Genomic DNA, 60,738 nt, shown 5'->3' with positions numbered 1-60,738 from the left:
CACAGTTTCTGGCTCGGATGACCGATAAATGACATTCACGAGTTCCACGCTCCCTGCTACCCGCAACCCTTAACCACGCGACGGTCACGTGCTGTGCCGATATGTGAGGATGGTCAAGAGAAAAATGAGAAAGAGGTGAGGCGTCAAGGGAGCATGGCTTGGAGAGGCTACGCGGCTGACAGTCATGCCCCCTCTTACCCTTCTAACCTCCTTGGTCCTAACCAACGCGCATGGTTCTGACTCAGAAAGCGCTCCGGAAACAACAAAAACGTCATGAAATACGCAATTTCCGGGAAGCGCACAGCCTACGCGCGCACGAAAATGCGTTGGTTTGGATCGCGCTTTGCGGTCACCAGATTAACAACTCTTCGGCGGTCGAAGGCACAGGCGTTTTCCCATACAAAAGGAAAACATCATTTCTATTTCTACAGGGATACAGTCGCCGAGCACACAATTATATCCTGATGTTGAGAACCCATTGCACCCTTCCACCTCCTTAACACCTCGGTCTTTTAAGCATAGCTTTATGTCTTCTACATTTCTAATCTGAAATGTTTTAGATCTGCTTTTTGCTTCGTAGGGTATAAGGAGTATTTTTTGCAACAAAAATTGACTAAGCATGTTCATAAAGTGTTTTTTTTTTAAATATATTTTAGTTACTTTTATGAAGTGAAGCACTCTGGGTTCTTAAAATACTTTCGTAAGTATTTTTATTTTATTTTCAAACAAATTTGTTATTTAGTCGCATTCTGGTAATATACTGGTGTTTATCGCTGGCGTGAAATTTTGCATACATATAAAAAATAAGAGCCAGTGCATGTGGTCCAGTACGCAAAACTATGACTTTCCGGGGTGCCTTATGTAGCGGGAGACAACATTCCACATACTCAATTGGTGCCAGGAATAGAATGTGGTTTTATTATTTTTCTACATTCTAGAAGAGGGAAAAAAGAAAGCGACGTTCTACGAGGAATGACAACGCAGAGAAATATATATACATATAATTAAATTCTTCCATTCAATCCATACTCTCTTTTTAGTTTGATCGTAAATTATTTTAGGTCCATAATTTGAGAGTCAAGTCAAAGGAAATAGCGTTTGTCTTTTTGTAACTGCCCTGCGATTGGATATTACGAACTTAAGTTCAAAATTTTAGAATATGATCCTCCTCGCGAGCACATGCAGATTGATGATTAAGGGCCCTAGCGGGCATATTTTTGTGTGTTCTATTTACTAACTGCAAATGCCTAGTTGTTCACGTAATATGAGAAACGAGAGGGTTTCCACAGCTGACCTAAACAAAGAATCAGGCAAGACATGCTTGTTTGAATTATTCATTATGGCACTCTCGACCAGTGGTTTTTAAAAGTGCGTTCGAGGACCCTTTGGGGTCCGCGAAGGCGTTCTAGGGGTCCGCGAAGTCAAGCCTCATCGGTCAAGCCCAGAAATAAAAGTTGTCTTTTCTCAGATTGAGAAGAAACGTTCCGATTTTCGGGTGCGTTTTCTCGTGTATCTGTCAATACGAGAAATTTATTTCACACCATAGTCCTTAGTTATATCCACTTATTAAATCACAATAATAATTAACCTATACTTTCTCTTCACCTCATTACGAGCGGGGTCCTTCATCATCTCTGCCGATCCACAAGGCGTCCGCGAAACATCAATGGCTGGGAAACACGGCTCTAGAGGGTACACCATATCAATTAATGGCTTTACTCGGTAAAGTGATTAGCTCCCATGCACAGGAGGCACGCATGTAGGAGTCGGTATGAAAACGGGAAGTCACAAGTCATCAAATTTAGATATTGGGTATTATCTAGCGCTGTGCAAAAATTGGCGTTCTAAATAAAATTGCAGGAAAATTGTAAGCAGGGAAACTGATCTGCTTAAACTTATTGTAAAGCAGACGATCACCATTACGACGCCAAAAAATAGTGTCAATGTTATTTATGCTGTATTTGACAAAGAAGCGCGAACTTTACACGTGTATGCGGTAGCTTCATCGGGCCAAAAACTCTCACGAGCTGCGTAAGCAAGAAATGTGTAGGTCGGTCAGTCCATAACCGCTTAACAATCTTGAAATAGACGGCAACAGGTGCAAGGCATCGAGCATCGGTCACCGCCGTCGAAGCCGAATGCGCTGCTGGCTGCACAAAGGACCCAGCAAGCCAAAACGGGAGAAGCAGAAGCAGGTGTTGTGAGAAAGCGCGCCGAGCGGAGATGGGTGGAAAGGGAAAGAAAGAAAGGGGGCAGAAACAGGTGGAGTAAAAATATAGCGCGGAAAAAGGATGAGTTGAAGAGCGAAAAAGCGCGCTTTCCCTCCCTTAGTGACCAAGAAAATTCAGGGCAAAGGTTTTGTATCCGGCTGCTGCTGAAGGGAAGCGCGCATAGCGTCACAGCAATACATTGGTGTGAGGTAATCCGTTTTTATAGAAAACCTTGCCCTAGGCACCACATGAACAAACAGCGCCACCCACTCCAAGTACTGAAGGATTAAGGATTATACTGCCCTAGAGACCACCCGGACTAAAAGCACAACCACCCTATAGAGCCACCAGATTTAAACCATTTTGGTAGAATTACCAGCCATGCAGCCAATATGTTTTATTTGTGTTCTTTGTTCTTTTTGTTGTATTTTATACTGAATTCTTAGTGTATTTAGGCAATGTAAATCATGCTGGAGGTGGAGTTTTTTATGTTCAAGCGCGTTTTTTATTTACTGCTGCTGGGCTCTGGTTTGTGACTTTGTGGAGGTCAGAGCTAGTTGAGGGGTAGCATTACTTTTACCCCTGTTAGAACTTAAAAACATTTGCATTGCGAATAATTTCCGGCAGTGGCTGAAGCGTTTTGTTTAAGGGTTCGTTGTTGAAAAAATCAAGGGCGTTTAGAAATCTCTGTAATGCGAAATTAGTGCGCAGCTTTTGAGGAGAAGGCGGAGGGGAGGGTACGGAGAGGGAAGGTATGCCCCTCCTCCCCCTCCTCATCCTCCCCTCGTCCTCCAATCCTACTCCTCCTCCCATCCGCCCGTTAAATTTTCCAGCTAAATTTTGAGGGGAAATTGACGTCACGTGACCTCAACACGAATTCAATTTCCCTCTAAATTTAGCAGAGTGGTTACGCCGACGCCGACGGCGACGGCGACACTGCTCAACACGGAAACGGGCGCCTAAGAGCTGCGGTCTAGAAAGCATTAGCTGTGCTCGGGGACCGTGTGTGTTGACCCCATTTTTACGTGTACTACTTTTCCTTTTCCTGTATCATGTTCTGCCTTGTGAAGTATTCAGCATCTCACCTGCGCTTTCACTCTGATTGTAATTCACGAGTACCTTGATTACAATACTTTAAAACATCAATTGTGTTGTGGATTTCTGATTTGTACCACTATATATAAAGTGAAAGGTATTGCGACAGTAAACATAATGGCTCGGTGTCTACCAGCTAGGAGACAACGGAAAGCACTTTTGAACTCAAGATTTTTGCGTCCAGGCTTCACAATTAACGATACCACCGCACCACCGTATGGGATTGTATTCTTATAAAATGTAATGCCTAAAGGGACTAACGAGCATGGAGGCTAATGACTTGCAAAGGAAATCCCAGCTGTAATAACTGTTTTGATAACAACCTTACAATGGTGAAACACGAACCTTTGGAGGAGAGTGTTTTTCTGCCACTAGTTGTTGTCCCATTGATTGTTGATAGGTGCACGTATAAGTAGCAACGGTGATTTCTTCCATTACTAACGTTGAAGCCTAAGCGAGCTGGTATGACATACTTAAAAGGTTAAAACAGCGCAAAAGACGACGGAGAGGGTGAAGAAGGACACAGAAAGAGCGCTGACTCGCAACTAAATTTTTACTGAACTCAACGGTGCAATATATACGCACAATTGAGAACAAAAAGAAGAAAACCAGCCTGAAAAACGCCCAAAGCAAAAGCACAAAAACGAAGTATCACCTCTGAAAAGATAAACCAAGCTAATCAAGTGGCCAGAATATCAATCTCCTTCCTAGATAATGCAACAGAAGGGCTGCTGACACACATGACACCCAATCTGTCTATTTCTAGAGCCTCCAGAATTACACGTGTCAGCTGGTCCCGGTGGCGTTTAACGACCTCGCTCTGTTGGAATTGAGGCTGGCATCTGCAGTCACGGCAATGTATGCCGAGGTGACCGGAAACCGTCGAAGAGCCGTAGTAAGCATGTTCCCTTAGCCTGTCGTTGAGGCAGCGACCTGTCTGGCCAACATAACGCCTGCCGCAAGACAGAGGGAGGGAATACACAACTCCCTCAGCGGAGGGGACGTAACGATTGCGGTGCTTCGTAGTGCAGGCCCTCGCCTCCCTATCAGAGGGATTAACAGCTCAGCACAATCTAGAAAGCTTGTCGGGAGTGGTGAACAAAACATCCACTTCACATCTCCCGGCAATACGTTTGAGGTTATGGGCCACGCCATGCATATACAGAATGACGGCGAATTTTTTTTCTTCTTTCTCGTTCTTTTCTACTGCTGGAAGGGATATCGCTCGTCTCATGCCAACTTTTGGTTTCTTTGAGCAGTGACTCAACAACAGCTAAGTCACTGCTCAAAACCTCACACTGGGTTTCCACACGTGTGAGGGGAACCCAGCGACAGTGAGGCGCTTAGTTTGCTTATCAAAGCTAGGTTGAACTTTGTGAAAGCAAGACCTTCGCAAAGCATGTGTGTAGAAGGTCTTCGCGATTGCACGTTTTACAATTTTTGAATGCGCGGACTTAAAGGGGCAGAAGAGGCTTGCCGGCCAGTATATGCATGGCGTGGCCCATAACCTCAAACGTATTGCAGGCATATGTGAAGTGGATGTTTTGTTCACCGTTCCCCACAAGCTTTTTAGATTGTGCCGAGCCGTTAATCCCTGGCATCGCAATCGTTACGTCACCTGCGCTGAGGGAGCTGTGTATTCCCTCCCTCTGTCTTGCGGCAGGCGTTATGTTTGCCAGACAGGTCGCTGCCTCAACGACAGGCTAAGGGAACGTGCTTAAACATTATTCGACGGTTTCCGGTCACCTTCGCATACATTGCCATGACTGCAGATGCCAGCCTCAGCTCCAACAGTGCAAGGTCGTTAAACGCCACCGGAACCAGCTGACACGTGAAATTCTGGAGGCTCTAGAAATAGACAGATTGGGTGTCATGTGTGTCAGCAGCCCTTCCCTTGCATTATCTAAGAAGGAGATTGATTTTCTGGCCACTTGATTAGGTTGGTTTATCTTTTTAGAGGTGATACTTCGTTTTTGTGCTTTTGTTTTGGGTGTTGTTCAGGCTGATTCTTTTCTTTTTGTTCTCAATTGTGCGTATACATTGTACCGTTGTGTTCATTAAAAATTTAGTTGCGAGTCAGCGCTCTGTCTGTGTCCTTCTCCACCCTGTCCGTCGTCTTTTGCGCTGTTTTAACCTTTCTAAGTATTCTATTACTTTGATGCTGTTAGTGCTTACGTTAGCTAATAAGCATTTTAACACTTGTCAGTGACGAAAAAAGATTAATTACGAGAACCTTTGTGATTTGGTATTAATTGTTTTGTTAAAAGTTAAACTTCAGCTTACGGAACAAAAATTCAATACGAAGTAGTTCGTTTTCATTTATATCAATCAAACACTGATCAGAATTATACGAATCAGGAAGCGATGACCATACCTAAGCGGAAATAATATCGTAAGTATATTGAAAGCTTCAACACTTAACTCGTCTTAAGAACAGAAGGGTGTTTTACGTATATTAACTGAATTGGCAATAGTCTTGAGTTCAATGAACCATCAACAGGCTAAAAAATTCGATCTAAGAAACAAACTGTGTCACATTTTAGCGATTCAAGACGCCTATTACTTAAAATAAATGTCAGGCTGTTCATTTTTTCCAAATATTTAAATATAACAAGGCCGAAGGTTTTCTTTTTATTATTGTTTATTATTCAGTTGAAAACATCACATCCAAAGGGAAGGGCACTAAAAGCAGGGTAAACATGATAGAGGTTGCCACGAAGAGCGTATTTGGTCCTGCTACTTGCACTTCATTAAGTAGTATTAACTCGGGCTCGGCAATTGATCGATTAACTTAGCGACTAATCCAGTAACGCTATAATCGCGATACACTTTAAACCGGTTAGTCTCTTATATTTTGAGTCACGTCAACGCCGTGTGACTTTGCGTTTAGCGTGCCACAGACTGTGAACAATTAAAGGAGTTCGCTACTGTGGGAGAATATCAACGAACCTCTCTGTCTCTGCGGCTGAAGTAATATTTTTTTAGTGTGGTCTTTTGACTGCTCACATCAAGGTATATTTATAATCTCAAATTGTACTTTTTGCCGTTTATCACATATATCTCAAGGGCAAAACAACTGTAATTTTCAATTTTTTAATACTATTATGCACAAAAATGAACGAAACAAGATTACTCGAATAATTAATCTATTTGAGGGCGGCGATTAATCGGACTCAAATTTTAATCGACTCCGAGCCCTAGAATTACCTGGTACCTCGAAACTTATTCCGATTTATAAACTGAACGGTTTGCTTTTCTTGAAGTTTTATTTGTACCTCAGCTAAAAATGCACACGTGAAAAAAAAATGGTTAAATCTAATACAGTTTCTGGGGACAACAAAGCAAACATACACTTCGTTTGTAGCGCACTTTTGTTTTTCAGAGAGTAAAGGACATTTAATTGTCTCGCACTATTTGATGTTCATTTTCAGGTCCTGGAAAGTGCCCATTCCGCAGCATCGTCACGGCTTCAGGGGTAGTTGACTTGCGGCTGAAATTAAAAGGGGAAATGGCAAGGCTACTGAAAATACGCATATAGTCCTATTATCATATTAAGTACGATGGCGCACGTTGAACTGAAGCGTAAATTATGAGTCGCCGACTGTTTTATATAAAAGTAGAGTTTTATAATAAAGTTATGCTCATATAGATGTCTACTGCATTCTTTTTTGTGGCATACTGTCTTTCTTTGTACTCTTACCTGGCAGTTTTTGTATTCCTGTAATATACCTGCTGGCCCATCATTTTATTGTATTTTAGAGCGCAGCTCTTAGGGGCCCGTTCCCGGCTTGAGCGGCGTCGCCGTCGCCGTCGCCGTCGCCGTCGGCGTAACCAAGGTCATCCCAAGGTCACGTGACCCCCAAGGTCACGTGACCCCTCCAGGTCACGCGACCCCTCCCAAGGTCATCTCAAGGTCACGTGACCCCACGTGACTCCCAAGGTCACGTGACCCCTCGAGGTCACGTGACTCCTCCCAAGGTCATCTCAAGGTCACGTGACCCCAAGACCCCACGTGACCCCCAAGTCACGTGACCCCTCTGAGGTCACGTGACCCCCGAGGTCACGTGGTCTCCTCCCCAAGGTCACGTGACCCCCAAGGTCACGTGACCCCTCCCAAGGTCATCTCAAGGTCACGTGACCCCAAGGTGACCCCCACGTGACCCCCCGAGGTCGCGTGACCCCCCTCCCCGAAGTCACGTGACACCCCCCCCCCCCCGAGGTCACGTGAACGCCCCCCCGGAGCATATTAAAGAATGAGGGGAGGAGGAGGGGTCTACCCTCCCCTCAGTACCCTTCACTCCTCCTCCTCAAGAGCTGCGCTCCAATTCGGCGTTACAGGGATTTGTAAACGGCTTTCACTTTTATAGCCAATAATGTATCGTCATGTTTGGTCTAGGGCTAGGAGAAATAGGCCACGAGAAACCCGTATTTAATTATTATTTTTAACAAAATATCTGGGTGTTTTTGTTGGCAAATGTATTACAGCTACCAGTAATCATTACAATTTGTAATGCATAGGTTTTGCAATATTTTGTTTTAGATTTTGCATTGTAGGAGTACTAGTCGTCTTTATACCTGAGCAATTTGTGCTGGTGTAAATCTCTTTTTATAGTGAAACAAACCTCCCACTTCTGTTGTCAGGTCGTGTTTTAGCTATTTCTCTCCCTGCGTTGTCAAAAAGGTTTAAAAATATCTTAGTAACTTGAGCCCAGTAAATTATGCAAAGAATCAGATATCAGTGCCTGTAAGTTTTACGATTGCCCCAGTTGAAATATATTTATAAAGCCGCCACTTTCAACAGGCTTAAAATCAAACGCTTCGCCACTCGACAACGCAGACCAAACGCTGATTTGACGATGACAGTTCCAGCACTGTCCACTTTTAAAAGAGACATAGACTAGAGTCAAGTTCGCTCAGTTCTTAGTAGTCATCGACTATAAAAATAAATAGGAGTTATTCTACTTAGGACAAGATTCCAAGAAACATATTCCTAATCAAGTCATACTATTGATGCATTCAGTCCGCCTTGAATATATTCTAAGTAACGTTCCACGGGGTGGGTCTATGAAAGTACAGACATCTGGACGGCATACTTTCGAAGCTGTCCTGGCAACTTAGCCTCATTCTTTGGAACACGTTGGGTTCCTATGCGGAGAACAAGCCGTCTGCTTCTTGTGCCAGGGTTGCGCTGTTGTCAGAACGAAGTCGAGTTTTGCGGATTTAGGTAGGGATTGTACTGGCTTGGGAGGCAGAAGTAGAAACTCACTTCAATGTAATCTGTTCACTGCATTGAAGCTTACATGAAAACAAAACATCGAGAAAATATACATTTGCTAATTATCGTCCGGTTCAATATTTATGTTTCTGTCCGCTATCTCTTGAAAACTGTACCGCTGTCTAACATAAAAATTTAACTAGTAATATAATCAAGTCATTTAATAATTTGTTGATTTAGGAAGTATCAGATCTAGGAATTCATCCATCATTCAACAATTTATTTCAACAAGAAAAATTGACAGGATTTGACCTATAGGTGTAACTTGGAAACAAATATTTGTCACCCAGCGTATTCAGGAACACTTTCTTTGCTGCTTTTGCCAGGATTAAAACTTCGCATACAGCTCATTTTGCTGATAGGTGGCGGCATTGAGGAGTATAGGAAGATTTATATAAACAAATTACCTTGTACACTAGTTTGCTTATGATAACCTGTTAATTTTTTTTCGCCATGTTTCTGGCCGGCAAGTTAGTCTTTCTTAAGATAGCTAATGGTGTTTTTGCTGCAGTTACAAAAGTTGTCCACTGTAGTACTATGCACAGCATGGGAGCCTTAACTTGCATCACAGAGAAGTTCCCACATGATTGCACACCAGTGCTCATCGAGATTGAAACTTCTATGACAACATTCGAACCCTTTGCTTCTGCATTAAACCCTGTGTACTCTAATTGAGGGAACTAAGGTCGGACGCAATATTCTGTGATAAGAATTGCTGGCTGCTGAAGGTATTTGTTTTTAATCATGCATTGCAGTTTTAAAATTTAAGCAAGTTAACTGTCAAAAGCCAAAATACACCAATCGTTCAGTAATATTCAGATCTTGGTATCCCGGTCTTTCAGCGTTACAGGCCGTTCCTTTCCCCCCGAACTCCCTCCCCTACCCCTTATGAACAAGGCCCGCAGCTGTTCAGTCGTACTTCATGACTGTGATCCCATTAATATAATAAAGACGTTTCAAACCACAACAACAACGTTGCAGGCTAAATATTCAAGACGAGCATAACCCACGTTGATTTTAATACTTACGAACGCTAAACCGACACTTTTCCTTAATTGTGTATCTCCGGTCTGTTCTACTGAAATACACATTTTCACGCGTACTGCTTTAACCAGATTGACTCAAAACAACTGTGAAATTGAAAATAAAAGTTTTTTTTAGAGCGCAGCTCTTAGGGGCCCGTTCCCGGCTTAAACGGCGTCGCCGTCGCCGTCGGCGTAGCCAAGGTCATAAAAAGGTCACTTGACTCCCCAAGGTCACCCGAAGGTCACGTGACCCCTCCCCCAGGGTCACGTGACCCCGAAGGTCACGTGACACCCAAAGTAACGTGGCTCCCCAAGTCACGTGATCCCGGGGTCACGTGACCCCGATGACGTCATCAGTGACGTCACTGATGACGTCACCGGCATCCGCATCGTCATCGTCATCATCAATGATGACGTCACCGGCATCTGCATCGTCATTGTCATCATCACTGATGACGTCATCAGTGACGTCACTGATGACGTCACCGGCATCCGCATCGTCATCGTCATCATCACTGATGATGTCACCGGCATCCGCATCGTCATCATCGCTGATGACCTCATCAGTGACGTCACTGATGACGTCACCGGCATCCGCATCGTCATCGTCATCATCACTGATGACGTCACCGGCATCCGCATCGTCATTGTCATCATCACTGATGACGTCATCAGTGACGTCACTGATGACGTCATCGGTACCCGCACCGTCATCGTTACTGATGACGTCATCGTCATCGTCATCGTCACGTGACCCCCTAGGTCACGTGACCCCCACCCAAGGTCGCTTGACCCCCTTAATACCCTTCCCTCCTCCTCCTCAAGAGCTGCGCTCTAATTCAGCATTACAGGGAGTTGTAAACGGCTTTCACTTTTTTATAACAAAGGTTAACCTGACATTGAACCTAACACAAAAACCCAATATTTATACACACGAATAGTAAAAACAACGGCGGGCGAAGTAGCACTTAATCAACCGTTGCACCTCCTACCCTCTCCAGTCAGTTTAGTACATGTCCTGACACAACTGCCGCCTTTCGGACACTCTGGCAAGCACTTGTACGATCTAATACTTCATGTAATCCTAAGAATAAAGTTTCGAAATTGTGAAGACGACGCGTGGTTGTTCAATTTTTCAGATTTCGTTAATCATTCCAGTGCAAGCTGAATACGAAAGTCAGGTATCTAGAAGGAAAAATCTGCGGTTATTTGGCAGTATGCAATCGCAAATTGCAAACTAAAAAGTAACAAAGCATATTAAATATCTCCGGCTTCTATAGCAGATAAGGTTTACCTTCTACTCTTGATATCCTCAATATTATCAGGAAGAGGGAGCTTGAAGGTCTCTGGGAGTAGGAGCCCCAAAACTAGAAGGCATAGGCAGGTGCAACAATCCACGACTCTGGGAGCCCACGGTCCGATGATCACACCCTGTACATTGTGCGGCTAAATTTAGATATAGACGCTGACCTAGCTTCTATTTTATAGAGATAGTGTGGTGCTATTCTTTATTGGGGACGTGCTGGTCACTTCATATATGCAAGCATAAACCAGCTGAGACAGAATATATTAAAAAAAAACAATCTACTAAAACGTTTAATGAAATATATATGGAACAATGTCGAATCTCAATGAGCATACAAAACCGATGATGTTCATAATAAAACCGATGATACTTTCCAAATAAATAAATACTAAAAATCTGCAGGTTTTTTTATCAGTGTGCGAAGTAACCGTGAGAGCTATTCTAGCGCAGACGTTCACGCTTTTCATAAAGATGACGAGCCTTATATTCCCTTCCTTTTTATGGTGTCCTAACTTTGCATAAGCCCCCCTTGTCCTCATGCTGGGTGAACTGACGGGATAGGATGTCACTCTTTTATAAACACCCCGAGGCAGGCGCCGTCTCCACCGTATAGCTGGTGATTACATGATTGTTTTAGGCGCTTCTCTTTAAATCGGCCCCGAGTCGGTGCTTGGAGCAGGTCCAAACCCGAATGCTCCTACCAAATCGCACTCATGGTATCCTCGGCCGAGAAGATACAGGCGCGTAAAGCCCCTTACGGATAATTGGCTGGATGAATACGGCTGAACCATTTATTCGGGTGGCGGCTAGCGCCACCTATCCGAAGCCAAAATTAAGTCGAAAGATGATGGGCATGTGCCTGCTGAGCACAACACCGCCTGCACGATTGCAGCTGGAATATTTCTATGGCAGCTATCGATGTAAAAACTGAATTACAAGTCCTATAATAGTTATTTTATACGTCAAGCATTTCCTGCTTTTTACTGGCTATTGATAAATTATTAAAAAGGGGCTCTACCTGACGGGAAACCATTTCCTTAGGACAATGTTGCGGATCTTGGAGGGTATCATGCTACGAGAATAAGGTTGTAATTTTCAAACGCGAAAATTAATCCATATATTACATAACATTTCCAGACTGACTTTTAAAACATTCACCCTAGATATCACGTATCATTAAAAACTGTTTGCCCGTTGTCAAAACATGACATAGTTGTAAGGAGAAAGAAAGACTAGGATGTGCTGCGTGATTTTATTTGGTCAATTTAATCCGTGAGGATTGTGTGATCCCAATACTAAATCCTAAAGGCAGCAAGTCTCCCGCGGGAAGCGACATAAACCTTTGCAACAAGTACGAGTAGCGATTCATTAAGAGCTTATCTGACAGCGTCTCGTTACCTAGCGTCCGCATGGTAGTATTATATTTTGTTCGAATTCTGCTATTTATTCGGGCACACAGCTTTTGGCTCTTATAGCACCCTTGCTTTCTTATGGCAGACGGTAGATATTCTAACCTCGTCGAGGGATTCAGCGTAGCAAAATATGGTTGTCTTAATTAAATCAGCGGCTATGGCATAATTTGACAACGGGAAACAAATTTTTAATTCGAATATTCCAACTAAGGTGAAAATCTCGAAATAATATAAAAACGTTTAGGCAATCAATGGTCGTAACACCTTACATCTACCTTGCGCTCACCATGGTAGTCAGGAAGAGAGGTACGAACATATTTCTAGGATTATTTTTTTCAAGTGCAATTTTATGCGCATCAGTTCTGGTATATTCCATTTGTAAATTTCTGCATATCAGCTTGCATTACCCAGTACAATGTTACGATCCTGAAGGCTAGAAAATGTTCACACAACTAGATATAGAATCTCGTCCCCCCCCCCCCCCTTCGTGGTTTCTAAATCTTTTAGCATACAGTTGAACACTTCGACAGGTTTAGGTCATCAGTGCTCATTACTGTATTAAGTAAGTATACCATATTTATGAATGAACGAGTATGTTTAAATTAAGTAAACGCCCCATTTATCCAACATAACGCTTGCTCTAGGGCTTTTGTAGTTTTGTCATTGAAAAGTAGTCAGGCGTTATTTTCTCCTTCGTACCGATTCCTTTGTGAACGGAGCTGTCATGGCGCCGACCCTGGATGCCATAATCATGAAGCCTGTTGCCAGAGTCCTGACCTTCGTCGGATAGAGCTCGGAACGCTGAACAAAAAGTACTGTGGAGGCGCAGGATGACCCAAGCTTCACCTGAAGGACGAATATCACCTGCAGCCACCAGGGATCTGTGACAATGAAAAAATGACATGTACAGATGTCCAGTTTTACCATCAAAGTATGTCCAACGTGACGATTTGGCTTCTGTTAAAAATCGCATTACTTGACGTTCAAAAATTTGCAAATTTGTGTGCACTTTCCGGCAGATTTCGAATAGTTAAAACGTAATTTAATTTTAAAACGAAGACTACAGAATAATCATTCGTCGTAATAAAAATTGCTGGAATCTTCAAAGTTAATATTGTTAAAATATTAAAACACGTCAAAAGACGAATCGCACTCAGTGCTTTAGACAATACCAAATGATTAGAATTTTGTGTGCTTTATTGAATAAAGCTACAAAAATATATACCTCACAATTTGTACCAATCAAACCGCCTCTGTTAGAGGCTTCCCTGTATTGCATGTGATGTTCGTTGGTTTCTTCGAAAAAAGTAGTCAGCATAAAAACCGGGTTATACGTATATCATTGACCTACCTCTTGGAAGAAAGATGGCGGCCAAGGAGCAGATGAAGGCGTAACTGTACAATATACCGTACGATGTTCTTCTCTTTAGGTAGTTAGTAAAGAACACAGATACAATTTTCACGGGATACCCCATGGCGCCCATGAGGGCGAAACTCGCGAACGGGTTGGAACCCACGAGGATGATGGAGTATGTGAGGTTGTAGGAAAGCAGTGTGCTGAGAATCCTGTAAAATGTGTACATAGCTTCAGATCTAAATTTATTCCGGTTTTTAAAACAATTAGAAAGCCTTATCAGGAACCGTATACAACACTCCAATGTCAAAAATCACGATCCGGAGTGCGATCATTTGTGCCCAGAACGCGCATGCTATTCGCATTGGAAAGTGAGCAGAGAACGCGCGATTTGCATGAGCACTGAAAATGATGCCGGCGCGAATCTCGTTTCAGGATTGGTCAATATTTGAAAAATAAAAAAAGCTAAATTGTGATCCGGAAGTGATGGGCAAGCGAAGTTTAATAGACGTTTAAAATTGCCCGAAACTGCTGAATTAGGTTCCGAACTATGATGACCACGCGCTAAATTGGGAAGGATGAAATTATTTTGAGCAGAGCTTTGTAATCCTAGAATTGTTTTCATCTGTCCGTCTGTGTATTTCCCTGCCCAATTTAGTGAAAAAATCGATGTCACGTGACTATAAAACAAATCAATCTGCACCATCACGTGAAATTACTCTCTGCTCAAACAACATGTCACCTGACTGGATGTCACGCGAAGTTTACCCGATAAATTTATCAAAAAATTGAAGTTACATCACTTGACTTAATTATGTCACGTGGCACTGTGCATTTACCCCGTGACGCCATGTCATGTGACCACATCGTGGGACGTTCGGTCATGTGACGTCATTCTTCAACCCATAACACCGAATAGACATCACAATTTCTAACTCGGCGTGATCAGACGTCGTGCTAAACATTTGTGTCAAATTTAATAAAGAAATGATATCACGTGACCTGACATTACATGGCCTCATGATATCGCGTGAACTACGACTACTCCGCTGCGGCTCAAGCAACCGCGCCATGTAAGTTCAGCTCGCGAGACACAAATTTCTCCGCTAAAGTTTGCGTGAAAATTTGTCGTTACTTAATTGATGTGAATTAATTTTACCGCGAAATTTAAAAATTTTGCGTGACGACAAAATACATGATATCAACTACCCGTTCAATTCAGCTGGCCAAATATTCATTCTTTTTTTTTACTATTTGAAGTATTGTATATTTTGCACATCTAAGCTCATTTAAACGATCGCTCCTTGAATAATGAATTCCCTAGAACAATATTGAAGATAAAGGTAGCTGCTATATATTCCTAATACTGAAAAATTACATAGCTGATATGTTGCTTCGTAGAGAAAAACAGCAATATGGGCTTCTAATAACCTCATAGAACTCCATAAATGGCATCTTACCCCATAGCAGCTTTCACATATGTCGTTCTTCGGATACATCGGTAACGAAAGAGATCAACGAAAGTAGGTTTCGCGGACATTTTTTCCTGCAACAAAAAAAAGAAATTGCACCGCCAGTGATTTTTTTTCTTCTTCCGAATATGAATTCCTAAGTAACTTGACTGACCCGGTTTTACGGGTGTTTTGAGAATGTCACTGCCAGGCTGCTGTGTTTGGTATTCATGAAATTACATATTTGTGAGTTTAATATGAAGCGGAGACCTCTGAAACACGGTATGTCCGGGTAAGCTGAACTATATAGCTTTTACCAAGGTTGTATTTTCGGGTCACCAAATCTTGCTTCCCGCTTTCCCAAGTCAAGTAACGACTTGCCCCAGACAAGCTTGTAATTCTCCAAGTTCCAATTTTCTTCACTTCACTTTAAACCGATCATGGTACAATTAGCATTCACAAAAAAAAACTTAATGTACTCTCACAACCAAAAAAAAGTTCCATCTGAACTGTGTTCCTGAGAACGCGGACATGTCTTGAAAAAACTGCACAGGTAGCAAAAACAAATATACGCCTTACAAGCTCAATTTTACAAAAACCAAGTGCTTTACCTTGACTTTTCTTTATACTCTTTTAGATGAGCCGGAACTTTTACTACAATGAGTGTCTAACCTTTAGTGTGAATGATATTACCATTTGTTTATTACATCAACATAATAAAGTATTTCATATACAATCTGCGTTTCACTGTGCTGAGTGAAAGATAAATCAACTGATCGCGGTTTCAGGCATCTAAAGCAAGGTATTCGACTCATTATGCGGCACAAACCTTTATATCTTATTTTATATCACCTCGTTTCGTTTCAGCTGGACCCTGATTCATGTAGACTTTCGAATGTGCACGTTCCGTCTCCACAATCGTAGTCTCATCTAAATCTGATCCCCACAGCGATTAAGGAAGCAGATACGGGAGGGCCCGGACAGCGGCAGCAGAAGCTATAGTTATGTTCACTCGATCTGCTAGAGAATACCGCTATTGATTGTTTTCGCCACTTGTTTGCAGGTTGGACGCTCCCGCCACTTTTTCTCTCCGCTCGTTTCACATACACATATATCAAAACGAAACGTCCGCATTTTTATATGAACCTTGCTATCTTTATTGTAAATTTATTGACACTGCGATAAACAAGCTCACATCACGCACTGTCGAGGTTTTATTCCTTTAGCTGCCTAAAGATGTCAGAAATTAATAGCCACAAAATAATCAACAAACGTTTAATGTTGCTTATCTTATACTTGATGTTTCCGATTAACTCGTGCCTCAATCGGCTTGGTGTCCGAATCATAAGTCGACTTTTTCATGTTTTTGTACAAGGTGTATTTTAAGGCGTCAAATAATTATTGTCAGATCTTTACAACTGTAATAATTTGGGAGTCTTAATGCAAATTGTAAGATTGTTGGAGTTATGTGTAAGAAGCACTTTTGATTGCAGTCAAATACATTCCTAAACTAACTTGCCGTCACCCTGTATTGAGGTTTATATTGCCCCAAATAAAGTTATGTCTACAGTGGTGAGGTAAAATGCGAATATGGACGTGAAAATTGAAAAAGAAACCTCTTCTTACTTGCATAAAAATGAATATTACAGCATTAGAACACTTCATTTAAATCTTAATTGTTAATCGCATCGATCACTTTTTGTGGCGCTTTACCTAATTAGAGAGTTTCAGGCCAACTATATTATAGAGAATTATACCCGTCAAATAATTTACTTTAGGTTTTGAGCACTATATATAGGGCAAGAGAGCGCGATCTCTTCGCCTGCATGAGGTGCGGTAAAGTTCCGAGAAACATTTTGTAGAAAAAAATAATATATATACATATATATTGGCGGTTTCATTTGAATTCAGGCAACGACTGGCAGTCGTATTCTTTAATTTGCTTCACATTTTTATATTTCGTGACGCATGTTCCTAGAAGAACAATCCTTTTTATTTTAATATGCTGACATGTTTAGTTTCTGAGAAAAAAATCTCAAAGAAGCGGGAAAGAACGACGAGGTTTTGACGATTGTCGTGTGTGGCGTGTTTGAATCACTCTCAATCTCAAAGTATTCAAAAAAGAGAGCGTATGTATTCTTTTAGTGTTATATATATACAAGTAGGTAAAACAACATTCTAACTACTATTTATTATTCGTCGTTCCAATCTTTGTAAAAATCCCCAAACATACCTCCGCGAAGAACTGTGACCTAGATTGCGTTTTGTTTTGTGTTTTTTTTAAAGTCAACTTTGTTTAGTATCGCTTTTAAAATAATACCACATGTATAACGTTCCATTGCCTTCCAAATTAAGCAAAGTTCGTGTTTTTATTATGTACGAGTACCGAGAAATATATTATGAAACAGATAGGGTTTTCACCTTTTGTTCAATTTCCAGGACGCTCTATATAAAAAATAAATAAATAAATAAATATTTTTTTCTTTTTCTCGCGTCGCGTTCTCTTCACATCCTTCTTTTAGCCAGAATATCTTTCGTTAGAGGTATTTGCCTTGGTTTTGAGTTTTAAGCCTCTAAATATGCTAAAAATGCGCAAATGCCGATGGTGAGTTTTGACGATTTTCGTGTGTGGAGCTTTTGAACAACTCTCAATCTCAAAGTATTCAAAACAGAGCATTTATATTTTTTTTAGTGTGATATTTATGCAAGTAGGTAAGACCACATTATAACTACTATTTAATATTCCTCGCTCCAATCTTTGTAAAAATCCCCAAACATGCCTCCGCAAACAACTGTGACCTGAATTGCAGATACGAGGGCAATATTCACATTGAACAGCCCTCGAAACAGTTTGTAAATATAGCAATATTTATTTGTTTCTTTTTCGTTATTTCCTTCGCGAGACTGCCAGTCATCTGACCAAGCACTGAGCGGCAAAGTTGAGAGGACAACCCAATCAAGGGCTAAAGATCGACGATGGTAAATGAATGTGTTTTTCCTCCCATAGGGCTCAGAAAACGCTGTAAAGCTCCTCCCGGCTTATTAGGAGCCGCGGCCCTTGGGCTCTTACCCTTGCAAGGTTTCCCTATCGCCTCTAGTGACCTCCGCGGTAAGAGCGGCCTCGCACCAGGGAAGAAGGGTCGGGAAGTCGCTAGGCGGTATCATCCCAAAGGAGAGAAAGAAAATAAAAAAAACGTTCAAAAGGCTGTTTGGCCGAGCACACTGGTATACTGTTGAGATCGGACAGACTCAGGAAAGCGCTTTCTCAACTTCGAGTGCCACGATTCTCCAGTTGTGCCGATTAACAACGCCGGCCCAAGAAAATGGTTCTACGGAATAAGGACTTCAAGTGTGTCAGCGCTCTGGATTCGAACTCACTCAGGAGAATATTGGATCCTTGCCCTGTGCCCATCCTGGACACTGACGAGATGTGCAAGAACTGCTACAGGTATTTATCATCCCGTGTTTCTGACTACCTGGAAGCAAGAACAGCTGGACCCTCGGATAAAGACAGTGACTATGTTGATAAGGCAGCATCTGTCATCGAACTTCACAAGCGCGTATCATCACTGGATATAGAGGTGTCGCCGTTCAGAATGCCAGAAGAATTGCGAAAAAGATCTCTTCGCTCATACTCCGGAAGAAAGCAGAGCCAAGTCGAGGATGCTGTCAAGTCAATCTACGGCGCAAGAGCAGTGACGCATATGATGTGCTAGAGAAGGAACTTTATAAGACGTCTTCTAACAAAATGTGCGCGGAATGGGGAGAGAAAGTTTGAACAGCATACGAGAAGAGCAGTTCGATCAAGGAAAGATGTCAGTTGCTGACGTTGTTTCCGAACGAAATGACAAAGCAACAAATACTGAATGCTGTTCCTGCGGCTACGAAGTATTTGATTCACAAGTCGAGGAAGCTCAAGGCAGCTAACAGTGTATGGACGTTTCCTGATCCGTACACTTCAAACAAGCTGAAAGAATCGGATGTTGCTACAGCTCTCCGCTACTTTTTAGAAGGTGAGATGGACTGCTCCATCGAAAGCCCAAACAAGAAAGATGTTGTTACCGTAAACATATCGGGAACCATGGAGTGTATTGTGAAACGCTACATGACTCGCTCTATTCGCGAATCGTATGCTCTCTTGATGACAGCTCATCCAGACATCAAGCTTGGTCTAACAAAATTTTATACGTTGCGCCTAAAATGGGTCAAGATTGCTCCGTACTGGGACCAATGTGTGTGCACACTTTGTGCGAACTTCGAACTGCTGCTAGCATCAGTAAACAACACCTCATCAATATATTTCACTAAGAAGGAGATCACTGCGCTATGCATGTGCGCCAACTCATCAGAAGCCTGCATGCTCCAGGAGTGCAAGAAATGCCCTGGAGCGAAGATTCTAAGTGCGCGTACACTACACCTCGATCCTGAGGAAGAAATAAAAATTGCAACGTGGAAATTGGGAGATCTGATGAAGAAAACGCTCAGTGTAGTCGTATTTATCAAATTGGTGAGAGATTGCGTCTAAAAGTATATCACTCATGAGTATATAAAAGACATTCAAAGAAAAGCAATATGAGATGCTGAGTCGAATCCGTCACCCAAGTCTATAGTGCTTCACTTCGACTTCACCGGAAATTGGAGCATAGTACTCCCAAAGCCAGTGCAGGGGTACTACTGGCAAAAGAAGCAACTAAGCATTTTCGCCTGCGTTGCAACGACGCCCAGCACCACAAAAAGTTTCGCCAATATCAGCGACGACCTTCGTCACGATTCCGCGCTCGGCATCTTCGCGCTAAAGAAGATTGTTGAGGTCCTCGAACGAGAAGAACCCAACTTTACAACTTTAACATATATCTCGGATGGTGTGGTGATGCACTTTAAAAACAGGTTTCAGTTTTACGAAATGGGTGAAAGCGGCCTTCTTTCAAGGTGGTTGTTTTCTGCGAGTGGGCACGGCAAGAACGCAAGCAACGGCATTGGTGGCCTCCTAAAACACCATATGCCACACTACACAACATGCAAGAGCCTGCAAACGCTGCAATCCTCATTTCTAGAGACTTCGTGTTGACGCTTACATCAAAGCAAGGCAAGACACGAATTATCGACTTGACCACCATGGACCTCATGAAGTTTCGAGAAGAAATGAAGAAGTGGGAATCCATTAGCTCAGTGCCTGGTCTCCGCTCGTGCCACGTTTGGTACCAGCAACCATCAGAGGTCTCCAGCGGCAAAAGAGTGCGAAAAGCTAGGACTGCTAAGGAAATTCATCACTGAACCTGAATCCTCTGAACGTTCTTGTCAAGCGCGTCGCATGTATATAGCTGTATTGTGCTACCTCAAACTTTATAACTTAAACGCTCACTGTAAATAAATATATCGTAAACCACCCAAAGGAAACTTCAGCTCCACTTTTCTAGTTGATAGTTATCTTACAAGAATCAAAGTAGTCGAATAGCTTTATAAAAAGTTCCGAGCACCTCTAAAATTATTTGAGGTCACTGTGCCATTTTGTGTGTTATCACGCTGAGCTCGCCTGAAAGCAGAAAACCTCCAAATTTTGAAGTAATGAATTTTAAAGCTGATCGCGTTCTATATTTTATTTAACATTAACAAAGATCAACAAATCTATAAATCATACGTAACGCATAACACCCTTGACGTGCGCCTTCCTTGTCATTACCTTGAATGCGATACTCATAAATATACATCCCTATCTCTGATCTACAAGAAATAATGTAGTTCATAATTTTATTTACCAAACGTCTCTTAGATAATTTAAAGAAAGATATAAAAAATATACAGTTATGCCTGTTAAGCCTCGAGGCCTCTTCATCAGCCATAAACCCGCCATCGACGTTTGCATTATTTTTTGCATTTTTAAAGGCTTAAAACTCAAATGTAGTGCATATGATATTGTAGTGAGTGCGCAGGCGAGCTGGTGGAAATTAACCATTCTGATGTTAGCCTGAGACTGAGGCAGGAAAAGAGGAAGTTTCAAAGTAGAAGAAAAAGGAACAGTCGAGGATACGTCTCTAACACAGCTAAAGACAAGTTTATTCGGTCACCCTTTTATATACACTCCACAATCTTCACCACAAAACCTTCGCGACCTCCAAAGCCAAAAGATAACAAAGAACTCATCTCTTTCCACCACAATAATCAAACGACCTTGACAATCCTACAAAGCCCTCTCACCAACACAACCTAGCTCCTCTCTCCCGGAAGACGATCGACCTTCGCGTACACAGCACACCCTCCTCCTCTCCTCCCCGGCCCACAATCCCGAAACAACCCGGCAACAAAAGATACCAATCCAGCTGATCCAAACCAAAGACACAAAGGAGGAAACCACTTACACCCTTTCACAATCAACAACCACTTAACAAAACTCTCAAATCCGCAAGAAGGTTTTTGCACTGCTGCTAAGCTGTAACGACACTTGACTAATGCAGTTGCCCATTGATTTCATTCTTATTGTTTCCTTTACAACCCTTTTGATGTCGTTTACTTCCCTGTGTATTATTTCTGTTTCGGACCAGTGTGGTATACAATTATTACATTCTTGAACATGTTTCGCTATTTCCGAATCAGTCGCGTTGTTTTTGACATTTCTTTTGTGTTCATTCAATCTATCATTTATACACCTCGACGTTTGACCCACATACTTAAAACCACATTCCAGGGGAATTTCGTATACCACTCCATTATCACACGGAATAGACTTTTCTTGATGCATTTTTGTGCATTCCCTTAAACTCTTGTGGAAGGGCGTGAGCTTACTCAATTTATAGTCGGAACTAAAAACCAGATCAACATCAAACTTTTTTGCACAAGCCTTCAAGTTGTGAGAAATTTTCTGATAGTACGGAATTACAGTAGTTCTATGTTTTGGCCTTTGCTTTGGTTCTGCTCTACATTTGTCTGCGAATTTTACGGATAACTGTTTCCCTACGAATTCATCCTGATAACCAGCACTGTTTAGCCTTCTCCACTACCTTTTCACTGATTCAGCCAAGAAATGAGTACATGATCTGTCCATTGCATTTGTGATTAAAGACCTGACAATACCTGCTTTGACTGTTTTTGAATGGCAACTGTTTTTTGATAGCAGCGGTTTTGCGTTTTCTTTTCCATATTCCCAACATAGCCCTTTTTCATTGTGAATCATAAGCTCTAAAAACTGCAGTTTACAATTCATGGGTCGTTCGACTGTAAACCTCAGTTCCGGGGCAGCCGATCTGATCAATGCTTCCAGAGTGTCAGATAATCCCTCCCGAAAAGAACAGATCAAAATGTCATCGACATATCTTTTCACAAAACAGGATTCGGACGTCAGTTCTTGCAACTTATCAGATACAATGCAATCCAAAGAATTTAGGTAAATTTCCGCTAACGCCGGTGCTACACTCGACCCAATGCATACTCCCTCTTTCTGTAAATACTTTTTTCCTTGATACTCTACTATTGTTGACTGCAAGTAATAATCAAGAACGGCAAGAAAACTGTCCACCGATATGCCTGACCGCGATTGGAACCTTACCAAATTCATTTCAAGCACCCCTTTTACCCTTTCCAACAGACGACTCTTCTCTAATGAGTAATAAAGCTCCTTGATGTCCATTGACAACATATCTCCTTCCTTTCCATGATGACCTTCGAGTACCGTGATCAACTCACTCGAATTTCTCAGTGACAAAGACTTATCTAGAATTGCATGATTTAAACCTTTTTGAAGAAACACGGAAACTACCTTCTGCCAAGTGCCATTCTCATTGATCACCACTCTAAGTGGCATCTCCGGTTTATGATCCTTAATGAAGAACTTTACGCTCAACGCTGATTTCGACAGATTTACCGTGGTCTTTGCTACGTCCTTAAATTCGTCTTCCTCTAAAATTGAAACTATATTTTTCTTTAACTTTCCGATGTTTCCACCCATTCTTGAAACAAGGATTCCATCGCTTCACCCGTTTTCGTTTGAAATGACGATTTTGAAAGAACCGCGAATCTACCGGATTTATCCGTTTGTAGCAATTGTAATGACCGATCCTCTAACTCTTTTCTAACCGAACTGACGACACGAAAATCCCTTTTCAAAATCGTCATTTAAAAAAAAAAACGGGTGAAGCGATGGAATCCTTGTTTCAAGAATGGGGTGGAAACATCGGAAAGTTAAAGAAAAATATAGTTTCAATTTTAGAGGAAGACCAATTTAAGGACGTAGCAAAGACCATGGTAAATCTGTCGAAATCAGCGTTGAGCGTAAAGTTCTTCATTAAGGATTATAAACCGGAGATGCCACTTAGAGTGGTGATCAATGAGAATGGCACTTGGCAGAAGGTAGTTTCCGTGTTTCTTCAAAAAGGTTTAAATCATGCAATTCTAGATAAGTCTTTGTCACTGAGAAATTCGAGTGCGTTGATCACGGTACTCGAAGGTCATCATGGAAAGGAAGGAGATATGTTGTCAATGGACATCAAGGAGCTTTATTACTCATTAGAGAAGAGTCGTCTGTTGGAAAGGGTAAAAGGGGTGCTTGAAATGAATTTGGTAAGGTTCCAATCGCGGTCAGGCATATCGGTGGACAGTTTTCTTGCCGTTCTTGATTATTACTTGCAGTCAACAATAGTAGAGTATCAAGGAAAAAAGTATTTACAGAAAGAGGGAGTATGCATTGGGTCGAGTGTAGCACCGGCGTTAGCGGAAATTTACCTAAATTCTTTGGATTGCATTGTATCTGATAAGTTGCAAGAACTGACGTCCGAATCCTGTTTTGTAAAAAGATATGTCGATGACATTTTGATCTGTTCTTTTCGGGAGGGATTATCTGACACTCTGGAAGCATTGATCAGATCGGCTGCCCCGGAACTGAGGTTTACAGTCGAACGACCCATGAATGGTAAACTGCAGTTTTTAGAGCTTATGATTCACAATGAAAAAGGGCTATGTTGGGAATATGGAAAAAAAAAACGCAAAACCGCTGCTATCAAAAAACAGTTGCCATTCAAAAACAGTCAAAGCAGGTATTGTCAGGTCTTTAATCACAAATGCAATGGACAGATCATGTACTCATTTCTTGGCTGAATCAGTGAAAAGGCAGTGGAGAAGGCTACACAGTGCTGGTTATCAGGATGAATTCGTAGGGAAACAGTTATCCGTAAAATTCGCAGACAAATGTAGAGCAGAACCAAAGCAAAGGCCAAAACATAGAACTACTGTAATTCCGTACTATCAGAAAATTTCTCACAACTTGAAGGCTTGTGCAAAAAAGTTTGATGTTGATCTGGTTTTTAGTTCCGACTATAAATTGAGTAAGCTCACGCCCTTCCACAAGAGTTTAAGGGAATGCACAAAAATGCATCGAGAAAAGTCTATTCCGTGTGATAATGGAGTGGTATACGAAATTCCCCTGGAATGTGGTTTTAAGTATGTGGGTCAAACGTCGAGGTGTATAAATGATAGATTGAATGAACACAAAAGAAATGTCAAAAACAACGCGACTGATTCGGAAATAGCGAAACATGTTCAAGAATGTAATAATTGTATACCACGCTGGTCCGAAACAGAAATAATACACAGGGAAGTAAACGACATCAAAAGGGTTGTAAAGGAAACAATAAGAATGAAATCAATGGGCAACTGCATTAGTCAAGTGTCGTTACAGCTTAGCAGCAGTGCAAAAACATTCTTGCGGATTTGAGAGTTTTGTTACGTGGTTGTTGATTGTGAAAGGGTGTAAGTGGTTTCCTCCTTTGTGTCTTTGGTTTGGATCAGGTGGATTGGTATCTTTTGTTGCCGGGTTGTTTCGGGATTGTGGGCCGGGGAGGAGAGGAGGAGGGTGTGCTATGTACGCGAAGGTCGATCGTCTTCCGGGAGAGAGGAGCTAGGTTGTGTTGGTGAGGGGGCTTTGTAGGATTGTCACGGTCGTTTGATTATTGTGGTGGAAAGAGATGAGTTCTTTGTTATCTTTTGGCTTTGGAGGTCGCGAAGGTTCTGTGGTGAAGATTGTGGAGTGTATATAAGAGGGTGACCGAATAAACTTGTCTTTAGCTGTGTTAGAGACGTATCCTCGACTGTTCCTTTTTCTTCTACTTTGAAACTTCCTATTTTCCTGCCTCAGTCTCAGGCTAACATCAGAATGGTTGTAGTGCATATATCTCTAACGAAATGTATACTGGCTAAAAGAAAGGTGCGAAGAGAACTCGGCGCAAGAAAAAGAAAAAAAAACAAATTAAATATGTTTTTTTTTATACGGCGTGCTGAAATTGAACAAAAAGTGAAAACCTTCTCTGTTTCATAATTTATTTTTCAGCACTCGTACGTGATAAAGGCAGAAGATTTTGCTTAATATGAAAGGTTATACATGTGGTATTATTTTAAAAGCGATACGAAACATAGTCGACCAAAAACAAAATCCGCAATTTAGGTCACAGTTGTTTGCGGAGGCATGTTTGTGTATTTTTACAAAGATTGGAGTGTCGAATAATAAATAGTATTTATAATGTGGTTTTACCTACTTGCAGACATATCACACTAAAACATATAGATGCTCTTTTTTGAATACTTTGAGATTGAGAGTGGTTCGAAAACGGCCACACACGAAAATCGTCAAAACCCACCATCGGCATTTGCTCTTTTTTAGCATATTTAGAGGCTTAAAGCTCAAAACCAAGGCAAATACCTCTAACGAAATGTATTCTGGCTAAAAGAGAGATGTGAAGAGAACTCGACGCAAAAAAAAACAATTAAAAAAAATTTTTTTTTGTACAGCGTGGTGAAATTGAACAAAAAGTGAAAACCCTCTCTGTTTCATAATTTCTTTTTCATTACTCGTACGTGATAAAGGCACAAATTCTTGCTTAATTCGCAAGACGATGAAAGGTTCTACATGTGGTATTATTTTAAAAGCGATACTAAACATAGTCGACTCAAACAAAAATCCACAATTTAGGTTACAGTTGCTCGCAGAGGCATGTTTCCGGATTTTGAGAGAGATTGGAACTACAAATAATAAATAGTAGTTATAATGTAGTTTTACCTACTTGCATATATATCACACTAAAAAAAATATAGACGCTCTCTTTTGAATACTTTGAGATTGAAAGTGGTTCAAAAACGCCACACACGACAATCGTCAAAACCTCGTCGTTCTTTCCCGCTTCTTTGAGATATTGTTTCGCAGAAACTAAACATGTCAGGACATTAAAATAAAAAGGATTGTTCTTCTCGGTACATGCGCCACGATAAATAAAAATTTGAAGCAAATTAAAAGATACGACTGCCACTCGTTGCCTGAATCCAAATGAAACCGCCCATATATATATATATATATATATATATATATATATATACATATCACGGTGACGCGCGTGTAGCCGGGGAAGGCAGGAGCATGAATATATCACTACTCCAAAGTACATTGTTCTGTAAACATTTGAGCTGTGCTACACAAATTTTGTTTTCATTAGGTTTGCGAGCACAATGGGAATATTAGCATGAACTAAAAACGGCAGCGAGAGCAAACATAATGTTTTTGTTAAACTTGGCACATCTAGAACAGAGACCATTAAAATGATTCCAGATGCGTATGGCAAATATTTGGCAAGTCGTACCAGGTCTCTTTACTGCCATTCGTTATACAAGAATTTAAAAAAAAATCATTTGAAGACGAACAGAGGTAGGGCGATTTCTGTCAAGTTCGACGTAGAAGTGATATGCGCACTCGCAATGGTCTGCATTTGACCAGTCCACGCTGAAATAGCCATTGTGTTCCTGCACGTGAACACAAAATTCGTATAGCGAAGCTTCAAATGTTCACGGAAGAATACCCTTTGCTATAATGAGACATAACCCCTTTCACTGCCGCGCGTGCATCACCGTGCTTCCTTTTCTTTTTGCGACACAAACAAACTTTTCGTTTCGGACGTCGCACATTTTGTATGTGTAAATGCTGATCCTGCATGTATAAAATGCCTTTTGTCTAAAAAGACGTATGACAATTATACCCGTTCCATTTTTTCTTGCATGCTTTTTATCAGGTCGTCCACGTCGACATCCTTTACTTTGTTCTTTCTGATGGCAGACTTGAGGATTTTGTCCGCTTTCCCGTAGTTTCTCGTAGCTAACAACCATCGAGGAGATTCAGGCAGAAAACTGAAAACAACATGTATTGTTCTGAATGCAGTAACGAAAAGCTGTATTTTAATTATAGACGTGGTATACATTTCAGACCAGTTATATGCAGATGAATGTTACAGATAATATATATAAAAACCTTATTTTTTTAGCAAGTCAATGTGATGGGCCGTTACGAAGTAGTGAATTCCCTTAAATTGTATATCATTTTTGATCATTGTTACATTGAACGTATTCTGCAGCATAAATACAGTGTCGCATGGTTCAATATAAATCCAAAAAAGTGCTCGGCAAAATAAAAAAAGCGTTCGGCAAAAAAAAATCATGCCTTTGAACTAATACTTTTGGAGGCATGTCTTAATAAAACTTATGAACTTCGGAGTTTCAGATTAAGAAAGATCATAGCATTTATTACTGGTGGCACATCTTATAGAATGTAATCAGATCTATAAAATTAGTAAAAGCGACTTTATTTAGAATAAAAAAGAGTAGTTAAGATTTGAGTCACAAAAAAGGGTATCGGCGGACTAGCAAAGGGAAGGGCGCTTCTCTGAATACCTGTATCAATATTTAATGCGTTTTTTTTTAATATTATATTGAAATGAAGATTTCATTTAGATATTTACTTACAACAAGACAGAAATGTGGATGATGTAAAAGAGAGAGATGACGAGCTGAAGGTGCATCCAGTTCCTGATGTACCACGCAAAAGCAGTTAGTGTCACCAGGCCCGTAGTCCATCCATAAGTGTAGATCAGGGCGGCTACCGCTCTATGCCGTGTGGCGATGACTTCAATTACTATATAACCAAAATGATAAAATATTATGATAAGAACATTTTGCAGCATTCTGTATACTTATTCTTTTTTACTTTGTCACTAAATCATCCTAATGAGCTGGTTAGGTGACGTGACGTTAGGTGACGTAGTTACGTGACGTGTACGTATTGCAAAAGCATTTCTTGCTGTACACTACAATGGTCATTTACGTATTATTGATGTCTACGTGCACCATGAAACAGTATTTTCTGAGCAGAAAGCATATTAAAAGAGAGTTTTTTTTTTGTACATTTAACATATTAGTATTATTTATAGAAAACACATCTGTGAGAAAGACTAAATTATGTGTGTTGACTACACAGTTTAATAAATTTAGACATTAAACGAGAAACCGCGCAATATGTCTTGCTGACCTAATTGTTTATAGAAAGTATTTATACGCACGCACGAAAATAACACCGAAAATAAAAGCAGGACATAACATATGTCTTGGGTTGTATCTGTTGCCTCTGTGTTTTTGGGATCGAATAGTTTTAGTGTAGACTGATCAACTAACAATACGGTAAATTACTAGTTGAATAAAAAATAACAGGTCGGGAGAGTAATTACTCATGCTTCGCTTCTTAAGCTTTGTTTATTTCTTTCTATGTTTACTTGTGATTCTGTGTTTACTTGTCAACCCCGGCAGACGCCTCTTCAATTCGTCCTTAAAGGGATGCTGAACCGAAATCTGGATTCCCCAAATCACGCTGCAAAATAGTGCATCAGGATGCTACAAGCACCAAAACATCACTAATAAAGCGATATCTCGAACGGATGAGTGTATATTTAAAAAAAAGAGGCGCATTTGGCTGAAATGTTGACGTCATGTTTCTCCGAGAGGAGAGGGGACGGCCTCGCGTCTTTTACGCCATGCCGCCTTGAGTGAGCGAAGCGAAGACAGGAGGAAACAAGGTATCTTGACGTCACGGGACTCGTCAGACTGGTTCAATCTCGACCTCTTTTTTCAAAAATACGGCCGTCCATTTGAGATATCCCCTTACGAGTAGTGTTGTAGGGATTGTAGCGTCCCGCCTACATCTCCTGCATCGTTTTTATTTTTTTTTTAAACCAAATTTTGGTTTACCATTCCTTTAACCAATAAGTCATTACGTTGACTGTAGTCCTTTGATCTTGCTCTTCGGCGTAGACATTAAAGATTGGCCTCAAAAACAAGGATTTACGCGAATGGTTAACACGTGGACGTTACGCATGAAATAGTCGAAAATTCTATAAAATGCAGTGTTCTATGTATTGTTTTCCGGCATACAGTATAGGATGGCACAGACGGTTCTTGTGCTGTAAATCTAGCCGGAAAAAACAACGCCTGCAGATATAAAGCTCACTATTTCACAAAATCTGACCTGAGCAGGTCACTATTAACAGTGTAAAATTTCAAGAAAATGAAATGAGAGCCACAAATCTGTCACAGCCAACGTTGGACCCGTTTAAAAACCAGCCAGTTAGCGACAATGTTAACTTGTGGCGTCATCTCTCGAGAGCCGAGACGAGTAGACGACGCACTCTGTTGCCTGCTCGCGGCTCCTGTCGGGAGATGGCGCTACAAGTCAAAAGAATCGCTATCTCGGTAGGCGGCAAACGCGCCTAACGTTGACTGTGCCAAGTTTGTTGCTTTCATTTTTTACAGGAAGAGAACTACGCCTTTATATTTCATGCGGTGAATCGGCACACTGTATTTTTGTTTTTAAGTTCCAGCTTTCCACGTACAGGACCCGATTATTGCGGTTTGTTTTACGTGCCATTCTATAATTGGGTTTCAAAGGTTGTAAATATGTGTTACAGGTTAATATATGATTGATTGATTATTGGGTTTTTTTGGCGCAAGAGAAACTTAGGCCATATTGCGCCAAACAGGGTTTTGGGTTAATATATGAAAACAATTCGTAACATATATTGTAATAAGGAAATTCCTCTTCACTAGTTTGATGGTTTTGATATCAACAAGAATCACAGCGTTTAATCCCTTTTTGGGTTCAGTGTTCATCCGTTATACTCAGTGTAAACGTGCTGTTCTGCAGGCCTCCTATTCCAATGGACGCGGCAAAACGTCCCAGGTTGTAGACTAGGTAGCTCGGCGAAAAGGCAGTTAAAACGCCGCATGCGAGTGGCAGAGGTAAAGCAAAAAGCAACGCCCTTTTGCGACCGTACCTGGAAAAGACGTGAAAAAAAAGGAACTATTGAAGGGTAAAAAACACCTTTATCACAATAAAAGGTAAGCGACTACAAAATTATTATGGTCAATCAGACAACTTAATCAATTTTTGGCATGTTTGCAGCTAGCTGAATCTTGTTTGAAAACTAAAGTTTAACAAAAGGTATGGTTTCAACATCGTCAACATAGTGCATTCGCGGAGAGTGACTATTTATAATATATCTCTAGTAATCATGTATGTTATCCTGCAAAAAACGTTTTTGAACTTCTTTTGAACAAAACAGGTAACACCCATACTGTACATATTAAATTTACGTGTCATTCACTATATATGAATAAGCTAGCAGTAGTCATTGGCCACTAAATTACATTGAGTAATCTGATTGTACCCTTCGCTATTAATTATCTGAACATAGGCAGGATGTTTCTTCAGCATCACAATAATAGTTTCCCATTAGGCTTTAGCAGTCCATCTTTAGACTTGCGTTATGTTATTATCAATATTAATAATAATAAGAGTAATTTAAGTGTATTTTGGGTTGTTCCTGTTTAAATTATGCATTCTCTTCGTCTGACAGCGCAATTTCGTCCTTGTGTGTGAGAAAAGGCAGTCCATGAAATAAGAATGCGGAACCTAAAAAACCTAAACATACAGTGGATTCTTTATATAATCTAAAACTCTATGAAACTATGCGGTTTGTCATGATGCACTCTCATGACATTGTTATTTTACCATAATCTCGCAGAATACTAAATGCTGCAAAACCAATTCAACTGCGCATATAAAAAAGGCAGCCAGAGAAACTTTTAAATCCCAACAAACACAGCACTATATTTAAACTACATGCAGTTATCTCCGAAAGTTTATCTTCAGTAAAATGAAAAATTTAACAATTCAACTTAATACAAATTCATTACAGTGTTTAACACAACAATAACTAAAATAAACTAAAATACAATTTATCATTCATAAAGAAATTTAACTAAATACGCAAAAACACAACATTTAAATGCATAAATAACTACATGAATATAATTTTTGTTTTTGCTTTTCGCTGTTTTGAGCACTTACGGTACTGTAAATTTTCCGGAAATTTACTAGAAGAGACATGGGTCGCAATGTCTGTACCATCATTAAACAGTTAATGTGTATTCTTGGAACATTAATGTTTTCTTTTCTTCTAAGTTGCCACTTTCTGCTTGTTTTATATCTGATATCTGTGGGGAAGTAATATCTAGTCAGTACCACAATCTGCCGCAGAGCATTTATTGCCAACATTTCAAGCTAAGTAAGTTGTTCCTCGAATGCAGTATTTTAGTACTAGCTGTGCCGAGCATAATATTCTTCAGCATCCGTCATATCGTATTTTTTATCTTAAAATAAAAATAATTGTGTCGTGTGTAGGCTTATAGAGACGGAAGTTAGTCGGCCTCAATAAGCTTCTGGTGTCTCAGTTGTAGATAAGAAATTTGGGCAGTACAGCGAGCCTGGTGTCTTTAACGTCAAGAACCCTGTAATAGAGATTTTTATTTTTGCGTATAGGAGCAAAGGCAAGCTCTGTGTGTTTGCGTTAGCGTTCTATGCTCCATCATGCGCAGGAGTTTCGACGCCATGCGCCAATCCAAGACAGCAGTTTGGCCTCCGCGCACGGGCAGTGTGGAACACTCGACGCTAACGCAAAGCACAGTGCTTGGATTCGCTCGTGTACGCACTGCGAACACGAGCGAATGCAACCAGATTCGACCGGTTCGACTTTCTGGACAGTGTGGCCAGACCTTGATACCAGGATGTCTCAGTTTGGTAAAAAGAAAATTATGCAAATGGCTATTTTAATTTTTTTAACAGTTGCAATTAAAGTAAAATTTTCTAATAACTGAAGAACTTAATAAGTTAATTTTTGTACTGTAATAATGGAAATAACCAATCAGTGCTGCCCTTAATTCATCCCTTAGCCATCACCATCCGATCTGAAGCCAACTGGCCAGCCGGTCGCGCAGGCGCATAGCAGTCGAACCTGAGTCAAACCTTTGTCTAGCTTTTCACAAGAAGTTCGAAAAAGTCGAACCTGGTCAAACTCGAACCTCGATCGATTCGCGACATCCCTAGATACGACTTTGCTTCTTCCTGGTTTCATACAAGCACAATAATGAGCAGCGACTGAGATAGCGGCAACCGCATCCCTCCAACCACTTCTAAAAATAAAAAGTATATAAAAAATTATAAAGTGCAATTGAAGGGCACGTGATCTGCACTTGGCCGCTAGAAATTGTGATTCGAATTTCAAAACATGCAGCAATAAAAAAAAGAGGACTTTCTCGAACTTAGATTTAAATTTTTTTTTTTTTGGGGGGGGGGGGGGGGGGGGGGGGGCGTCTACACTGTTCGGCATTGACTTTGATACTTTCTGTGTTGTGTTGTCCTTCGTATTTTCTCCAGTCTCCGGATTATGTCTTAAATTATGTTTCACCTTTAACAGCTCGTTTGCGCCCTAACTTTTTGCTCAATGTTAAAAAGAGTTTGTTTCGATATTGCTCCTTTGAAGGCCCTGTCACACTGAGGCAACAGTTGGACAACTCTATCCGGCAACACGGGGACGTCGTGTTGCCAACGACCCTGTCACGTCGCGGTAACAACAGTCGGGCAACATGTTGCTGCCGCCCGGCAACCATGTTGCCTGATTTGTTGTCCGACAGCCCGGTCACACCGCGCTGACGGCGAGAACAACACGGGGAACACTCCGCCATCTTGAATGTTTACCTTCGTTCGCGTGAGGCGCGGAATCGCTGGAAATGTGACTACAGAGTGCTAGTGCGTTCGAGGAGCCGGGAATTACCGCGGTACGACATCAAACAGTGACTGTGATTAGAAAACTTGACACAGGGAGTAGTTTCCGCTCTTTATTTTAGAGAAATGCTCTTCATTCGCTGAAAAAGCAGGTCAGCAGATAGCCCAAACCTAGAAAAGTGACATCGCTGATATATGTTCGAGATGTATGCTACCGTATGAAGTGTTTCTGTCGTGTTCTTTTATGCAATTCTTATTTCTAGCGTGAAATTGCGTCAGCACCGGCAGTACCCCAAAGCGACGTTTGTAACGTGGTCTGGAGCTGAACCGACAGTGCTTCAAACTGCGACACCGACACCATCGGCCTTCATAACAATCGGTGAAATAAATATTTTTCAACGCTGTCTTCTTGCCGACCGCCTGCTATGTGATCGCTTCATTCCCCCAAAACGTCCTGGGTATTTATCAAACAAATCAGATGTCTGGTAGCGGCTGTTTCCAAGTTCCAAGCATCAACAATCACGATCAGAGTGGTCGTTTTATGCTTCGATTTTTAATCTTTGGTTTGCTGGATTATTTTTATTGTACTTTATTAGCGCGTGAGTAGGCAGGGCATTTTATTTCACTATCAGGAATGTGACCTGCAGTGGTCTCTCGGGATTTCTAATTTCAAAACCAGTCTGAACGTTCACGACCGTAGCTGTGACCATTTCCAAAATTGCTTTCTGTAACTACGCAGCAAAAACATTAATCGAAAATATTTTAGCTGCACGCCAGCCTAATTATTGCTAAATAACTTTTCCGAGCCTTTGTTTGAGTAAGACTTTATTGATAGGAACTAGCTCTCCTTGTTGCCGTGTAGCCGGCCCGAAATCCGCTCAGCCAGCAATCAGGGCAACACATGCTGTTCAACAGAAGTTGCTGCTGTTTTTGTTGCCGAAGGCTGTCACACCGAGGCAACAGTTTATTTGTCGTCCATGCTGTCGTGCTGTTACCGCGATGTGACAGGTTTGTCGGACAACACGGGAAACGAGCAACAAGTTGCCCGACTGTTGGACAACGTGTTGTGTTGCTGTTGCCGTCGCGTTGCCTCAGTGTTACAGGGCCTTAACAGTGTCACGGGAAGGATGGAGATGCCACAAATAGTTTGTCTTTATTAGTGCAACATTTATTATGTTATATTATCTATTAAGAGCGGTCGGTAATACGAAAATAAATTTTTTCCTAGTATCTACTTATTGATTGGGTAACCTACTGACATTCTACTCACTTCATTTTTCCCATCTGGCAACACTATCGCGCAGTAATAAAACCAGCTAGTGGTACACGACCGCACGCCGGTAGGATGCTCATCCAGATCGGAAGGGGAAAGGGAGGGGATTGAAACCGGTATCCCTGGATTCTGCAGTGCGAGCTTTCGCTGCATGGGTTCCTAGCTGCGGTGCAATAACACACTCCGCCACCGATCTCACCTAGATTCTTTTTTTTTATATAGAGGATGTTTAGCAGTAAACAAAGACAAACATGGCTGAAATTCCGGGGGGATTTTGCTGCTTCAAGTTGGTTATTGTTTTGATTGTTTTTGAAAACTAGCAGTAAGTAGCGCCTACTTGAAAAGTTTCAACGCCGAGGACCAACAGTGGTATCGGCTTAAAATAACTTATACGGGATCGACACATCTTTCTTATCTATGGGATGGGATGGGAGAGCGCTTGTTCCTAAATTCAAAAGACAAATCAGTCGATATACCGTAGGTGCTTGTTGACTGCTGCGTATTCTGTAGCTGCATTGTTCATACACTTGAGATGAACTTAAAGCAAAAAAGTCCTTAAATACGTTCAACAACCTCGTGAACGGCAAGGCATCGGCGATTGGGACCCACCTCCCCCCGTCGCCGAGGATAAGCGCCGATCTTCCCTGCGGGGGTGGCCAGCCGGGTCTTGGATTCAGCAGACACTCATTAGAAAGTTTTATTACGCTTCCTAAAGCGCGACGATTGTCTCTGTAATGTCTAATTTTGTAGCACTCTGACTCGCGTGCTTTGGTATGAAAGCTATATTTCTAAAGCTGCGTGTCACATTGCATTGATACGTTCCACAATGACCCGGTTGGCACCTATAGTTGCACTAGTACTGAGATGGCCGGTTCAGGCACTGCCACTGTCGGCAGCACATAAAAGTAGGTTGGCACGGTCTGCCAATCCCGCCGTCTTTCGAACAACCAGGCTTTACAGCATCAGTGGCGTACCTCTTCCCGAGATAATTTAAAGATCTTCACTTGTGAGATTTTTTTCATGCTAGTAGGCGTCAGTCATGGAAGAGCCCTACGCAGCAGGATTTATATTGCATAGATTGCAGGCAAGGTCTCGCTAGTGAAACAATAGTCGTCGCGCACCCACACTAGTTGAACATGGGATAACCGGCAGCATTTACTGCCCTCCTTCAAGGCGGCTAGAAGTCCGCGAACTCCCTGTATTAGAACATGACGAAAAATACAAGAAATGTTCCTAAGTATTGGAACTTTAAATAAATTAGGTTTTGTGCAATTGAGTATAAATATCCGTCATGACAAAAAGTGTTATTGCAGGCGTGGAATGTTTATAGAATAAAATTAAGAAAATTGATCCATAAATAAACAAACTCCCTTTATTAAAACCGACATTTAAATTTTATTACAATTTAGTTTTCTAGTTTCTTTTTCTGGGGATATCTTCATTGTGTTTGGTGTATGAATATTTAAAAAAATCTATTAAACATTTTGCATAAAATGATTTAAAATATCATACAGACTTAGTGTGAGCCACGTAAATTGGCCATACATATATGCATTTATAGATTCATTTGGAGTAAAATTGTGTAAAATTGTTGGGACAGTAAAATTCTTAGGACTCACCAATCCGAGAGATGTGCAAATATTATATTTCCAACCATGAGTCCCGCCATAAAAATACTCTGCGATGCAGCTCGCAGCCATACGCGTTCACACACCAAGTCAAACTGAAAATAGAAAAATGTAATTAAACAATACTAGCTAGTAGCACATTTCTTTATGATTATATAACTTCCGCACGACGACGATTGGAAGCTAGAATATAAAATAAATAATATATCTAAACGCACGTTCAACGCGGGCTAGTCAAACCTTGCGTCAAACACAAAAGCCATACACATTAGATTTAATAGCCATATATTGCACTGCTTTATGATATAATATATCGTTTTATGATACACTTTTTATAATCAAAGTCACATTTAATACAAATGTCATAGCGGTAAATTGATTACCAGCTAACCTTCATAAAAACAAAGTAAACATTTTACTTCACCAGTAGAGGGAGGGTTATTATGCGGTAAGAGGCAATCTAAATCAAAAGTGACATTCTCAAAATAATCAGGTCATGACTCATTACTATGTTCTTTTTTGGACATTGTCCCAACTATGTTTTCTTAAAATCCTCAAGCATGGTACTTGTCGGGAACGCTGCTAAGTGCTGATGGAGGTTTTGGATGGTCATAGCTTAATCGATAACAAAGCGAAACGAAAGTATACTCCACCTGGTGTTGAATTAGATTTGGATTATATTGATGAATGGGACAATGCATGAAAAGTAAATAGCGACGAGGTAGGCTCGCTGCTTTTAATAAAGGCGAGTGCCATGCAAAAGTCTAAACTTTTCTTACTGCTAAAAAACCGTACATAACGTTATGACGCCTCATGAAATTCGATTGCTATTTGACAAACCCCTTTCCCTCCGAACTATAACATCTAAATTACAAAGCAGTAATTGCAATCTTATTTTTGCCTCCTCCCCTAGAGTTTCTATCTCTGGGGGAGAGGGTCAAGAGAGTGCTGAATAGAGTTGAATGAAATCGCATATCCTGCTACTTGTTCTTCGAGGACCTTGATAGCAATACAATAAAGAAATTTACAACATCGTGTACGAACGACGAAGTAGTGACTATTGCAGATAATTAAATACGAGTTTTATTAAATTACACGGAATTATATGCAACAGCCTTATTACTGGCCATTCTGTTTATTAACAGGCAATCACTTCTGGAAACACTATCTGTTAAAATGACCCGAACAGCATTTTTACTCACCTCGTTGGTGAGTGTATTGATGTTGTCTCCCATCTCATAGTGCCAACTCGAGCAAGGCAGCCTTGTATCGTTCAGTATTCGATAGGAACCGTCCTCCGCTTCTTCCAGGCCGAACATTTCGCACCGGCTTAGCTCCTGACTTCCGGTTCCTGTTTGAAGTAGCGTAGTGTGGGCCCAAAGGCCCCGTGAGATATTCACACCGGTAAGGACCTGAAGAAATTAGTGAAGAAATACTTCGCTGATTTCTTCTTCAGAGAAATACCTGAAGAAATCTCCACCGGAAGCTGAATTGTGGCAATACCATGTTATCGATGTTCGATCTATCAAAGAACGTACTGTCACAATAAATAGAACATGAAATATCCAATTCGGCCTTATTCTGCGTTGACGGTCCCCCAAGCTCAATCTTTTTTTTTTTTTAATTTTGCTAAAATTTCGAATATGGCATCTCAACTTCGTATTCCATTCTTAATTCGCATCTCAGCAGGTCTCTAAGAGAAGGGGCAGGTTTGACAAAGAAGCGTCAAGGTCTCTTTCTGCTCCTATTGAACTCGATAGTACTTCGGCCAACGCTAATGGCGTTACCGTAGTCCTTCCATGGCAATCTGGACTACAGACTAAACACCCATAATAAAAAGGGTGTAAGTTAGGCAAAACAATCTTTCTACACCCTTTTTACGCGATTTCTGAATATCGGTCGGCGTAAATAGGGTGTGCTCACGTTTTACACCCGTTACACGCTTTTTTTACGCCCTACGTGTAGCGATGGTGTCTAAAATCGTGTAAAAAGGGTGTATGAGCGACTTTTATGCCCTTCATTCACACGGTGTAAAAGGGGTGTAATGGTATTGCTGTCAAAAACACCCATGATTTGATAGCCGTTCATGTCTACTGCTTTGGTAAAACTGTTGCTGATGTACGGCTGTACAAACATCGAGTATAATTAATCACCACACGAAGTCACGTTTGATTAGGAAGTGCTAGAGAATAGTTTTTGCAACTCCAAATGAACTCTCCGTCCGACACGAGCCGAAAGTTACGTGCCGCGCGTGCATCAGTTTTATCCAGACATGTACAACTTACTCAAAAAAGTAATTAAGTTATTGAGCATTGACCTCAAAAGCAATTCGAGTAGAGTAGAAATTACTCAAATGGAAAGTAAGTGAGAAAATTACTAATTACCGTAAAACAGTAGCGAAATACTTATGAAGTTACTTTGAAGTTATATTTATGTTTTTTATGGTAGAAAGAGAGTACAGAGCTTTTGATTTGTCAACGAAATTGTGCGAGCCAAATATGGATCGGGTTGTTTTTTGAAAGAAATGCTGTAATAGCTGGTTTTGTTTCTGCGTGTTTTATTCAGACATGTATGACTTACTCAAAAAAGTAATTAAGTTATTGAGTATTGACCTCAAAAGTAATTCGAGTAGAGAAGAAATTACTCAAATGGAAAGTAAGTGAGAAAATTACTAACTACCGTAAAAAAGTAGCGAATTACTTTTGAAGTTACTTTGAAGTTACATTTATATGTTTTTTTATGGTAGAAAGAAAGTACATAGCTTTTGATTTGTCAGCGAAATTGTGCTAGCCAAATATGGATCGGGTTGTTTTTTGACAGAAATGCTTTAATAGCTGGTTCTGCTCCTGCGTGTCTAATTGTTTCGTACTTTCTTGCTTGTTTGGTCAATGATGTACTGTGACTGTGTCATTTCTACTTTGAGGTTTAGCACTGTCTAAGCTTGATTTTTAGACAGTTCTTGCTTGTTTAAAGTGTTGCGTAAAGTACATCTAAAAAGTACTTGAAGTGAAGTACAAAGTAAATGAGAGGTTACGTACCTCAAGTAAAGTAGCAAGTACACCGGGTGCAATGTACTTGAAGTAACGTATATAAATACAATATATTTCAAAGTAAAGTACAAGCAATTTTAATACAATCGTTCATGATGCCCTTTCATTCCCTATACTGTGTTTTTTTAACTAGTAGGCATTGCTCCAGGGGTAATCGGAGGTGCCTCATTTTTTTACGGAAATGGCAGCAAATATTGTATAAGGTCAAGTCGCCGCAGAGTAGTTATTTTACTCTTGCTGACGAGCTATTTGACACAATCAACTTAAACGGCACTTATTTCCATCGGCCTTACAGGCACCATTACTTCACTCGGAGAAAGGACCAGATGACGTCTCCAAAGAGCGCGTTTTTACACGACGACACCGCCACTTTTTTGTTTTCAAATTCAGTGAATGTACATTGAAGTCGGGAGCTTTGCTTTCCTCGAAAAATACAAGTACTACATGTTCAGAGAATTCACTTCAAGTAAAGTAAAATTTTTCTAAACAGTAGTACTTCAACTACCATGTACATAGAGTACTTTCCAACACTGCTTGTATATTATTTTTATATAAAAACGTTAGAGAAATTACTACAGGTATCTCGAACAACCTTTACATCTTTGAAGATATGCATGTTTTGGAAGGAAAGGCAACGCAAAAAGGTCCCCTATGCGTTGCCCTTTAGCACGCGATTGTTCGAGTACAGCTCAAACTACGGGAGCACCAGATGAGCTTCAGAGCAGGTGCTGCATTTTGTTGCCTCCTTTGAGTGAGCACGCAGTGTGTGCACCTCCTGTAGTGGGCGAGAGTTTCTTCGTTGCGGAGAAGCGGGAACCAGCCCTTTCTTCGAATGGGTCAAATGTCTTTGAGCTTCGAGACACAAAGAAACCTCAGTCTTTGGCGCTAATCCCGCAGTTACTTGGCCTCTCTTGCGTCGTGCCTGTTCGCTCCCCGCGCTTCTTAGCAGTGTTGTTGCAGAGGGGGGGCTCGGGAAAATTTTGGGGATGTCGGACACTCCAACCCATTTTCTTCGCCCCCCTCCCCCTTTCCTACGCCACATGCCTCCCCCTCTTTGCAAATATCAGCTGACCCTCCAAGTTCCAACATCTTATCTCTTTTGTGCAGGAATGTTTGTTGATAGGCAAAACAACCACTGAAATTTGAAGTGATTTCTAATTTCAGTGGAAGTTACTCAGAAAAAGTTATTAAAGTAAACTACCAATTACTGAAATAAAAATGTAATTGAAAGTTACTAAACTACTGAGAAAACTAGTTAAACTACACTAACTTGAGTAGAGTAGTTGAACTACGTACAAATCTGGTTTTATCACTTCAACTTTGATTTAAAAAACATCATCTCCGCTCGAAAAAATTAACGAAGACGTGTAAATATACAACCCAGGCAGAACACAGTACTGCGCCGTTAAGGAATTGAATCGGAAAGATTGCGCCGATACCAATTTGGTCTAGCCAATATCTGTGAAAAATGGGATGGGTCGCGCCGACGCCATTCTGACATACCGTACGGGGCGCCGTTTTTAAGTGTCAATAGTGTTCTGCGTGAATCGGCTATGCCGCCGGGGTATTTCTATTTCTTGACTGCCTGAAATCCGACGTTCAAAAACAAAACAAAACAAGATTATGCAAGACGGAATCTCCTTACTTTTAACCTGAGAAAGACCTCCTGCGCTGAAGACTTGAACAAACTGTGGCGCCCTCATTTGGGGTATTACAAACTCCCCTAAATGGGTTTCGCACTACTTATAGCACATTCATTGAGATTTTATTTTTGTGTGTAGTTCTGAAGAAACAGTGTTGCAAGACAATCGAAAGTGCCGGATTTATGACGCCCCCGCTACGTTACGCGAGTCTTATCTCTGCATGGTGACATCAAAATATCTAGCGTCCCGACACTTTTTTTTCTTTAGGTTTTTCTTTGGGTAACATGTGAAACCGAGTTTCTTATTGTTTCATGTTCTCAGCGTCTTAGCTTTGACCGGTGCTTCGACGGCGTTCAAATTTGTTTTTTTGTATTTATTTTGTGATCTCGCGGTCCGCACCAGAGCATGCGCTTCTACATAAGTGGCAGTTAGATGCGCGCCCACGGTTGTACTACGCAAAGCAAGTCCTTACGAGTCCCATTTGGCGACCTTCCCCGGGCAGCGCAGGTGACTATAGACCATTCCATTTAGCGCTCTCTGGGCGGCACCATTTCGTTCGACAGCAGCGCCCCCTTCATACGTCCGGGAAATTCAGCGGGTTCGGGAGGGCGAAACGAGAGAGAGGGCACGCGCCCGACTCCACTAGCAGACGACAAACCGGGAGGTTGCCATTCTCCATTTTTGGGCTGTACCGGCGGGCTTTACGGAACATCGAACTCTCGCTCGTGGCTGCCGTTGTGAAGTGGTTCGCGTTCTTAGAATAGTTATGGCTACTCTAAAATCAGCCTATAGCTCTCTGTTGTTCTATTTCGGTAAATGATCAACTAGCATATCTTTTTTCCGTTATTAAATAGCAGTTGAGTCAGCCGGCAGTACTAGCCTCAACTGCTGCGTGTATTGCGGCAGGAGAGCACGTTTTTATTTATTATTTCAGACTTGCACTCGTGGTCGCTAAAGGCCTACACCAGCACGAACTTTGTATAGTAAAAAAGGTACAGCAACCGGATTTACTTTTCGCCGAAGAGACCAGCCAATCTGACACAGTTTTCCCTATTTTTTATTTTTTATTTGCACGTAGGTAACAGCGCCATTGGACCCTGTGAGTCTTTTTATCTAGCATAGTATTACACGACAACTGGCATACCAAAATCTGCGCATCTGCGCTTGAAATTTCCAGAATGACGCGATTTTAAACAGAGTTTGTACGCTAGCCGGATGCTAGGTACAGCCCACTCGGCGGAGTGGAGGACATGCGGGTGAGAAGGGAGGGCATTTTTTTCTCTATATTACCCTCTCTGCTATGACCCTAATGGAACGGTCTATACAGAGCAGCGTAGGGAGATTAGCTGCTTTGTGCAACCCCCTTTGACCTCGTCTTCTGATAACCCTCCGCACCTTCTTTTGTGTCTTCGTGTGGCTGTGAGCGAGTGCGGAGGTGGCTTCTAGCGAATCAGAGGAATGGCGTGAAACACCTGACCACTCACCGTAGTACAAAAATGCTTGGATGAAACTTTTTCGCGTGACTCGCTCTAACACGCTGATGGGCTACTGCCTACTGGGGCCGTAGTCTTTAACTTATGCCAAGTTGTGGTAAGTTGTAGGGTCCACGTAAATTTGGTTTCCAAAAGTCGCCCGTCAGTGTTTTCCTGTTTTTCGCTCGTTTCAGTCGCAGCCGTGATTTCTCGTTGTGAACGACCGGAATGCATCCATGCCAACTTTTTGATAATGGTCGTTTATTTCGTCGGAGTCCATGGAATTATTGTGCTGTGTTTGTTGGACGCGTAGCTGCTCATCGGCGGCCGCGAGACTTCCTTTAAATGTGATCGACCGCCTTCAACCTCAACATTTTGTTTGTGTTGTTTTGTTCTGCCCGAATCGGATTACGCATCCATCACGACAGAGAGCTGCTCATCGGCGACTGCGATACTTCCGTTTAATGTGAACGACCGCCTTCATACTCGAAATTGTGTTTGTGGATGGTTCTGTACTGCCCGAATCGGATTATGCATCTATCATGGACTACATGAGTTCGCTGTTTTATTCTTAAGTACTCTGCAAGCATGCTTCTGATAGTACTCCTGCGTCCGTCTCAATAGACCATTTTACTGTTTACAAGCATGAACTGCCGCTTACTTCCCAAGAAACTCCCGGTCCTTCCGTCTTTGCAAGCATGTCAGTTTTGCTTACGTCACCAGTGATAGAAAGCATAAATGCCGCAAGAAAAGTAAAGTTGGAGATCTAACTAAGGCCTTCGGTTGTACAGTATAAAGAGGTTATGAAACAATATCCGGTTGGAATGTTCTTGACCTTACACACGCGGACCGTCACTGCTTCAGAAGTGTCTTGGTCGTGGTGAAATTGCGAGGACAAAAGGAAACTATTTCTTTCAGTCTTGCCTTCTCCAAGTTTAATGACGTGCGCGCGAACGTAGCTTTGCCCTTTGGCAAGCTTGTAACTGCACGTACTTGCCTGCATAAGCAGAGACGGGGCTGCGGCCAGATGACCTGCTTGCAATTGTCTATAGAGAAATTAGTTCAACCTGGTAGAACCTTGATTGAAAAATAAAAAGTGAACTAAGCATGTTTAGACTCGTTCGCAGTCATTTCTTCATGCACTCTTTTGCTTTCCCTTCTGGTGGTGCTACACCCAATTTAGAGGGCGTATTGCGCAGTCATAATACTCTAATAAAAAGGTGTACAGTGGAATCACACCCTAATCTAAGGGTGCTCGGAATTGCGCCGTGCTTTAGGGGTGTTAGGAATAATGCCCTTTTCTTACGGCGTTTTGCTACACCAACAAGGGTTTTAGTTATCGGAGAAGCCATTTACACCCTCAAGGGCGTAGTAACGTTCAGTGTGTATGACGTGCCAAAAGGGCCAGTTTTAAAATCTACGATGAATAAAAAAAGCAGGCATCGATGGAATCCAACTGGCAACAGTATAATGCCCTACAATGATGGACTGCAGATAAATGGCATTCAATAAAGCGAGACTGGTTTGTTGCTACAGGATCCGTGACGCATTGCCTGAGCTGAGGCAGTGGAGGTCTTCGAAATTCTGAAGCAAAACAAAAAATTGAAACGCTGTACTTTATTGTCACTGACAGTTTGAGAAATTCAAGGCGTTGCTTATTATCAAAACGTTTCTTACATTGTGATTCGGGCTTCAGTATTCTTTTCAATTAACACCGCAACCTTATTAACAGCAGAACGATAACAAGGTGCTCGGGCATCCCCACGCCTTGCGCTTCATTAGCTGCCAGGGACTACACAATAAGTTCTCTCACTTTTTGTCTCGCATCACTAACCCTCACACCACTCACTATTAAAGGTACGCCTAGTTAACTTCTTTGAATCGAGTATTTAGTAGCTCCTTAACCGAATTTAGATCTTCACGCAAAGTTGCTCGACTACTCGCTAATACGTTAAGCGGCGTTCTCTTGTAAAGTCAGTTACCTTTTCCCGTGTGTGGAATTCCATGCTGCATCCACTCTTCGTCGGTCCAGTTCTTCAGTTGTGGTGGTTTGGCGCACCAGTGTTCTAAGGTCGGAGCAATAAACGTTGGAGCCATGATATGATACGCTGTTGGTAAGCCACGCAGAAAGCAGAAGATGATGACTGGGTAGTGCCATGGACCTAAGTGGGTGAAGATATCGTCCATGCCTGCCATCTGCAAAAGAAACGTGCACACTAAGTACTTTAATCAAGGATAGAGAGGCTTCAACGCCCAACACAATACGTGCAGCGGCAACGTCCTTCGGTCAGTTCAAAAATTGCTTCAACATACATATAGTGTTGTAGATTTTGAAAATATTGGCAAAATTTCTGAAGTCCAAGAAACCGCTTAATATAGTTCCGTTTTTTTAATACTATTAAATATGTTTACTACTTGCTAAAATTTTATATAATTTTTGGTCAGTATAAACGAATGGTATTTACTAGATCACGGAACTAATATTGAATCCTCTATTACAAAATGGTAGCCAATTCCATAGAAAGGGTTTAATTTTAATTCTATGTTTAATATATATAGGTTGTTTGATTTTATGGTTCATCCGATATATTTATAAAAAAAAACCTTGAGAGGCAGACAAGCACTTTTTTTTTATGTAAGCTATACGACTGAGGGAATATAATATGTAGGACTAATCGTCAAAATACGCCGGGTAACTAACTAAAATTGGCTAATAACCTTTTTAATTAGTGAAAATTAGTATAAGGTTTTAATTGTGAAGAAAGAGCAAAAGGATCCAGACACTGGCTGGCCGTCAACGAAAACCACTAAATCAGTCAATTTTGGAAGAAGCAAAATTAAAGTATCCGCTAAAGTTTCCACCCGTGCAAAAGAACCAACGCAGGCGGCTCAAAAACGGGCATGAAAAGGTAACCATCCGCGTTTTAAGATCACCAGCGTTACGCTGGCTTTCGAATAATGTATTTATTCGAACGGCCGATTATATTTAAACTACTGGACGGGAGCGATAAAAATGTGATGCTAAAGAACTGCGTGAAACTAAAGGGTACAAACTTTACTATAAGCGAGGACTTTTCGCGCCCCGTACAGGAAATGCGAAAACAACTGTGGAACAGTACCAAAGCAAACCGAGATAGAAAAGATAAGGTATTTCTTACTTACTGTAAGGTTAAAATAAACGGACAAGTGTATGTGTGGGACGAGAAAAAAATGATAGTTCCCATGGTTGGAAAAAACGCGGTAACGGACCAATACCAGATGACTATGCAACGAGACTAGCAGACGACCGCGAAACAGCGGCTAAAATAACAGTCATTAATTTGAATGCAAGAAGCCATGGAAATAAAGTAGAGGCATTAGAATTTACACTCTTAGAATTTTAACCTCACATAGCTACAATAACCCAGACATGGTTATATCCTCAAATACTCGATAGCGAAATTGTCCCGCCAAATTGCGTTATGTTAAGGAAAGACCGAAAATCTAGAGGGGGGGGGGGGGTGTAGCAATCCTTTTAAAGCAAGTCATCCCTTACCTAATGTTACCTTAAGTAAACAAAGTTGAGTCTCTTTGGTGTAAAGTGTACCTGGAAAATTATTCTTTGTTGGTGTGGTTTACCGGCCTCCAAACTCGGATCTAAAATATCTGTATACACTGTAAACGAAAAGTAGCCCGGATGGGGGTTTTAAAGAATAAGATACCGATTAAACTCCCAAGCCTAAAGCATTCACTCCCGCACATGGGAGTATAAAAACTAGAAACCACCACTTTACTCTGGTCGCTAAGAGACGAGGTATAAAAGCGACAACACCTGATTTTACTCCCATTTTAAACTGGAGTTCTTGTTCCCTCCTTCCCTCCGCAAGACGAAATGGGAGTTGAAAATACTCCCATCCGTCCACCCGTCTGCGGGAGATCGGCCGCCATTGACGCAGCCGGCGTTTCCCCCGTCCCCCTCACTCCCGGCTCTGGCACCAACGGGTTTCCCGTCGTGGAAGAGGTCGTTATAATGTGTCCAAGACGTTTTGGGGCTGGTTTTTGTACAAAATCCCGACGCTCTCGAACAACAAATATTACACCAGTGAAAAACCAATCACAAAGTACGAACTTTTCGCTCAATCTGGCGAATACTCAAAAGTTGAGGTACTATGGGGAAGCAGAAGACAATCCAGCTCTTTTCGGGCAGACTCAAGTATAGTGCAACCATTGTGTGTTGTTTAAAGGGCCTTTCACACGATGCATTTTTCTGGCGCATCTTGACTCGCGAAACGAGTTTCGTGAAATGAATTCGCCGTCTGAACAGGACCGAAAAATGTGCGTCTGCATCTCCCTGGGTTTTCACGAAAAACACAGCCGACGGCCTCTCGAGAAAGCTTTCACGCGATCTCAAAAGGATAAGCGAGCCGTTCGCGGGGCCCAGTGACGGATTAAGAGGGGGGGAGGGGGGGGGGGGGGGTTTGTCTAGATGTTCTGACTACCTCTTGATTTGTGCATGTGTAAAAATTTAGGGCGGGAAAACAAAGGGAAAGGGTGGGGGGGGAGGGGGGTTTCAAAAGACATCTGATACGCTAACCTCCCCTCTCTGGAAATACCGGCGTCGGTACCTGGCGGGGCCAGATTTCTTCCCGATTCCAAGCCACAGCAGAAAAAAAAAAGTAAAGAAACACGGCGCTATCCACGGATGGATACGTAGGTTGCGTTTTCTTGGTCCATACGAGTTCGGGTGCGCACAGGTCGGTGGCGCGTGGCAGCTTTCTCAATTTTTGTGCACTCGTAGCGACGAGCGCGAACATTGCACGTCGCCGCCAAGAATGCTCTATTCGCGTCGTCAACGAGCCCGGAGAGCGCTGCCCGACGGCGGTGACCACAGTGAAATCATAACCAGTAGTCCCACTCAAGGCCACTTCCGGTAATCGCGCATACACAGCGCTCCTCAAGCCGGATGGCGACAACTGAAGGTGTAAAACAAAAACAAACAAAAAAACAGGGTCAAACAGAATCGCAATTAACTAAAGTGAGTGCTTTAATGTTAATATTTTTAGAAAACATAATAAGCTAGGTGATAATGATAAACCAATATGGAAAGAAAAAATCGAGCAGTTACCGTTAGCTTTAAAAAGTTCATTGCCCTACCGAAGCCTGCCGAAGCCATGTTTTTAAACGTCGCCGGTCGCGTTGTCGGTGTTGCTGTTCTGCGAATTTCTCCTTTCTAGTGCATTTCCCTTTCGGTTGGATCCTCGCTTGGCGTTTTAATGTCACGTGAGTTACCGAATCACGCTATGAATGTGTTCTAAATGGGCCTGCTCAAGCAAGAAGCCAAAAAGCCGGGGACTCACTTCGCCGTTCGAGATGCCGGGATTCCGCTTCAAGTTCGTTGCTGGTGAGTGCAAACATTTTAAAGTGCTGGTGCTGTCCTTCGCGTCAGGCCATGGCACGATCGTCTTTTCTCCAGTGTATGTGACTCGGTTAATTTCTTAGTCGTATGTCCGTCGGACGTGACTTGTAAAACTATGTTGAACGTAATGAATTGCTTGCTCACGCGCAACCTCCACGTATCGAAACTTTCACACCACTTTACTGGAAAAATATAAATATCGTGGCAAATGACGCGGATCAGGACCGAACCTTGGATTTGCTACTCTATAAAATCATAAAAGAGAAGTTGGCATCATAGCATAAGATATAAAAGTCAAAACAAAAAAACACGCAACATTATAAAAAGTGAATTTACCAGTTGTTATATATTTGCAAACAGGCTAAGCAAGTTGACTGGGTACATTGAACATAATTCTGAATTAACTAGTCAGGTGGATGTCCCTTGAAGGGAATTAACGGGAAGGCACCTCTAAAATGTGTAGCTCAAACATGCAAATTTCCTAGACTCGCACCTGTCTTCTCTCTCTCCTCAGGATACCCTGTGGGTATGGCAGCATCTGGCACCTGTGGTTCAACATGCGTCAAGACCCCCCTCCCCCTGTCAAGCTCCAGACATCATTTATCTCCGCTCGGTACGTCATGCAGTAAGACCCACAGTACTTATCTAATTTAGAAGTATAAGCAGGGACGGATCCAAGGGGGGCGACGGGGGCGGCCGCCCCCCCAAACAAAGTCGACACCTCCCCCCTCCCCCTTCTCGGAGGGCAATTTGACATGGTTGGACCCCCCGGTGCACACGAAAGAAGGGGAGAATAGTATCCTTACAAATTTTCTGCCCCCCCCCTCCCCCCCAAACGGAGTTCTGGATCTGCTCCTGAGTATAAGGTGTGTCACACTTCGTCCATTCACTGTGTGCTGTTACTTTCTTGTTCCAGTACGATGGTTCCTCGGAGAATCAAAGAGAATACCACGAGGGCGACAAACGTGTGGAGGCAAGCTGCAAGGGCCGGACACCAGAGACAAGGACCATCAGTAACCAGGGGGATGAAGTGAGAAAACTCAAGAGGCAGCTCATCATCTGGGCCATAAGAAGAAAGTCGGAGGCCAAACGCTGGGAAATTTGTCGACCCTTGTCCTTGGGTGGCATGAACATTTTCTGTTCATATTCGTACTTGAGGTGAACTGTTACTGGAACTAGGTTGACTCATCCTTCTGCAGCTTACAGGGCGTTATCAAAGCTACGGCACCAAGGAGACAACCGGAACATTTCGCTGAGGTACGGGACAACATATTGTGGGAGTATACTCCTCCTATGGAAAGCTCTCACAAAACTTGCTTCGTTGTTCTGATTAGCTCCAAAGGGCGGCAGTGTTTTTTCTTTGCAAAATTAGGCTGCAGCAGATTATAGCTGTAATGTGGCCACCGAAATTGACATTGCGGCATAACATTCCTCATGAGGGTTCTGGCATCTATTCTATGATCTCTTATGCAATTATGAATGTCGCAGCCACAAGTGATCACTTGACAATAATCTGCAACTCGTCATATTACAAACTGCGTAAATGGTTGGGTAAGTGCAGTAATGGCAGTTCTGCATATCTGGGAAAAAACAGTGGCTGGGAGGGCTCTAGCTCTTCCTCATCACGATCTGTCTTAGGGAGGGCTGTCTTGAAAACCCCTTTCAAGGCATTAGTTTGAAAGGGGAGTTTCTGGGATACCGCTGACGCATAGTAGTTTCCAGCATCTACGAGACACTTGAGAAGGAAAACCTTATGGAGTTGCAAGTTGCGAACCAGGTTGCAAACTGTGAGGACGACTTAGATCAAGTCCTGCTTTGTACGAGTGGTCTCAGAATTTGGCATGCAAGCTGTGTAGCAGTTCTGGCAATTGGAACTTCAAGCTCCTGAATACTGGAACTGTTCCCATCAGCACAACCACAGCTGGTTGTCGTGCCTGTAGACCTCGTTCTGAAGTCACCGGAAGAAAACAACAGTAACCAGTTGCTGCCATCATGTTGTGTTAGCCAGTGGTCAAGGACAAGATTTTTTCTCTTGAGCTCAGACAAAGTGTTCTTCAATTAGTTTTCTCGAAGCCCCTTTGACACGCAATGGCACACATAACCTATCTCACTGGACACCCTACCTGTTAGTAGTGTTTCCAGTTCGTGCTAAATCACGAAAAGAGCCCTTGAAGGATAAGGTAGTGTTGTGAAAAAGTAAATTTTTAATTCCTCATTTCAGAGATTCTCATCTGTTGGAGTTTGGATAGGAGCAAACTGTGGTCTGCGCTGTTAAAAGCCTTTCTGAAGTCTAACTGGACTATTTCGCACGGAGTTCGGTTGTCGGGGCTGGTGCTAAGTGCATGGGTAAAAGCTGCCAGGGCCAATTCGCAGCTCCGGCCGGGCGGAAACCGTATTGGTGGGGCTCCGTTGTTTGGCATAAGATGGAGGTTATGGAGATTGGTCAGTATGAGTGGATGTTAGACTTGAGGGTGCACAGTGTCCCTTTTTGAGAGGCGGTACTGACGCAACTTTCCAGGATTTAGGAACAGAGCTGTGGGAGAGAAAATCATTGAAGAGGCAAGTGAGGACGGGGGAGATACGGCCAGCAAGGATTTAAGCAATGCAGGGTGGAGGCTGTCTGGTCCAGGCCGTTGAGAGGAGTTGACACAGGCAAGGGCTTCGTAGGTTTCACTTTGAAGAATGACTACGGAAGAGAGTGTGGTTGCTGGTGTGGCCTTGACTGGCAGAGTTGTGGGTTGGGTGGCACAAAGGTTAGGTGCTGTAGGGTCCAGTAATGCTGCAGCCTGAGAAAAGTGGTAAGAGAAGAGCTCTGCTATGCCAACAAGATTAGTATAGGGCCTGCCATGACGTGTGAAGGCCAGCGCGTGGAACCTTTTTTTTTATAGTGAAAACATGCCCAAGAGTTTGGGCTGGCGGGTTGCTTTTGCTCCTAGTTACTGTAGGTAATCGTTATAGGAGATATGGATGAGATGCTTGACTTTGGTATGTGCCTGGTGGGCTTGGTTAAGATGAGTGGGATAGTGCTTACGTCTGATTAAGACTGCAATCTCCTTTGTCATCCATGGAAGGCTGCCGTGCCTCCTGTTGATCCTTAGGGCGAACACATTCGTGCTGAATTGCTAATATGTTAAGCGAGAGGTCGTCGGCCTCGTCAACCGATGGGTGATCAAACACAATGAACCAGGGAGCGAGGTGGATGAGCTGATGGAGATGATGGGAATCGGTTTTTTAGAACTGCTAGAACTTCTTGGCTTGATAACCTCGCTTAGGGGCTGAGCAATGGATATTGGTGAGGAGAGCACTGCGATCACTGCCTGGTAGGCTGGATTTCACTGTGCAGCAGTAGGATATATAAGGTGAGATTATTGGTGCGGACGAGATCGAGGAATGTAGCGTTGCCGTTTTGAGAAATGTAGAATGAGGCGTCATGAAGTTGGGTGAGGCCAGCAGTTTCCAATACGTCTAAGAGCATGTCATCAAGTGGATCAGATGAACAGTGCAGAGAACTTGCTGGGGTCGATGCGCTGTAGGCTCTCTTGGAGGAGGGCGTACGATAGTTCACGGAGGGAGGGTGGGCAGTAAGTAGACACCAGAAGAAGCTTTCCATGTTTGCAAAATACCTCGACAAAGATGGCTTCTAGACCCGGAGGGGTGACGTGGTCGAGACGTTGGCAGGGCAGGTGTTTTGGCATGGCGAGGACGGACGCCTTCGCCCCAAGGAGGGACAGTCTTGCTGGAATAAAGAGAATTGTGCGAGATATATTAAATCCCCATTAATTACCCACCGAAGACAGGCGTCCAGCCATGTCTTGCACACAGCGAATATTGTATTCGGAAAAGATTACTTCAGGGCTTTAAAGTCAGGAAGGTTGTTCTTTAGGAAGCAAACGTCGGAAAACCCAACGTGATTGGAGTCTGTAGACTCCGATCGCACACTTTTCACACGACAACTATGCCAAACGCAGAGTTGTCGTGCGAATGGTGAACGCTGCCGATGTCGCTTGCCGAAGGCGGGTCGGAGCACTCTTGGTAGAGCTGGCGATGATGGTGGGGTATGCAAGGGCTTCGTGCTGCTTAGGGGATGGAAAGAGGTCATCGGCCAGGGGTGGGAGCTGGCACGCCGCACAGAGCCACTCAGTTGATAATGAGGGGAGGCGTCTATACAAAGCGAGAGATACATCTTCACATTTCTGGTGGAACCACAAATCACAAACGTCGCATTGGAGAGTGGCGACATTGTCGAACACAGACAGGGAACAGCAGGGGCAGGCGGGACGTGAGCCGGAGTTTGAAGGTACACCCATGAGCGATAAGAAGGTGAACAGCCCTCTTGTTTTTGATGCTTCTGCGAGTTTTGGAACAAGCTCTGTTCCAAAAGAGGGCTAGAACGCAAAGTTTAGACCTCAAGCCGCGTACCATTTGAGATGTTGAGAGTTAATATAGCTTTAGGGAGTCGTAAAACAGGCAAGATTCCAAGCCTGGTGTTCGCCCTCATATTGCCGGCGGGTGTGCATCACCAGTGATCTGCAATAATGGGATTAGGTGAGGTTGTTGGGGAGGGTGACAAATGAAGAATGCTCAGCCAGGAGGTTGCTTCCATGGACGACAATGTTCGATGGTGATGCTGCAGTCAGAAAGTGGCATTCTAGGTGCTTACGGTTTGTCGATGATAAGTGATATTTCTATCGAAGGGCCAGTAGCCCCGTTAGGCAGATCAGGAGACGGAGAGCTGTAAAGGCGCGCTGTCATCGAACCTAACAGCTAAACATTGTGCTGAAGAAATTGACTGGCTAGGTTCAACATATCTCATAGAAAACTGACCAGGGGGCAATGTTCGACAAATGTCTTGTTTCTCCTAAGAAGAAAGGGAAGTGATGGAAGTGACAATATTGCGTCTGATTGGTTAGAGGCTCAAATGACGAAAGAGGGAACTTTCAACATTTGAGCCTCTAACCAATCAGACGCAATATCGTCACTTCCGTTCCTTTTTAGGAGAAACGAAGCATTTGTCGAACATTGCCCCCCAGGTGTGTTGAACATTCATCTAGGGGGGGAAAAGGACGGGCAGGTCAAATGCACCTTCAAACACAGCTTTATTCTTTATCACATTAGCCTGTAGTTACTGTTAAAGCAACTGGTTTGTAATCGCACTCGTTATGTAAAACAGTGTCGCGTCTGTGTAGTTATTTTTGCTTTTGCATGATTTATGAATAGCTGTTTTGAAATACTTTTACCGCGACTTTACCTCTACCTGTTTAGACTATGTTTGTTGATCTTAAGTTTATCAATTTTATGCAAATAGCTTGAAGGCTAGCGTTCAAACTGTTTGTACTACCGTGTCTGTTCGATAATACCCGTCAGCAACCGGATCATTGCATGTGCTGTTTGTAACGTTTTCGCATAAATTGTACTATGTAGAGCGAAAATAAACATTTGCCTGCTTGAAATAACTCTTGTGTGAATAAATTACCTGCGATTATCGTCCAGTGGTGTGCATGTCACAATAAAGCGAGAACGCAACGCAAGCGGACGCGAGAAGCGGGTACACAAAATGCCATGGGGGCCGCCATCTTGAAAAGCAAAACAATAAAAAGAAAGCATAAAATGTGGTTAGTTACCCCATCCGTGGTGAGAGGGCGCTTTTACGAGTTTAAATAATTGTTTAAGGAACTTTCGCTTTTTTTGAATTATTTTGTTATCAATATAATTTATATTCTGTGAGTAATATGTAATGAGTTTAGTTCTACGATGTACTTTTATTCACACAAGGCCCTCGATCACGTGGTTAGCGATTACCACAGGCTTATTCTACAGTAGGCAAACTGTGTATGATAAACTGTGGCGGTGACTACCCAGAAGCCCACGCGCGAGCGCCCCATTCGGGAATTCGGGGCAGCTGGGGCCAGTGTGGTGCTCGAGGCGCTCACTTCTGCGATCTGAACCTGCCGTTCGTGCCGCGTGCCGTCTGCTGTACACGTTTTTCCGTGCTGGTGTGCATTTTTAACGTTCGTGCGCTCGACTGGGCGATTGTGCGCGTGGACGTGGACTGCTCCGAGGATATGCTACCGCCGTTAGGCCTATCTGTTAACGAGCCCGGGCCCATAGGCCTAACAGCCGGTGGTGGTGGTGGTGGGGTGCCGGCGAACGCGGGAAGCTCCATGACGCGTCAAAGGTAGAGTTAATTAGAATTAAGGATGACCTCATGTGTGTGCTATATTTTATCATGTGCTAGTCGTACGTTAAGGCAGCCGTTCCCGGTCGAAACAAGCGCCATCGAATGTACGGGAACGGAATTCCGGGCAGCTGGGGCCAGTGTGGTGCTCGAGGCGCTCATTTCTGCGAACTGAACCTGCCGTTCTTGCCGCGTGTCGTCTGCTGTCCACGTTTTCCCGTGCTGGTGTGCATATTTAACGTTCGTGCGCTCACTGGACGATTGTGGACGTGGACTGCTCCGAGGATGTGCTACCGCCGTTAGGCCTATCTGTCTAGCGAGCTGGTGGTGGTGGGGTGCCGGCACAAGCGGGAATCTCCATGACGCGCCAAAGGTAGAGTTAATTAGAATTAAGGATGACCTCATGTGTGTGCTATATTTTATCATGTGCTAGTCGTATATGGCAGCCGTTCCCGGTCGAAACAAGCGCCATCGAATGTACGGGAACGGTGGACCCAATGAAACATTTTAACCAAGCCGGCCAGAAATTTTCATCTGGAGTGTCTCGGCTAGGTAAACGATAGTAGCGGTACGCGATGAAAGTGGGACTGAATTTTTGCATTGTTTGTAAAGGTTCTGTGAAATGCGCTACAATGTCAAACGCGTACGTTGTGTAATTAGGCTTCGTCCGCTTTCTTCGGTGTCAGTTTCTTGACTCGGCGAACAGACTGGCCATCTGTCAGAAAGAGGTCGCTGTGGAATATCGATTTCAACGAAGCATTCCGGCGGAATCACAAGAGTCGCTTGACACCACTCCGGAAAATCTGCCAAGCAGCTAGTTTCGACAAACCCGATAGTGTGATTCGTGTTTTGTCACATTTGTGTGAGATTTTGGAGAAAATAAATGCTGGTCTGCATTCGTTATCCCCCAACATTTGTTTGTTTTCGGTCTGCTAACCACTACCCCGAATCGTTGTTTTCAAGCGGGTCCAAACCACGGGAACGAAAAGGTATTGACTGGAAATCCGACATACGGTACGTGTAAATACGACGCGGTTGCCGTGAAGACACGCATGCTCAAGATGGCAGCTCGTCGGGGTGCGCTGGTTGGCCGCGCCGATAAACCAGACAGTGGCGTAGCCAGGTCGTGTTCAAGGGTCGAAACACCTTCGAAATTGCATGGTTTTCCTCTTTCTCCCCTTTCACTTTTCCATTGTCAGCTTCTTTTTTTTTTTTCTTGTTTTGTGAAGGCATTAAAAGTCCTATGTGCTTCTCTTTCTGTTCGACAACCCACTACGGCGAGGGGCCGGAACATTCCAAAGCAAAACGACGATGACAACACTGTCCGTGGACTGCGTGAGCGTGAGAAATAGAAGTCCGGCTCTGGCTTTCCGAAGAGCTCTCGCCAAACTCGACAGTGCTATTAGCAACCTAAGCCTTTCTTTGGGCTCGCAGGTGCGGCTGACTCCGCTCCTGACGTCACATAAGCCGCGAAATCCTAACCTCGTAGGACGCTGGCCTCGCCTCGGAGAATGCAGGCGGCTTGACTAAAGTTCCCCTACTCTTTGAGCCTCAAGGACTCCACGCCACTATCAGGGCAGCGAAACAAAATTTCAAAATAGCAATACTTTGACTTTGCAAACCCTGCAACCCTACAAACAGGACGACAAAATGACAAACAGCTTAGCTTTCTTTTTTTTTTCTTTTTTTTTTGTCCCGTCTTTTATTTGTTTTGGGGGCATACAAAAATGTAAAAAAAAAAAAAAAAAAAAAGAAGCGGGAGAGAAAAGCGGCAGCATATGCTTCGTACCGAGGTTACTTCTTTAATCGCTGCAGTGGGTAATGTTTATAATTTTGCGTTCAACACGTGAGTCGTGAAAGTTCCTTTACGTATACAGACTCTCACAAATTAATTCAATAGCCAAAGCTGTCGCTTGACGCTTTTTTAAAGAATGATTATTGACCTACAACTTCAAGCGTGCCATCAACGTCTCCAACAGAGTCGGCACATTCACGTCAGGCAGCATCGTCCGCCCTAGGCGAGAGCAATGTCATGGCCAACGACGTCGGTTTCAATGTCGCAATCCTCGGGTTGGGCCAATCACCAGCCTGTGCGGAGCATTCGTTTCATTAAACAACCTGTCTGAGGAAGTTCTGGTTTGGACACAGATGTGAAGGGACCGCACCGCTTAGCGCGTGTCACCGGTAGAGACAACTTGCCTTGGTCCCCAGGTCTTGTATTCTAATGTCAACCGCCTGCTGCAAATCCTGGCCACCATGCCCGTTAGCGTCGCTGAGGCGGAACGTTCGGTCTCGAGACTCCGAAGACGGAAGCCATACCTGAGAGCTTCAACGTCCCCGGAGCGCTTGCTACTCCGTTCTTAGCTCAGACCAGAAGCTCCGCCTTCAGCACGAGCTCGCTGGCTTCCGCTGTGCTTTGTTTGCGCGCTCCTGCGCGTTCAGACTTGTGCCAGCAAGGGCAGAAAGCTCGCGCTGAAGGCGGAGCTTCTAGTCTCAGCTAAGGGTGAACGGAGTATAGGGGTTGCGCTTTTGAACATTCACGGGAACATCCAAGACAGCTCCGAAAGGGTCCTCTCGCTGCTTTCGATCGACCGACCGCGGCTTCCACTAAATGTTTAGACCCCACAAAACGATAGCAACTGGTACTTTTCTCTGCCACTTTCTCGTAAAACGACAACGAAGAGCGGAAAAAACCCGAAACATGACCACAACACGATCATTTCTGAAAAATGTGCGCAGGAACAATGAGCGTGACGTTTCACATGCTCGTTACCCCGGTCGGTGCGCATTGGAGTTTTTATGTGTAATCGTGTTCTAAACTTCGCTATTCTTTGGCACTCTTACGTAGTTTTCAGTCATTAGATACCCCAGTGTTCCGCAGAGAAGTGAACGCACCGGAATATTTTATGAGCCTGTCTAGACTTTTTTGTTCAAAGCGCATTATTATATTTTATGATTGCGTGTTTTCGTTGTTCCACAGTAAAGTTCCCCTCTTTAAAGATCGGAGGGACGAAATAAAAAACGTTGAATTCTTGTCTTCTGAGAAACAGAAAAATAGCAACTAAAATTGTGTTTGCGGGATTTCTTTTCCTCTTTCTTGATTTTTTTTTTTTTTTTTTTTTTTTTTTTACTTTTGAATGGTCTGGGCAAAGGAAAGCATCCCCTGAAAACATTTCCTGGCTATGGCACTGGCGGACTGCTTTCTAACTGTTTGCGTACCGGATCGCCGTGCAATGCTCAGAAAGGACAACGAGCTGGCGTGTTATCTCCGATGGGTGGAAAACGCACCAATCTCGCCGTGCCCTTTTATTTCGATATGGCGTAAAATGTGCGTGAAATATCAACAGGTAAAGTGACAAGATTTAGGCACATAAACAAATTCAATCATACCGTGAAATAATGTCGTCCATCTTTATATTTAATCCCGTGTAGGTATGCCGCGAACTTTTTTCGACCGAAGTTTCGATGATCGATTGAAGTGGTTCAAAAGATTTCGAATTTTCGAACTTTCCATATCGAAAAATTTGACGGAAGTCGATTTTCGAAATTATTAAACTAAGAAGTTCGACGCTTTCCGAAATTTCGAACTTATTACCCGGCAAAATTCGATGCTTGTCGAACTTTCGAACTTGATAGACTAAAAATCGATGATTTTCGAACTTTCGACCTTCTTGCACTAAAAAGTTCGAAGCTTTTCGAACTTTCAAACTTCCTCCGCTAAGAAATTCAAAAATTTTCGAACTTTCGAACTTATTAATCTACAGAATTCAAAAATTGTCGAACTTTCGATTCCTGAAACGTCAAAGGTTTGACGAACTTCGAGCTTTTAGGGTAAAAGTTCGAAGTTCGTGGAACTTCGAAAGACCGGCGGGCGGTTTCATTTGGATTCAAGCAGTGAGGTACATTCGTAATATTTTTTTCTCGCAATTTTACATGCGGTGCCGCATTCCTTGCGAAGGACGATGCCGTTTATTTCAATCATCTGGCATGCTTGGTTTTAAAGAAATAGATTCCCGAAGGAGCGAGGAAGGACGACGGGTTTTTGACAATTGTCGTTCGTGCCATATTTGAAGCGCGCTATAGCCGAAATATTTATGGTAGAGATGTTAAACTTTTTAAGAATGATCTATGTATAGCCTAGGTAAGTGTCGTCTTTAGCTATGATTATTATTGTTCAAGACGAGTTTCGAAGAAATATCCAAACATGTACCTACGGGCAATTATGCCCTAAACTTGGTAATTTTTTTCGCCTACATTCTTTGAGGTATCGCAGTTAAATTAACACCAGAGACAGTACATATCATTACCATCTGCAGATTACAAAATAATGTATTTCTTTTTTTTTTTCCCGTTGAGGAACAAATTAACTCAAGGGAAGATTTCTAAAATTGTTCAAGTTCAGCACGTCATAAAAAAAGACATTTTTTTTTTCTCAATTTACGTTTTTGGGACGTGTTGCTTTTGGCCTGTACACATTTTGGTGGGAGAAACTTGTTTCATAGTTCTGGGCCTCTGAATATGCAAGAATACAACACTTCCGGCTGGTTCTTGATTGTTCTTTTTTCTCTCCAGCTTTTTATTTTTGCATTTATTGTTATGTTTATTTATTGATTATTTTTTACCAATGGCACAGTTATTTAGGTCGAAAATACATAGCTCTGAACTTCCGAGCCACCGAGCATGTGACGAGTAGTACCTTCTGACAACGAGTTTCTAACAATGACCATCTACGCGGTCTTTTATGCAGTGAAGAGCGACAGTAGCTATACATATGCATAAATAATTTCAGATTAAAATAAGCTAGACCATACCCTCTTTCCCTGTATTGTTTTCTTTAACAGTCCGAAATATCTGGAAGGGGGCGGGGGGGGGGGGGGGGGAGGTACTGGAGCCCCCCCCCCCCCCCCCCCCCCCGTTTTTTTGTCTTCCGACGCCACTGGTATTGTAGAACGCTCCTCGACCTCAAGTTGCATCAGCTTCTGTGCTTTTTGCTCGGCGTTTCTTTCGCCCCGGAAAATAAACCTCCAAAGCAATTACAAACAAAAAAATTGTCACGATGCAGGCGAGCTGGCGTATGTTGATCATGACGCAAAATCCCGAGACTGGGAATGAAAGTCGCAAGAAATAGTGTAAGAAGAAAGAAAAAAAGGAACAGACAACGTCTCAAACTCAGCTGAGTTGAGTTTGAGACGTTGTCCTGAGCTGAGTTTCAGCTGAGTTGAGTTTGAGACGTTGTCCTGTCCCCTTTTTTTCTGTCTTCTTACACTTTTTCTTTCAAATTTCATTCCCAGAGCTGAATTTGAGGCGTTGTCCTGTCCCCTTCTTTCTGCCTTCTTACACTTTTTCTTCAAATTTCATTCCCAGTCTCAGGATTTTGCATCATGTACAGACTAAACTTACTATATGCCAGCGTCACTCGTGCGGCGTTCGATCGGATTACTACCGGCGTGCAAGGGGGTAGGGGGGCAGTTTGCCCAGATCACTTCAAGGTTTTTGTGAGCCTCAACCACCTGCCTGTCCCACGGCCGTTTCGAACTGGATGAGTATCGTTAAACAGGTGCGTTCGTAGGATCGCTACTTCGTGATGCACGTTAATGACCACCCCGGGCCGGCGGTCACAATTACTGATCTATTGTCACGCGTCACTCTGCACTGGCACATATTCCAGCACATCCCGGACACTCGTCGTCTCATTTAATTGCCTGACCAACTTCGCGCAGTCTAAATATCACACCCCGAACTTTTCTAAACCTGATTTCGTGAAAACCAGTGTGGCGTGAAACGTTATTGGAAACTGAAAACTGGTGGCGGAACATGAAAACCCGACTTCGAACTTTGCGCACTTGGACATCAAAAAAATTTAAAACCTTAAAAGTTTTTTTTTTTTTTTTTTTTTTTTTTTTTAATTTATTCTTGAAAGAGAACCGAAAACCTTTGACCCGTCGAACTTTATGTAGAAAGAAAATCGAAATCTTCGAATTTATCGACCTTTGTCTTTAAAAATTCGAAACCCTCGAATTTTTCGATTTTACATCTAAAGGCAATTCGAAACGCTCGAATCTCTGGAATTTAGAATTAGGGAAGTTCGAAATCTTCAAATTTATCGAACCTCAAGTAAACAAAAATTCGAAATAATCGACCCCAACTTTTAGAAACTGTGAAAGCTTCGAACTTTTCGATTTCGAAACCCCCGCGATTTAGGAAAGTTGCGAATTTTTCGAATTCAAACCCTCCGTACGGTCGAAAAATATAGAAACCTTTCGAATTCGAGCATCAGTTCAGGTCGAAAATATCGCAACCTTTCGAAATCGAACCTAGGGTGGTTCGCGGCATCCCTAATCACGTGCAAAAATAAATAATGTTCAAAAATTCATTTGCAACAAAAAAAAAAAAAAGATTTTGTATCAAAGCGATAGGCCAGCATTATCTCCAATCTACCTTTCAAATTCAGGTTCCGATGATTTTAGTGGTTTTAAGATATAAGCGATTTTAATCTTTTTCGGTTTTGAAACCGAAACCGAAACAGGGTGCCTATGGCAGGTGGCGCTAGCTATCGCCCAAAATCTCCCCGCTCATATCTTGTTTTGAATGGGCGTCCATAACTTTGTTCTCGGAGGCGCAACTGGCGCAACTTGTGAGGCCAGTCGTCGGGTGTCGTCGTCTTGTGCCGGCGTTCGCCGCTTATTTTTTACTTTTCAGAACCTTAATAATGGGCGTTTTTCTTACTAGTACCTTGTCAAGTGTGCCAAACGGTATCTCGGAGACGCCGCGTCTAGTCATTGACCGTTGGCTGGCAGCGAGAGGGCTACGAAAACTTCAAACGGTCGGTGAGCACAACTCTTTTCTTTGTTCAGAACGAAGTGTTACTTTTGCCGTAAGCTTGCTAAGCTATGCTCCTAACCTTTAGCCCCTTTCCCTGGCAAATCGCGAGCGCTTGTTTCGCACTTGGAGTCGTCTTCGTGGTTGTGCGACGGCACCGCGTTGTATCGGATCGCCTACTTTTGATGCTCCTAACGGGGCTTGTAACAGTACCACATCCCTCAGATGTCCGCGTAACTTCTAT

At 42.5% G+C, this 60,738-nt stretch overlaps 1 protein-coding gene across 1 annotated transcript; it reads right to left on the bottom strand.

Annotated features, from left to right (window-relative positions):
- Positions 1 to 6,701: 6,701 nt before the first annotated feature.
- Positions 6,702 to 44,301, bottom strand: LOC115311847 (organic cation transporter protein). Its single transcript, XM_029970699.4, has 11 exons — positions 44,088 to 44,301; positions 37,143 to 37,291; positions 35,932 to 36,035; positions 30,096 to 30,250; positions 27,894 to 28,062; positions 27,134 to 27,281; positions 15,138 to 15,223; positions 13,675 to 13,889; positions 13,023 to 13,204; positions 10,900 to 11,036; positions 6,702 to 6,795 (listed from the first exon to the last, which is right to left on the bottom strand). Exons 1-11 carry the CDS (start codon positions 44,299 to 44,301, stop codon positions 6,702 to 6,704), a joined length of 1,653 nt encoding a protein of 550 aa, XP_029826559.4.
- Between the last annotated feature and the right edge of the window lie 16,437 nt (positions 44,302 to 60,738).

This window comes from Ixodes scapularis, unplaced genomic scaffold, assembly GCF_016920785.2.
Source record: "Ixodes scapularis isolate PalLabHiFi unplaced genomic scaffold, ASM1692078v2 PGA_scaffold3__209_contigs__length_174095766, whole genome shotgun sequence".
Classification (NCBI taxonomy): domain Eukaryota; kingdom Metazoa; phylum Arthropoda; class Arachnida; order Ixodida; family Ixodidae; genus Ixodes; species Ixodes scapularis.
This window is presented reverse-complemented; position numbering and strand designations above follow the sequence as displayed.

Coding starts and splice junctions, on each gene's coding strand:
- LOC115311847 (XM_029970699.4), bottom strand. CDS start 44,301: ATGGCAGGCATGGACGATATCTTCACCCACTTAGGTCCATGGCACTAC. Junction 15,224..27,133: donor TGCAAGAAAAAATGGAACGG/GTATAATTGTCA, acceptor TTTTTGTTGCAG/GAAAAAATGTCCGCGAAACC. Junction 13,890..15,137: donor TATGTGAAAGCTGCTATGGG/GTAAGATGCCAT, acceptor CACATTTTACAG/GATTCTCAGCACACTGCTTT.